Below are 72089 nucleotides of genomic sequence, written 5' to 3' on the forward strand. Positions count from 1 at the left end.
CTTTGAAGGATGCATTGCTTCTCAGGCCTGTCCTATCTTTCTCACACAAAATATTCATGGCATTTTAAAAATTCAGGACATACTGTCAGGCACAATTTCTGTTGTATAACGTAAAGAAATTTCACTGATAAAATTAAACCACTCCCTCTTAGTATTGTTTTCTGTTTTACAGAAGTGTAAATTAAATATTATTTTTATCTTTACAAAATACTAACAAAGATGTTAGCCTGAACACTTCTGTTCTTTGAAGAACTTCTGTGGTTCTCTGCTTTGTATAAGGCCCATATAAACCAGCAGTACAAGGTGTGCTACCATGAGTGATGTTCAGCAAGTCAGTGGTCACCTATGGTTTCAGCACGCATGTTGATAGCTGATCTTCACCTCAAATCAACACAAGTCATCTGACATTGATATAACAGGAATCATCATTTCAGTTACACTTAAGAAACTATAGCTACAAACCAAAGTAACATTTTTCACCACTACCAAAGAAAAATGAACTCAATTACTTTTTCAAATATACTCTAATTTCATGTGTAGATTCATTGTAATTGAGTCTCTCTGTGCTTTGCTTTTGCAGTTTTCTCAACTGCAAAAGCAAAGCACAGAGAGCACTATCTTGCTCTCAATTTAGAAAACTCAGAAACCAAGATGTCTCAACCAACTGCTTGTCTATCCAGCATACCCACAACACAGATCTCTAAAGTTTACCACCCCAGATGCAACCCACTGCAGTAAATGCGTCCCAAACGACAACAGTACTCTCCAATCACAGTGTCCCAAAATAATTGTTTCTTTTTCACTGGATATCAAACATATTTCAGGCCCTAATGAGAATTTAGAATCAGAATTATACATTTAGAAGAATATGATCACTTATAATGATATTACTGACACACAGCTAACACTCTATAGTAATGTGTTGGACTGTTTATTTCCCTAGCGTCCTCACATTTAAAGGAAATTTTGTTAAATTCTATTTTTTTTTTTAATTTTTGTATTGGTACTTTGTAGTTATACATAATAGTGAGATTCATTGTGACGTGTGCATATGTGAATATAATGTATTTTGGCCAGTGTGATTCTCCATTACCTCATTTCAAATCCCTCCTCTCTCACACTATTCCACATCCTCTACTTGACTGGTCTTCTTTTTAGGAGATCTCTTTTTCTCTCTCATCTCTCTCTAGCTTCCACAAAATAAGAGAAAACATATAACTTGACTTTCTCAGTCTGGCTTATTTCCTTTAATAACCCCAAAACACATCCATTTTCCTGCAAGTGACATAATTTCATTCTTCCTTGCGACTAAGCAAAACTCCATTGTGTATATATGGCACATTTTCTTTATCCAATCATCCAATGAGGGAAACCTAGGCTGGTTCCATACTTTGGCCACTGTGAATTGCACTGCTATAAACATGGATATGCATGTATTGCATGCATGTCTGCATGTGTGTTGACTTTAATTCCTAAGGATAATAACTGAGCAATGGTACAACAGGAACACGTAATGGTTCCATTCCTACACTCTTGAAGAACCTCCAAACTGATTTCAAGACTCATTGTCCTCACTTACAATCTTCCTAGCAGGGTATATGCGAGTAGCACTGCCTTAAGGTGAGCACACAGGCAAGAGATGTGGGATAATCCACAGAGCTCAGGGACTCTGTCACCTGATGTGTATAGTTGGTTCTAGTCTGTGCTCCACAATCATGTCCATTAAATCCCATTTTCTTCTCTATTGAAAGTTGGGTCCTTCAACACATAAAATTGCCTAATTTCAGCAGCATCCTATCACCTTTGCCATCTGTCAGTTGTTTGGGACAGAAGGAATCTACCATGGTATTATGGTAAGCACACACAAATTTAGAAAAAAATACTTAAAGACAATGCATTAACACTATATTAAATATACTTATAGACCTAACTTCATATGGATACTGACCACTTGTTTCATCTTTTTGAGTATAATTCCTTAAAAGACATATCTTTAAATATGCTTTAAATCATTTGACACAACAAGCTTACTCTTAGCTATTTCCCTAAGTAAGTCAAAATTAAATGTGAAATCAGTATTTCAGTGTTTACACAATTCTATTCTGAATGAGTATGAATTGTACTAACCCTTAAGTGCTAAAGTGGGATAAGGAGAAGTGGGAGAAGTGGAGAGAAGTGGGGAGAACGGGAATACAGTGGAATAACACTTAGCAGCCACACAAAACACTAATGCTCAGCATCACACGGATTCAGCTCAGTTGCAATAAGACACCTACACACAGAAGGGAACACACTGTATGATTTGCAAGTAATAAAAGAAAAACGGGATGGCAACTTCCTCCTCTCACAATGCCAATTACCAAAAAGCAAAGAGATATCAAGTTGGTGTGGAGTATGTGGAGAAGGCAATCTTTAACAATGCTTGTATGAATGCAAATGTGTAACCAGTGTGGATAATTATAGTCTCAAAAATTAAAAATGGAGTTAATATTTTACTCAACAATCTCCCTGTTAAAGCAATTACCAACGGAATTCACCAGTCACTTCCTAGAGATATCTGCACTCCCATGTTCAATGTCATAAAATGGAATCCACCTGTTTCCATCAATGAATCAGTAGGTAAAGAAAATGTGCTGTGCATACCAAATGGGATAATACTCAGCTTTAAAAAATTGCAAAAGAACACTTTTTACAATGTTGAGTAAACTCCTAAATGAAATAAGCCAGACATAGAAAGATAAATAATGTATGATCTTACTCTTATATAGAAATGGCAAATAGTTGAATGAATATAAACAAGCAGACCTGTTACCAGAAGAGTGGAGGATGAAATAGGGATAACTAGAAGAAAAATATCTTTTAAAACAACATTAGATAGCATGAGTAATCTAGAGATGTGATGTACTGTATAAAAATTAGAGTAAATAATTTACATGAGAGTATTAATTTATTACATAAGAACATTTTGCTGAGAGATTACAGCTGCTCTAATCACCTACACAGACTCCTATTACCTACATGCACAACACACACACACACACACACACACACTCACACATCCAACATGTCTATGTAAAGTGATTGACATGCTCATTTTTTTTACTATCTAAACCATTTCACTACGTGTATGTTCATCAACACATCATGTTATACACCTCAAGTCTATTCTATAAAAATGGATGTTAAAAAATCAAAAAGGCACAATTGTGGCAACAAACAAAGCAGATTTGTGGTTACCTGAGTCAGGGTATAATGTGTGGTTGACCACATGAAAGTTATGTGGTTACATGTAAGTTATATCATAATTAAAATTTAAAAATTTAAGTTATAAGGCATTCATGAAATGATATGATTTACCCTAATGCCATCATTGTTTTTGAAGAGTCGTAAAAATTATACACAGTTCCCAACTCTCCTCAAAATCAACCACCTTCCCCAGATGCTACCCCTCATACATTGCTCACATTATAGCTCTGTCACTTGGACAAGTGACTTGGCTACTGTCATCCTGTTTCCTCAATTGCAAATGGGTACAACTGATCATGATTAAATGGTAGTACCAGAAAAATATTTGAAATATACCAGAATTTGAACAAACCTTGAACCTTTAAATTCTCTGACCACTTTTCCCCGTATACATATCCTATTGCTATACTTTGGATCTTATATGTTTCCCAAAGTTCTACTTATTAAATAAAGGCCTGATCCCCAATTGGATGTCATGGGAGATGATAAAACATTTCAAAGATGGGGTCAATGGGAGATATTCCATTATTGGTACCATGCTCTTAAAGGGGAATCTAGGATCCCAGTCCATTCTTCTTTCTTTCACTTTCTGAAAGAGATGTGTGTGGTTTTGTTGAGTCACATACATAGGCTGTGATGTGCTCATTAATACAGACACTCAGAACAGGGCCCTGCAACTGTGGCTAGAAACTTATAAGATCATGAGTCAAAGTGTTTCCTCATTGTAAGTCCATATCTCAGCCATTTGTGACTAAGGGTCAGCATCAGATAAAAGTTGACTTTGAAAGGTGTCGCAGAAGATGTGTAAATAATAACCAATGATGTAGTGCAACCATTAAAACAATACACTACAATCACATTCTATGAATATGGTCTCCTTTTTTTTTTTCTCAAATAATTTTCCATGACTCCAACCACCCTTTTCTCACACTGAGGTTGTTACTGGGAACCTGAAAACATACAAAGGGAAATCGTGGATAGGGAAGATAACAGTGTGTGCTCTGCTCATGCTATTTGTAGAAACAGAAGTAGATGGAGGTAGTTCAAGCATGGGAAACATACAAAGGGAAATCGTGGATAGGGAAGATAACAGTGTGTGCTCTGCTCATGCTATTTGTAGAAACAGAAGTAGATGGAGGTAGTTCAAGCATGGTGGTTGTTACATTAAAGAGTCAGCAAATCATGAGAGGAGAAATGAAGGGCACCTTCATTACAAATGTCTCCAATGAATTTTATGAACCTTATTCCATTAGACTGGATCTACATGCTGTTCTAATATTATAATACAGTAGAGGGTGACCTTCCATTTCCTTTCATCATTGAGAGAAATGCACAGAGTATGGTTTCTCAATCAAACTGTGAATTTCAGACCTCTGAGAATGATGAGACCCAATTCCTCCTCTGACTCACAGGGAGCCCAAGTCCAGGTGAGCCCTCAGGTCATGAGCACAATGACAGCATGATGATGCTGACCTGGCCAGCACTGCTCTCTGCAGAACTCTCACCTTTAGCTGCCACCAGAACAAACATCTAGGTTCAAACTTGTCACACCACAGACATACAACAAAGAGCAGAGTGTCACATCCTCTTATGCACACCAGAGAATCAAATTCTAGCCATCATTTTGCTGTTTGAACAAACTTTTGATTTTGTTTGACTAGAATAACTCAGATCTAGCACAGATGGTTTCATATCCCTTGAGGACCATCCTGAGAGAAAGTAGGTGGCTAAGGATCCCCAAGAGAAAGGGAGGGAGAGTCTTTCCAATCATGGGTCTACTTAAAACACACAGCTGAAGTTTCTCCAGAGTCCCCTCCACATGGAGTGTCACAGTGAGGAAGAGACATTTTCACCAAAATTCTCATTGCAGACAACAAATTGGTCTTCATTTCAGACTTATGACAGAATCCAAAATAACTTCATCAACAAGACCCTTTTCCAGGAGTGGTTCCTATGGGTAAGTATATCACAAACTGATTTTGGAGTTTTCACTTTTCACACATTAACTAATTTAGAAATTATTTTCAAACACACACACACACACACACACACACACACACACACACACATATATATATATACATTTAATCAGTGCATTTTAATTATGCAGAAAATTAATTTCATTGTGACATATTGTTAGATGCAAACAACATATTAGCCACCATTACCTTTCCCCATCATGCATAATCAAGCATGCGTATTCACAAGTATGGTGGGATTCACTCCACAGTTCTTCCCTCTTCTTGGCCTTTCTTTCTCCTCCTCAATCCCTTTTATCTGTTATATTGATCTTTTCTCCTCTTTAAAACAAAGATAGACCAAAGAGAAACGGTTTTAATTGATCCAGTGACTAGTTAATTAATTCCCTTCCCAAAATGTTTATGGAAATACCCTCTAAATTTCAGGTGTACTTATGACCTCTCAGAGTCTTTTAAGATATGCCTGAGAAATTTAATATATTTGTGATAGACCTACCAAAGTCTTTCAGAAGGAGTACCAAGTGATCATATTTGACTTTAGATATGCAACAGATCTGGAGACAGACTATGGAATAGACAGAACTTGGGGAAGAAAGGAGACAATGGCTTCTTCAATTGTCAAGATGGGAAAATATATACATTGAAAGCCAAAAAATGAAAATGGCAATAGAAATGAAGAGGAAGTGGCTGAATTGAATGTTTGGATATAGAAATTGTGCCCTTGAGAAGGAACATAGGGAACAGAGAAGAGTGCTGTCAGGTGACCATCGGATATTTGAAAGAATTATTAAGGCATTTATTAAAGCATTGGATTATAGTAGTAAATTGTGAGTTGGAGTTTTACAGGTTGATCAGGAGGTTAAAATGGAACTTTTCTATGTGTATACCACATATATGACCCTTGACATTGGACTCTGAATTCCCAAAATAAAGTAACAGATTTAAAATTCAATATGTATATACTATTCAAAATCAGTAAAACCGATATTGAATAAAAAAATAGAAAAAGCCCATGAATCACCAAATAAATGAAGGATAAGCACAAGAGAAATGACCATATGAAGTATAGAACCATATGAAATTGACCAAATTATGTGCATGTACAAATGTGACACAATGAGACCCACTCTTTTGAATTATTACACATCCATAAAAAATTTTTAAAGAAATGTAGTAGCAAAACTGGGAAAGAGCTGTCATAGAGACACTTTGCATTCTGCTGCTATTAAAGAAAAAATGGTTAATAGTGAATGGAACAAACTGGAGTTTAACTTTTTCTCATTCCAAAAATTTTAAAGACAATAGATGTCTTTCGTTAGTTGAGCTTGCCCTTTAAGTCCTACTTTCTTTCAAAATTTTCAATGTGTCTTTTTAGTATATAAGATTCGGAACTTCATACTTGCTACACCTTCAGGAATAACAACAGCACTAATGAATGAAATGATGAACCATTAGGGTACCTTCGCCATATTAAACTTTGTTTCTGCATGAAATGCTCATTGTCCAATGAATCAGTAGCTTAAGCAATGGGGCCATAACATCAGGATTAGGAAAATCATATTTATGTTCCTAATCTGAGATAAAGAATTTCTTCAGAATGTGGGAGATTTCAGCCAAATGTGTGAACAAAGGGAATTTCATTGGCAAGAAGTAGGGAGGGGAAAAGTTTCACAAAGTCAGGAAGACAATCACTAAAGGAGTTGCAGAAACAAAGTCATCATAAACAGAATCCAATCCTATAGGGATAAAAAGGGGAATGATGACCCAAAATGGATAATTACATGAAATATTCATAATTCTGATTTCTTCACAAGAAATTGTTCATTTTTACAAACTGAATCATTTTTGACTTATGGGATAAATAAAAAGTAAGGATGGCCAATGAAGGGTTGGGTATAGAAAGGAGTAATTAGAAAGGGTCCAAAATACAGATATTTCATTTTTAAATAGAAATTTTGCTGCATTGATAGGAATCAACAGAAATTAAAGGAAGTACAATTGAATGTTATCTGGGCAGGTTCCAGAGTGCCCTTGAAGGGGCTATCCTTGTGCCATGTTGAAGAGCATGCATTATGGTATTCTACACCTCTGAATGCAATCCTGGCTTTAACAGCTTATCCATTTGAGACTCAGATTCTTCATTTGCATAATGGGTCTCATTTAACAATATCTACATATGAAATGTGTGATTTTAAAAATGATGAGGTGGTTAGACCTAAGCACTACATGGAGGATGCAAATAATAAGTATTAATATCATCATTATTTAAATAAAATTTTTGCTCACTACCGGGTGTTGCTTTTGACAGTCATAAGTTATCGAATGATGTCCATACATCATGTGAATAACAATCTTGATATGCAAATTTCTACTTCACTGGCGACATATACTTTAAGCAAAGAAAAATTTGTAGCTTATTTGCAGCAGAATAGTGTGTGCACACTTTGGGTAACCTGAGATCACTAGGCTAGGAAAATCCACAGAAGTTAGAAAACATTTCTATAAATCCTAGAGAGGCAAAGCAGGCAAAACAAAAATTTTCTGGTCACAGAGAAAAGGAAATAAATTATTTTATTCTCATGTACTACATAGAATCACAATAATTTACAGCCTCTCTTGCTTTACTAATTTACAGTTTTGTTAGTAAATTCAATGATTTTTAACTAAAGCTTTCTGACCCAGAGAATGAGCAATGCATGTTAGTGCCACAGATTCTGACTCTCCATCATGTTCTATCCACAGGTGGTTCAAAACCAGTTCTTATGACCACAGCAATGGATGGACTGAATGGCTCTGTGGTTTCTGAGTTTGTGCTGCTGGGACTCTCAGGTTCTTGGGAAACGAAAGTTTTCCTCACACTGACATTATCCTTGCTTTACTTAGGGATCATCCTGGGAAATCTCTTCATTGTCTTTTTGGTAATTGTTGATTCTCACTTGCATACTCCTATGTACTTCCTTCTGGCCAACCTGTCCTTCAATGATATTGGTGTCTCCTCCACTGCAGTTCCCAGGATGATCAGTGACCTGTTAAAGGAACACAGAGTAATTTCCTTCCAAAGCTGTATGATACAGACATGCTTCATCCACGCCTTGGGAGGAACAGAAATGGTGCTGCTCATAACCATGGCATTTGACAGGTATGCAGCCATCTGTAAGCCTCTCCACTACTTGACCATTATGAGCCCCAAAACATGTGTTCTGTTGATAGTCATGAGCTGGGTAATGGGAGTGATCCATGCTATGTCTCAGTTCACATTTGTTATAAACTTGCCTTTTTGTGGTCCTAATGAAATAGACAGCTTTTGTTGTGACTTTCCCAGGATCATACAGCTTGCCTGCTCAGATGCAGCCAAGTTTGAATTTGTTATTGCTGCCAACAGTGGCTTCATAACCATAGGCACCTTCTTCTTGCTTCTCCTTTCCTATGTCTTCATTCTGGTCACTGTCTGGAAACGTTCCTCTGGGGACTTATCCAAGGCTCTTGGCACACTCTCAGCTCACATCACTGTGGTGGTTCTATTTTATACTCCATGCATTTTTATCTACATGTGGCCTTTCCCCACATCATCAGTTGACAAATACATGTTTATTGTTGACTTTGCTATCACCCCTGCCTTGAATCCTGTCATCTACACATTGAGAAACAAAGATATAAAGTTAGCAATACAAAGACTGAGCAAACGGGGTCATCATGACAGATTTTGCTGACCTTGGACACTGAAACTGTACATCCACCTATAAGTTGGACATTGTCACTTAGATATCTGCCAGTTAACATGAAATCTTCCTCAATGACTGGTGCCTACCAATAGTAGAACTGTGTCTTCCCCTCCCTCAGAGTATTTCCTCATTTCTTTTTACTAACATCAAAAATGAGAATCCACTCTGATATCTTGGGGTGGGGAGGAGAAAGAATTTGAATAAATAAGGTTATATGAATTAACTTGTGATCATTTGGCTATAAATATAATTACATCCCTCTGTTTCCAATAGAGTGTTCAAGTAACCTCAAACTTGTTCTGTTGAATGTCAAGAATCATCTCAAAGAATGGTTATATAGGTAGAGCTAACTCTATTTAGTTGCTCAAATCTATTCCCTCCAGATAATATCTTAGACTAAATTTAACTATAGATAGTTTATTTGGAAGCTAATATTTTGAAAAATCAGTGAGGAGGTTATATCAAGAAAGAAGACATGCTTATGTCCATAAACATAATTGGGATACCATCTCCTGTGACACTCTAGGAGACTATATAGATTCTGTGATTTCGTATTATCTCAATTGAAAGACAAGATAACTGGAGTATTACTTCAAGTTTAAGAGGTGTTTTCATTTTGGGGAGAACATTCAGTCTTTCTCAAACAGAATGTTCTGTGTACATTTTAGGATTTCAGCACATGCTGGCAGGTGAACTTTGTGGTGCTTACAGTAAGAAGACATCACTAATGTAAAGAAACCAACACCCTCCAATATGGCTTTGTTCTAACAGAAGTGAAAATTGAACATTATTGCTTTTAATTTACATAATGCTAATTAATAAGTGAGCATATCCCCTGTCCTCTGAAAAATACTCTGATTCTCTGCTTTGCACAAGTCCCATAAAACCAGAAGTTCAAGTGTCCCTTTCAGCCATGAACATGATTCAGCAAGACAGTAGCCACCTATAGTTTCAGCTACTACAGATGTCACCATCTGACATCAAAAAAAGTCATTTGACATCTGATATGCCAATAATCAGCATCTTAGTTCTGTTCAAGAACTATAGACCAAAATAAAGAAATTGACCACTTCAAAAAAAAATCAAATGACCTCAAAGATATAAATTCTATGCACTTTCATGTATATAATCATTATAATTAAGTCACTTTGTTCTTCTTTTGAATTTGAGAAAAAGCACACTATCAAATGATGCTCCCAATTAAAGAAGTTCAGAAACCAAGAAGTATCAAGCTGTCCATATGCCTAGCTTATCTAAAACACAGAACTCTTAAATTTACCACCCCACATGATACTGTCTGTATTAAATATGTCCAACACTAATAATACTCTTCATTAACACCATTCAAACAAAACTGTGTTGTTTGTTTCTCTGGACTGAAAATATATTCAAAGCCCTAGTTATACTTAGAATCAGCATTATTCATAAAAAGATCTGATCACAAACAATGATGTTAAGGACCTATATCATAAACCTGAAAATATCATCTTAATATAATCTTTCACATTCTTCCTCATTTTTAAAGTAAATTTGAGACAATCTTTATATCAAATTTATTAATATACCCCATGAGGGATCCAGGAAATTTTTTGCAAATAATTCCTGGGTTTCAGGACTTCTACAGCAAAGAATCATATGGGGAAAAGTCTCTGAAATACGATGAAAATTAGTTATTTACCATGGAAAGGAGAAAAACCACTAGGACTACAGAGTCTGGGTGGCACCTTAGCACTTTGAGCCAGAGCTCCTTAGATGCGCACGCTAGTCACGCTGCCTTCCAGCTCTGTGACTCCAACAAGCCACACTCCCAGAGATACAACCTCTTCACAATGAGCTCCATTGTATGGGATTATTGTGAAAATTTGGTCAGATGATATGAGTGGAAGCTCCTGGCATGTTAGGTATATTCAGACTTTCTGTTTCTTTGTTGTAGAGTTCCACATATTTATAGTCCACCTTTAGGAAAAGTTTCACCTTGAAATATTTGATGACAAAAATTAACACTGGGAACATGAAAATATAATTTTTCTACATTTAGCATCTCTTCATAAAAAAGGAGTCACACAGAATTCTTTCCCTGGTCATTAATACAAATTAAATTTTATAGCATTGTTAATTCTCAGTCAGTCGTAAAGCAACACAAGATGTGAGTGACACCTCTCAAGGAGAGTTGGGAGGGTGAGAAAGAGGACCTGGGCTGTGGGGTCATCCACAGCGCTCAGGGCCCAGGTCATCCGGTGGCCAGTGGGGAGTAGGCTGTGCTCCACCAACATGTCCATTGAATTCCTTTGACTTCACAAGGGAAAACTGGGTGTTTTTACATTGAAATTATATGATTTCAGTCTCTGGTTGTCAACTTCGCCACATACCAATTCTATTAGTGATACAGATGTCACGTTTTCCACAGTCTTATGGAGAGCTCACATTACTTTAGAGAAAACTTCTGAATGAGTTGCACCAATATCTTTTTTTTAACTATTTATTTTTTACGGACTGTATTTTGGTTCATCGTACACAAATGGGATCCATCATTTCATTTCCATGGTTGTACACGATGTAGGTACATACCACCCGTGTAATCATACATGTACATAGGGTAATAATGTCTGTCTCATTCCACCATTTTTCATACCCCCTGTCCTCTCATTTCCTTCTTGACACATATGCTTATAGACATCATTTCATATGTATATTAGCTATGCATTTCATCTTTTTTAATGTAATTCTTAAAAGGACTTATATCATTAAATAAACCATTTGACTCAGCAAACCCACTTGGTCATTTATCTAAGGGAAGAAGAAAACCCATATGTATCACAAGTCCATGAATGTTCATACAATTTTATAATTAACCACTATATAGTAGACATAACCCTAATATCCTGAAGGGGAAAATGAATAAGCAAATATGCATGCAATGGAATGCGACTCAGCAATGAATAGTAATTACTAATACAAACACATAACTGAATCTCAGGTGAAGAAACCTAAACTCAGAAGGGTACACACTGGGTGGTTCTGGAAATGCAACTCAAAACCACAATGAGAAAAAAATACCTTAAACTTTTAGGATATATGCTATCAAAATTTTAAAAAAGAAGAGAAAGAAAGAAAAAGAGAAAGATCAAATGGGACAGGATGCTTATAATCCCCAGTACTTGGGAGGCTAATGAAGGAAGATCCCAAATTCCAAACCAGACTGGGAAAGTTAGAAAGACCCTCTCTCAAAATATAAAGTTCCGGTGATGTAGCTCAGTGGTACAGTACTTGCCTTAGCAAGTTTGGCACCCTGGGGTTCATCCTTAGTACCAAAAAAATTAAAAATTAAAGAGACAGATCAAGTTCTGTTGAGGAAGTGGAAAAGGGAACTCTTTTATATAGTAGGTAGGAATCCCAGGATGAAGGATGGTCAAAAATTAAAAATAAACCTAGTGTATGATATAGCAATCACAGTTTGATAAATATGCAAAGAAATGAAATAGGTGCCTCAAAGAGATATGTGTTTCACACATTCATTGCAGAATTATTGGCAAAAGCCATGATATTGTTGTCTTCGTGTCCATCAATGATCTAATGAACAAAGGAAATGTAGCACACCTAAATACAATGGAATACTATTTAGCACATATAAAGGATATTATGTCATTTGTGTTACCATGGTTGAAATTAGAGGTCATTAAGCTAAATGAAAAAAGTCACAGTCACAAATAAAAATAATGTATGACCTAATTTATATGCAGAAACTTTTTTACAAAACTCAATAAATAGGAACAGAAGGGAAAAGTATAAGGACAATTGGGAAGGAAATAGAAGTAAGTCAGATTTTAAAATGTATTTTTAGGATGAATAAATCTAGGGAAATATATTACATGAAAATTTCCATTTATAATTTGGTATTATATGCTGAAAATCTGTAGGTGCTCTTACCACATACATGCACAGTTTCTATGTAAAGTGGTAGGATAATGTTAATTTGAATATATAAAACACTTCACTATGTAGATAGATATCAAAATATGCAGTTCACCTTAAATACATAAAATAAAAGCACATTTAAAAACTAAAAAGAAAGCAAAATTGTAGGAACAAAGATCAGAGTCTAGGTGGTCTGATTTGGGGTGTGGGGCTTAGTTAACTATGAGGTACCACAGCATAGTCTGGGATTTAATGGGATTATTATAAATCTGGGGGTGGGGCAGTGATGGTTTTCCAGTTGTATATGTGTAACTGAAGAGCTGTAAACTTAAAACTTTTCATGTTATTACACATAAATTGTATCATAACTAAAATACAAATATTGCATCATCCATTACAAACATTTACACACTGCAAGGTATCACTTTATTGCATCACTCAGGTCTGACAACTTCTTCAAGGTTCACAGAAATCCTATACTCCCTCCAGTTCTTCTCTAAACCAACGTCCTTACCCAGACGCTGCCTCTCATAGCTCCTTCACTTCACAGCTGAGACATGCACAGTCAGGTAGCCTCATTTATGCATTTTCACATCTGTGAGAATCCAAGGGTTTCAGTGATTGAATGAAGCAGTACCAGGAAGGGTTTGCAGTCCCAGCCTGCAAGAAAGCCTGGAATCTTTAGGTTCTCTGACTGAAACCCTAGGCCTCAGGTTACAATAACAGATGGTAGAGCAAATAAGTTCACCTACATGTGTGAGAAGTCAAATGTAAATAGTAAGGAAACAATGATAGAGAATGAGGGAGAAATGATGGAGGAGGGCAGCTGGGAGAGATAAAAACATGCAAAAGGTAGGTGATAATCACACATTTCATATCAAATTAGTTGAAAATTAAAGTGCCAAACCAAGAAACACAAGGGAAAAAAAATCTCCTTTGATGGACGCATGTTCAGCAGTCCCCCTTTCCAGGAAGGATGCATTCCATGACCAACAGCAGGTGTCTGAAACCAACAAACCCTCACATGAATGCTTTCTCCTGTACATACTCACCTATCATAGAGTTTAATTTACTCTATGAGATTAGCAACAATAACTAACAGAACAATTGTGGCAGTGCACTGCAGTAGGTGAGCAGGCCTCTCTTCTCTCCCCTCAAAGTGTCCACTGTCTTGTACTCACTTTTCTTTTAGGCCACAGTTTGTAGTGGGTAACTAAGACTGTGAAAAGTGAAATTGTGGATAAGTGAGGACAACTGTATATACACTTCTCATTATTTATAGAAGTATTTAACAGATGGCTTTATTCCAAGCTGGGAAGTAACAACTGCATTTGGTTAAAACTGATGTACAATGACTGCATATAATTAATGTGCACAGTGTGATGAGTTTGACCTGTGCACACAACTGAGAGATGGTGACCACAACCAAGATAATACACATATCCAGCACTTCCCAGAGTTTCCTTGGGTCCTTTCAGTTTTATATGATTTTGTGTATGGTATTTTGGGTTGGGGGGGCACTAATTTTTGTTTTTACATTTTTTGGGGGGGTTCTCTTGTAGAAACTCAACATGAGATCTACTCTCTTAAAAAATATTTAACTGTACAATGCCATATTATTTAATCTAGACATAATGTTGTATGGTACATCTCCAGGACTCACCCATCTGGCATAATTAAATCTTTATACCATTGAATGCCTCCCTCCTTCCCTCCTCCCCAGGTCCTGGACACTACTATCCTGTGCTCCACTGCTATTAGTTTCACCATTTGGGATTCCACTATACATAAATGAAATCATGCAGCATTTAACCTTCTGTAACTGGTTTTATTTCACTTTAGTATAATGCCTTAACTTTCATCCATGTTTCCAGAAATGACAGCATTTCTTTCTTTTTAAAGAAATACCTCATTATATGTCTATTCCAATAAATTCTTCATTCATTCATCTGTCTATAAGTACTTATATAACTTCCATTTCTTGGCTACTGTGAGTAATATTTCAAGTAACATAAGAGATCAAATATCTCTTCAAATTCCTGATTCCATTTTCACTAAATATATGCCTAGTGGTGAGATTGTTAGGTCTTCAATTAATTCTATTTTTAATGTTTTGAGGAATTTCTGCACTGTTTTCCTAGCTGTTGTACCATTTCGCATGGCAACCAACAATGCATAATTTCTCCATATCCTGGAAATATATTTTACCTTTTATTTGAACTTTCTTTTCTTACATTGTAACTTGTATTTAACTGGTTTAACCTACACCCAGCATTGAAAAGGGTGCAATATCACATGATGTCTTCAAATCAAGGGAGGCTGGAAGCTATGGATCCCCAAGGAGCATGAGAGCAAAAGTCTCTCCACATACTCAGCCCAATTTAAAAGTCTCTAGCTGGAGTCTATTCTTCACAGTGTGTATACGCCATGCCGAGGTGCACACAGATCACTGCAGAAAGCAAACCAGACTTGGCTTGAGATGTAAGGTAGAATCTAGGACAAACCTTGTCATCCAGTGAGGGTCTGGTTTCAGAGATGACTCCTGTTGGGTAAGTAAATCACAAACTATTTGATTTTAAACTTCTTCTGCATCCCAATCACTAAGATACGAATAGTCTTTGGTTTTTGTTGAGCATTTTTCTACAGCTGAATCTTATTGAAGTGCTACCAATTGATCCCTGAGACTTCTGTACTCTTTACAGCAGTTTCACAAACTAAAAAAAGACAAAGTCTTTCTTTCTCCACTCTTAAAAATTCCCAGACTTCTGGGTTTGGGAAGTTGGGTTTTACAGGTGATTTAATTTTCCCTAATATTTTCTAATTCTTTTTGGATTGTGACTCTTCTATCTTTTTCTCAAAGTGCAAAAAGCTAAAGAAATACTCAGGCATTATAATTAATAGGACAAACTATAGTCAATCTGAAGACAAATGATGAAGTTGAAATTATTTTAATGTAAACGAGTTTCTCTACTTCTATTGGCAATTTATTTTAATTTTGATTATCTCTTCATAGAACAGAAAGAGCTATTTCACAAATATTAATTTTCTTAGTCTTCTCAAAATCAACAGCCATATATAGCATGGAGGTTATATTGGTGGCTTTGGTGTCAGACAGACCTCAGTTTCTATTCCAGCTTTTCCAGTCTCTAGCTTTATAATGAGAAAATCAAACTTTCACATCTGCAAAATGGCAATAAATATTGTTATTATTAAAATAGAATTCTTTCAAATGCCTCACACAGAGCTAGCATATGATGATTGCTAATTGTTGACTTTTGAATCTTCCAGTTTCTAGCCTAAAAATGGTAAGGGGGGAAAAAAAAAACATTGAAATTGAGAGATGAAATAAAAGGAAAGAATGAAGGAAGGAAAGAACAAAGGAACGAAGGAAGGAAGGAAGGATAAACAGGTGAGGGAGGAAAGGAGAGAAGGAAGGAAGGACAAGGGAGGAGACAGGCAGGGAGAGAAGAGGAAGGAATTAGAAAAATGTACTTAGGGCTTTACAGCTTACAAATTAAATATTTCAGTGAGGGAAACTGAAATAATACAGTCGAATCATTCAAAAACAAATGAGCTTAGAATTTTATTGTATCCCACAAAAGACTAGTTGTCACATAATTATCATTTAAACTAATCCCTGAGATAATATTTGTCTTACCAATAAGAGCCAGGAGCCAGTCACTGTATGACAACAGATGGCAATGCTCAGGTCAAGGAATACATATTTTTGAAGAAATACACTCTTATGGGGAAAAATCAAAGTGTGAGGAATACAGTATATAATGATCTAAATGTGTATCAGAGTCTAGGGGTCATTTTTGATACCTAAACATCCTATCTCAAGTGATTTGATGATCAGTTTTTCCCATAGTTTCCTATAGACTTTGTTTCAATTCATTATCCTTCTACATATTAATTTATTTATAGATTTATGTCCTGAAATTTATCTAGATTGCTGCCCTGGATTCACTTTGGTAAAATGAAGAGCCTTCAAATATATTTTACATCTGTGCACTGAAGGCAAGTCTTTTTGATTCTCTGCAGAAGAAGCAGATTTGAAACTTGGAAAAACTGTTTATGGGAAGTATCGACTATGGACACTTTAAATCAGAAAATTCATTTTTGACACCTGTATGTGTTTTTATTTAATGTATTGACTTGCACTTCTCCACAAAGGTAGCCTTCTGCTTAGTCACAAGTGTGTGCACACATCTAAATTCAAGAAATATTTATTCTAAACCTCAAGTTAATACAATGCTAAGATTCCCACTTTGTGCATGAGACGTAGTGATCTGATCACTGCAAACTAAACATTAAGTTCTTGTTTCTATTCTGGAAGTGCTTAGTGCATCTCTTTCTCTTTGGATCACATTAGAACAGAAAATGCTAAATGGAAGAAGCAAACCAGTCTGTGGTGCATGAGTTCATTTTTCAGGGACTTTGTAACTCAAAGGAGCTGCAGATCTTCCTCTTTCTGTCATTCTCCATACTCTACCTGATGACCGTGGTGGGCAACCTCTTTGTCGTGCTACTAATCATCACTGACCCCCATCTCCATTCCCCCATGTACTTCCTGTTGGCTAATCTCTCCTTTGTTGACTTCTGCCTTTCCTCAGTCACCACCCCTAAACTGACCACAGACCTCCTAAAGGACAAGAAGACCATTTCCTTTGGGGGTTGCATGAGCCAGATCCTCTGTGTGCATTTCTTTGGAGGCGGCGAGATGGTGCTTCTTGTGACAATGGCCTATGACCGTTATGTGGCCATCTGCAAACCACTCCATTACTCCAGCATCATGGACAGACAAAAGTGCATCTGGTTAGTTCTGATATCATGGATCATTGGCTTTGTGCATGCCATGAGTCAACTGTTTATGATTTTGGAGCTGCCCTTCTGTGGTCCCAGAGTAGTGGACAGCTTTTTCTGTGATATTCCTTTAGTGCTTAAATTAGCCTGCATGGACACTAATACTTTGGGAATGCTGATAAATGCAGACAGTGGTATTTTGGCAACAACTTGCTTCATTGTTTTGCTGATCTCCTATACTTATATCCTAGTAACTGTGCGCCTTCGCTCTGAAGGGGGTGCCTCAAAGGCGCTCTCTACCTGTACTTCCCACATCACAGTGGTGGTGTTGTTCTTTGGACCCTGCATCTTCATCTATCTGTGGCCAGTCAGCATCACGTGGGTGGACAAGTTTCTAGCTGTGTTTTACACAGTAATCACTCCTCTCCTGAATCCAGCCATTTACACACTGAGAAATAACCATATTAAGAAAGCTGTAAAGAAACTGGTGAATTAGCATGTGAAATCCATGGAATAATAGGTCTCATGTAATCAAAAAATCCGCTGTGTGCAGCCTGAGTTGTCTGCACTTTGGCCTGTAAATTAAATTGTACTGCATATATGACTCATTCTTATCTATGAGCTATGAGTGCTAACAGATGTATGTGTTTTTGCCATTTTTAAAAATTTGTTTCTGTATGCGATTTGCTAAAATTTTGTTGAGAATTTTTGCGTCGATGTTCATTAAGGATATTGGTCTGAAATTTTCTTTCCTTGATGAGTCTCTGTCTGGTTTAGGTATCAGTGTGATATTGGCTTCATAGAATGAGTTTGGGAGGGTTCCCTCCTCTTCTATTTTATGGAATACTTTGAGAAGTATTGGAATGAGCTCTTCCTTAAAGGTTTTGTAGAACTCGGCTGAGAACCCATCTGGTCCCGGACTTTTCTTTGTTGGTAGGCTTTTGATGACTTCTTCTATTTCAGTACTTGAAATTGGTCTATTTAAATTGTTTATGTCCTCCTCATTCAGTTTAGGCAATTCATATGTCTCTAGAAACCTGTTGATGTCTTCGAAATTTTCTATTTTGTTGGAGTATAGATTTTCAAAATAGCTTCTAATTATGTTTTGTATTTCAATCCTGTCTGTTGTGATATTTCCTTGTTCATTCCGAATTTTAGTGATTTGGGTTTTCTCTCGTCTTCTCTTTGTTAGTGTGGCTAAAGGTTTATCAATTTTGTTTATTTTTTCGAAGAACCAACTATTTATTTTGTCAATTTTTTGTATTGTTTCTTTTGTTTCAATTTCATTGATTTCAGCTCTGAGTTTAACTATTTCCTGTCTTCTACTACTTTTGGTGCTCACCATGATCAAGTGGGTTTCATCCCAGGGATGCAAGGTTGGTTCAACATCAGGAAATCAATCAACGTAATTCACCATATTAATAGACTTAAAGTCAAGAATCACATGATTATTTCAATAGATGCAGAAAAAGCATTTGATAAAATACAGCACCCCTTCATGCTCAAAACACTAGAAAAAATAGGGATAGTGGGAACATTCCTTAACATTGTAAAGGCCATTTATGCTAAGCCCATGGCTAATATCATTCTAAATGGTGAAAAACTGAAAGCATTCCCCCTAAAAACTGGAACAAGGCAGGGATGCCCTCTTTCACCACTTCTATTCAACATCGTATTTGAGACTCTGGCCAGAGCAATTAGACAAACCAAAGAAATTAAAGGGATACAAATTGGAAAAGAAGAACTCAAACTATCCCTGTTCGCTGATGACATGATTATATATTTAGAGGAACCTGGAAATTCCACCAGAAAACTCTTAGAACTCATAAGTGATTTCAGTAAAGTAGCAGGTTACAAGATCAATGCCCATAAATCCAACGCATTTTTATACATAAGTGATGAATCTTCAGAAAGAGAAATTAGGAAAACTACCCCATTCACAATAGCCTCGAAAAAAATAAAATACTTGGGAATCAATCTCACAAAAGAGGTGAAAGACCTCTACAATGAGAACTATACAACACTAAAGAAAGAAATTAAAGAACACCTTAGAAGATGGAAAGATCTTCCATGTTCTTGGATAGGAAGAATTAATATTGTCAAAATGGCCATACTACCTAAAGTGCTATACAAATTCAATGCAATTCCAATTAAAATCCCAATTGTGTACCTTACAGAAATAGAGCAAGCAATTATGAAATTCATCTGGAAGAATAAGAAACCCAGAATAGCTAAAGCAATCCTTAGCAGGAAGAGTGAAACAGGGGGTATTGCAATACCAGATCTTCAACTCTACTACAAAGCAATAGTAACAAAAACGGCATGGTATTGGTACCAAAATAGAAAGGTAGATCAATGGTACAGAATAGAGGACACGGACACAAACCCAAATAAATACAATTTTCTCATACTAGACAAAGGGGCCAAAAATATGCAATGGAGAAAAGATAGCCTCTTCAACAAATGGTGCTGGGAGAATTGGAAATCCATATGCAACAGAATGAAACTAAACCCATATCTCTCACCATGCACGAAACTAAACTCAAAATGGATTAAGGACCTCGGAATCAGACCAGAGACCCTGCAGATTATAGAAGAAAAAGTAGGTCCAAATCTTCACCTTGTTGGTCTAGGACCAGACTTCCTTAACAGGACTCCCATAGCACAAGAAATAAAAGCTAGAATCAACCACTGGGATAGATTCAAACTAAAAAGCTTTCTCTCAGCAAAGGAAACTATCAGCAATGCGAAGAAAGAGCCTACAGAGTGGGAGAATATCTTTGCCACTCATACTTCAGATAGAGTGCTAATCTCCAGAATCTATAAAGAACTCAAAAAACTCTACTCCAAGAATTCAAATAGTCCAGTCAACAAATGGGCTAAGGAAATGAATAGACACTTCACAGAAGAAGATCTACAAGCAATCAACAAACATATGGAAAAATGTTCAACATCTCTAGTAATAAGAGAAATGCAAATCAAAACCACCCTAAGATTCCATCTCACCCTAATTAGAATGGCGATTATCAAGAATACGAGCAACAACAGGTGTTGGCGAGGATGTGGGGAGAAAGGTACACTCATACACTGCTGGTGGGGCTGCAAATTAGTGCAGCCACTCTGGAAAGCAGTATGGAGATTCCTTAGAAAACTTGGAATGGAACCACCATTTGACCCAGCTATCCCACTCCTTGGCCTATACCCAAAGGACTTAAAATCTGCATACTACAGAGATACAGCCACATCAATGTTCATAGCTGCTCAATTCACAATAGCCAGACTGTGGAACCAACCTAGATGCCCTTCAATTGATGAGTGGATAAAGAAACTGTGGTATATATATACAATGGAATATTACTCAGCCATAAAGAATGATAAAATTATGACATTTGCAGGCAAATGGATGAAATTGGAGAATATCATGCTAAGTGAGATAGGCCGATCTCAAAAAGCCAAAGGACGAATGATATCGCTGATATGTGGAGGATGACACATAATGGGGGGGAGGGAAGGGTTAGAGTTAGGGTTAGGGAGGGGGGCAAGTATGGAGGAAGGAAGTACTGTATAGAGGGTAAAGAGGGGTGGGAGGGGTGGGGGGAAGGGAAAAAATAACAGAATGAATCAAACAACATTGCTCTATGTAAATTTATGATTACACAAATGGTATGCCTTTATGCCATGTACAGAGAAACAACATGTATCCCATTTGTTTACAATAAAAAAAAAAATTAAAAAAAAGAAAAAAAAAAAGAAAAAAAAAATTTTGTTTCAAATACAATACTTAAAATCTTACCACTGGGAGGGAATAATAAGTCTACATTAATACCCCTTGTATAAGTTCAAAGATTAGTAAATGATTGCTATAAAAATAACAATCACCACAATTTATGAAATACTACCTATGTTCTCAACATTGTGTACACATTTCACCAAGATTATATAGTACTTACCTAATTGCTTTGAAGTTGTTATCATTATTCCTCTTTTAAAAATATAATATGAGGCAGCAGGTAATATGTCAATATAAAATGCATTATTTTCCTCTAATATATTTAAAATTTTAGATCTCTATAGGAGCATCCCATTACAATTTTATGTATGCTTTTTAAAGCTATTTTGCATTCCATATGTTTCAAAGAAACTGAAATTTTCTGGTCAAGCACAAAGAAGGTGGTAACTTACTAGAACTCTCCCAATATGGTTATGGAATATCACCCACTATAAGTGTCTTTCTAAGAATATTGTCAGGCTTCTTTTAAACATTCTTTCCCTGCAATAATTTGAATAATTTGTTATTCAAAGTCTTATATGATATCTTTGTTGTAAATGGAAAAAGATATAATTTATCTGTCCTAATTCTAACTTAGCTAGGGATAATACTAAAGATAACTTGAATGATCTTCTTCCACTTAGAGAACAAAATGACAAATGAATGAAACCACAATACCATCTCCCTGACCCTAATCCCTTTTAGTTTTCAGGTATTATTTGTTTATATAATTGCAGAATTTCCCTCAATTTTTTTATCCTTAAATACAGAGGGAGAGGTGTTTAAAATCCTTAGAAACATCATTTCTTTTCTTGATTAATAAATAATTTTGTACTTATAGTTTTACCTTACATGAAAAATAAGGCAGCCATGAGAATGGGGAAGAAGGATGTATTGTTTTAAGGCAAAAAAACATTTAAACTGATAAAAACAAAGGCAAGGCAAGCAGAGATGTCAGTAACAACACAGTGCAAGCACACACTCATCCCCTGTAAAATTCAGATATCCATGGGGTCACAGGCTATCTATCTGACAAGTTTTCTGCTGTTAGGGAAAACCTCACCTGACAACAACTTCGCACACACAAACAAAAAGCATAAACCACATTCTATTGAGTGTGTGTCTATTAAAATACATAGAGAAGGAAAACTCATAGTTTCTTTCATTGTCAGTAGGATTAGAATGAAAAAGACCAGTTATGTCAGCTTTATATGGTCTTTTGGGTACAATAGTTTGTGTAATAACTCATAGTCTATACACCCTTTGATAATGATGTGTCTTTACAATATTTTAATTTCTGATTTATTCCCATGCACAGAAGAAAGTCAGTTTCTTGGATCTCACATCTACATTGATATCTTCTGAGCTAAAAGTGACAGTCAATCTCTATATTAAGAAATTAAAGGGTTCATGATAACATGACTGATTTAACAGATCTATATTAAATAGTTGTACTCATGTCTTTGCCAAACCAGATGATTATAGAATCATCACTCATATATGCCAACAGATCTATATGTGAATATATGATGACTTCTTGAAATGTATTTTAGATGAAATTTCTCAAATTAGCTCTTTGATGTGACTCTTTGTTATTAGGAGTCACAATTGCTTCATAAGTGATCTGAAGCCTGCATGTAACTTCCCCTTCCACCTTCCTGTGTACAGAACATAACAGTAGGGAATCCTGACTGTGATCTTGCTAGACTGTATTAGTAGTTCTTGAAAACTGAAAACCAAGGTCTTACTGTCAAGATCTGGATCTGTATAGTGAGCTGACTGAAGTTTTCTGTGCTGCCCCTCATGTTCTCAGGATATTGTAACCAGGAGCCATCTCAAGAAAGGTAAATTTTCCACACTTACTGCTCTCAGAGTACAAACCCTGTGCATTTTCCTATTTCCAGGACCTTGAGGTGACATCACTGCACTTGCTCAGCAGGCTCTCATGTGTCAGATTGGCCCTGGGGAGAGACTCTGATACAAACCTGCTTAGACTAAAGCTATTTATGCTAAACTCAAGGCCAATATCATCCTAAATGGAGAAAAACTGAAAGCATTCCTTCTAAAAACTGGAATAAGAAAAGGATGCCCTCTATCATCCCTTCTATTCAACATAATCCTGGAAAATCTAGACAGAGCAATCAGACAGAAGAAAAATATTAAAGGGATACAAATAGGAAAAGAAGAGCTCAAACTATCACTATTTGCTGATGACGTGATTCTATATTTAGAAGATCCAAAAAATTTCACCAGAAAACCTCTAGAATTAATATATGAATTCGACAAAGTAGCAGGATATAAAATCAACACCCATAAATCAAATGTGTTCCTGTATATCAGTGATGAATTCACTGAAAGAGAAATTAGGAAAACTGCCTCACTCACAATAGCCTCAAAAAAATAAAATAAAATGCTTGGGAATCAATAAAACAAAAGAGTCAAAAGGCCTCTACAATGAAAACTATAGAACACTAAAGAAATAAATTAAGAAGACCTTAGAAGATGGAAAGATCTTCCATGCTTTTGAATAGGCAGAATTAACATTGTCAAAATGGCCATACTACCACAAGCGTTACACAGATTTAATGCAATTCCTATTAAAATTCCAATGACATTCTTCGTTGAAATAGAAAAGGCAATCATAAAATTAAATTTCTTTGCAAGAAAAGTGAAGCAGAAGGTATCACAATATCAAACCTTAAACTATACTACAGAGCCATAGTAACAAAAATGGCATGGTGTTAGTACCAAAATAGACATGGAGACCAATGGCATAGAATAGAAGACACAGAGACAAACCCACATAAATACAGTAACCTCATACTAGACAAAGGTGCCAAAAACATACATGAAGAAAAGATAGGCTCTTTAACAAATGGTGCTGGGAAAACTAGAAATCCATATGCAGTAAAATGAAATTAAACCCCTATCTCTCACCCTGCATAAAACTCAACTAAAAGTGGATCAAAGACTTAGGCACTAGAACATTGACCCTGCACCTAATAGAAGAAAAAGTAGGTCCAAATCTTCATCATGTCAGCTTAGGACCTGACTTCCTTAACAAGACTCCTAAAGGACAAGTAGTAAAATCAAGAATCAATAAATGGGATTGGTTCAAACTAAAAGCTTCTTCTCAGCAAAGGAAACAATAATACAAGTAAAGAGCACACAGAATGAGAGGGTATTTTTACCACATGCACCTCAGATAGAGCATTAATCCCCAGGATATATAAAGAACTCAAAAATTTAACACCAACAAAACAAATAACCCAATCTATAAATGGACTAAGGATCTGAACAGACACTTCTCAGAAGGAGAAATACAATTGATCAACAAATATATGAAAAAATGTTCAACATCTCTAGCAATTAGGGAAACACAAATCAAAACTACTCTAAGATTTCACCTCACTCCAATTAGAATGGCAATTTTCAAGAGTACAAACAACAATAAATATTGGCGGGGACGCAGGGAAAAAGGTACACTCATACAGTGCTAGTGGGACTACAAATTGGTGCAGCTGTTATGGAAAGCAGTATGAAGATTCCTCAAAAAACTTGGAATGGAACCACCATTTGACTTAACTATCCTACTAATCACTTTATACCCAAATGACTTAAAATCAGCATACTACAGTGATGCAGCCACATCAATGTTTATAGCAGCTCAATTCACAATAGCAAAACTATGGAACCAACTTGGTGCCCTTCAGCAATTGAATGGCAAAGAAAATGTGGTATATATACACAATAGAATATTACTTCACCTTAAAGAAGAATGAAATTATGGCATTTTCAGGTAAATTGATGGAGCTAGAGAATATGCTGAGCAAAATAAGCCAATCCCAAAAAATCAAAGGCTGAATGTTTTCTCAAATATTCACAACAGGGAGGAGGGGGGTTAGGGAAGAAAAGAGGCACTTTGGATTAGACAGAGGGGAGTGAAGGGAGGGGAGAAGGTATGGGGGTAGGAAGGATAGTAGAATGAATCAGACATTATTACCCTACGTGCAAATATGATTATACAACTGTGTAATTACACATCATGTACAACCAGAAGAATGAGGTTATACTCCATTTATGTATGATGTGTCAAAATTCATTCTACTGTCATGTATAACTTAATTAGAACAAATGAAAAAAGAAAAAAAACAAAAATAAGCTAAATTAGTACAAATTTTCTGGATGGCAATATGGCTATACAAATTAAAAAATTTAAAATTGAAAAAAAAAAAGGAAAAGAAAAAGTAGTTGACATTGACTCTTCTTTGACTGGTCCAAGACTTGTGCACCACAATAGGATCTGTGTTATTTTCATCAGGAGTATTCCTCTGCAATTTCCTTAATGAGGAGATCTTGAATATGCAATTTCAGGGAACTTACAAAATAATGGTCTTTGAGCCAAATCCAGCCTCAAACATGTTTTATTTGACTTTCATAGTCTTTTAAAGTGTTAAGTCAAATATGCAAAAAACAGGAGATTTCACCTAAAACTGCAGGTGCTATCTCTTTCCTGTACTATATCTACATTTCTCCATAGTTATCCATCACACAAATGCAGCAGAATAGCATCTACCTGCTCTAGATAAGCACAAACTCTATACCTTACTATAGTCCCTGCAGCCCTACAAGGAAATACCATGAATAATTTTTTTATACTCTTAATGTCCATATATATAGGAAATACTATTTTTCTGTTTCACATATTTAGGTTGAAAACTATATAATTTGAGAAAAATAGAAAAAAATCATATGTATTTGTTTAAATAGTAAAATTAATTTTATATAAGAATTTAATCTTTTTTAATCTGCCTGGCCTTTGGGGCATTTGAATTTATTCCTTTTGCATTACTGTCTTTTGTTTTCTGTGATGGATATAAAATCAAGAATGGGTGGGACAAATGCTGAGGAGCTGAAGTCATGGGTCACTTCAGACGGAAGGTCAGCACAGGGGGCGTGGCAGGAACTGGACTCCCACGCTGGGGCTGAACCAAGCTGGAGTCATGCCAGAAGCTGAGGATGAGAGCACCAAGATCTGACAGCCTCCAAGAGGGGTCTAGGGAAAGTTTCACTGGAAGGGCTGAGTCAGAGATCAGGAAATTCAAAGACTGAAACATGTTTGGAACCTGTGTCCTGCCTATGTCTCAAGATTTCAAGACAAAAGAAGCTCAAGGCAAGTCCAGTTCCTTAGCAACCATATTTACCTTATACTATAAAAAAACAAAATGTCACATTTTAATTCACTCTTCTACCAGGTAACTTGATAGAAGCATACAAATAGTTTTGTTAGCAATTTTCCTTCAAATATAAACTTTTTAGAAGTGTAACACACATCCAAGTGCTCAGCTTGATGAGGTTGTACAGGAGCATGCCATGTAGCCAATCCCCAAATCAAGAAATACATCATTTTTATTTTATGCACCTTTCAAGGACAGTCACTATGCTGATATTGAACACATAGTTTACTTTTCTTGATTTTTAGCGTTATACTTATTGATTAACCCAGCATGTGCTGACTCCTTATTTTTGAAAATCCTTCATGTCGTGTAGTATTGCTTACTGCCATTGTGTGAAACTGTTATAATTTATGTATTCATTCTACTCTTGATGGATGTTTGCATTAGTTTTAGTTTGGGTCTATTACAAATAATAACTTCCAGGCACATTTTTGCACATTTTGCGGTGCCTATATGTAAACATTTCTCTTGGCATATGAGTCTCAGAGCATGCACATATTCGACTTTTCTAGATGCAGCCAAGTGGTGTTTCAAAATAATACTTACACCAATACATACTTCCACCAAGAGTCTAGGAGAGTTGTGGTTGGTCCACATTAACACCAACACCTGGAGTTGATTTTTTATTTTACCATTAATGTGATTGTGAAATGTTACTTAAATTGCTTTCAATTGTCAACTGAACCTATAAAGTTGAAGAGTTTTTCTATGTCAATTGACTATTTGAGCATTTTCTTTCAGAAAGCATAATTTTCTGCCTTTTGCCCACATTTTGTTCTGCTCTCTGATTTTTTTCCTATTTACTTCACATATATATATATGAAAGTGAAACTTTGGGGGAAATCTGTATTGCAAATATTTCCTTACATTCTTGTTGTATCTCTGCCTTAATATGATCATTTTATGAATTGACATAGTTATAGTGTGATCCAATACATCTTTTTCTTTATGCTTACTGTTTCTTAGAGTATTTCTTTTAAGAAATCTTTACTGTCTCAAGGACATGAGGACGTTGTCTAAGTCTCAACGTAGAAATTACATTATTTCACTTGTCATATTTCAATATAGCATCTGGAGTCAACTTTTGCCTGGAGTGGAGAAGTCAGGGAGGAAGTTCATTTTTCCCATGTGGACATCCAGTTGATCTGCTCTTTATCAAGAAGACTGTCCATTTCCTTTTTCCACTTGGCACTGTAGTAACCAACTGACCACATGTGTAGGTCTCTCCCTGGATTCTTCAGGGTGTACCATTGGTCTTATTTGTCTTTTCTTGAATCTTTTCCCCAGTTTAAAACTGTTTCAGTGTTCAGAGTGAAAACATTTAATTGCTTTATAACAATTATTTTTTTTAAATTATTTATTTTGATTCATTGTAAACAAATGGGGTACAACTTGTTTCTCTGGTTGTACATGAAGTAGAGTCATACTATTTGTGTAAACATACATTTAATAGGGTAATGATGTTTGTCTCATTCCATTATTTTTCCTTCCCCCCACCCCTCCCACCCCTCTTTTTCCTCTGTATAATCCATCCTTCCTCCATTCTTGCCTCCCTCCCACCCCCATTATGTATCATCATCTGCTTATCAGCAGGTTCATTCATCTTTTCGTTTTTTGGGAATGACTTACCTCACTTAGCATGATATTCTACAACTTCATCCACTTGCCTGCAAATGTCATAATTTTATTCTTCTATATGACTGATTAATATTCCATTGTGTATATATACCACATTTTCTTTATGTATTCATCTATTGAGGGGTATCTAGGTTGGTTCCACAATCTGGCTATTGTGAATTGAGCAGCTATGTACGTTGATGTGGCTACATCAGTGTAGTATGCTGATTTTTTTTTAAATTGTAAACAAATGGGATACATGTTGTTTCTCTGTTTGTACATGGAGTAAAGGCATACCATTTGTGTAATCATCAATTTACATATGGTAATGTTGTTTGATTCATTCTGTTATTTCTTCCCTTCCCCCCACCCTTCCCACCCCTCTTTTCCCTCTATAAAGTCCTTCCTCCATTCTTGCCCCCCTCCCTAACCCTAACTCTAACCCTAACACTAACCTCTCCCACCCCCCATTATGTGTCATCATCCACTTATCAGCGAGATCATTCGTCCTTTGGTTTTTTTAAGATTGACTTATCTCACTTAGCATGATATTCTCCAATTTCATCCATTTGCCTGTAAATGCCATAATTTTATCATTCTTTATGGCTGAGTAATACTCCATTGTATATATATATATATATACCACAGTTTCTCTATCCATTCATCAACTGAAGGGCATCTAGGTTGGTTCCACAGCCTGACTATTGTGAATTTAGCAGCTATGAACATTGAATTGATGTGGCTGTATCTCTGTAGTATGCTGATTTTAAGTCCTTTGGGTATAGGCCAAGGAATGGGGTAGCTGGGTCAATTGGTGGTTCCACTTCAAGTTTTCTAAGGAACCTCCACACTGCTTTCCAGAGTGGCTGCACTAATTTGCATCCCCACCAGCAATGTATGAGTGTACCTTTTTCCCCACATCCTCGGCAACACTTACTATTGCCTGTATTCTTGATAATCGCCATTCTAATTGGGGTGAGATGGAAGCTTAGGGTAGTTCTGATTAGCATTTCTCTTATTATAGAGATGTTGAACATTTTTTCATGTATCTGTTCATTGCTTGTAGATATTCTGTTATGTATCTGCTCATTTCCTTAGCACATTTGTTGATTGGATTATTTGCATTCTTGGCGTAGAGTTTCTTGAGTTCTTTATAGATTCTGGAGATTAGTGCTCTATCTGAAGTATGTGTGGCAGAGATTTTCTCCCACTCTTTAGGCTCTTTCTTCACATTGTCGTTAGTTTCCTTTGCTGACAAAAAGCTTTTTAGTTTGAATCTATACCAATTATTGATTCCTGCTTTTATTTCTTGTGCTTTGGGAGTCATATTAAGGAAGTCTGATCCTAAGCTGACATGATGAAGATTTGGACCAACTCTTTCTTCTATAAGGTGCAGTGTCTCTGGTATGATTCTGAGGTCCTTGATCGATTGTGAGTTGAATTTGTGCAGGGTGAGAGATAGGGGTTTAGTTTCATTCTGTTGCATATGGATTTCCAGTTTTCCCAGCACCATTTGTTGAAGAGGCTATCTTTTCTCCATTGTATGTTTGTGGCACCTTTGTCTAGTAAGAGAAAACTGTATTTATTTGGGTTTGTCTCTGTGTCCTCTATTCTGTACCATTGATCTAACTGTGTATTTTGGGGCCAATACCATGCCGTTTTGTCACTACTGCACTATAGTATAGTTGAAGTTCTGATATTGGGATACTCCCTGCTTCATTCTTCCTGATAAGGATTGCTTTAGCTATTCTGGGTCTCTTATTTTTTCCAAATGGATTTCATGATTGCTTGCTCTATTTCTGTAAGGTACGTCTTTGGGATTTTAATTGGAATTGCATTGAATCTGTATAGCACTTTTGGTAGTATTACCATTTTGAAAATATTTATTCTGCCTATTCAAGAACATGGGAGATCTTTCCATCTTCTAAAGTTTTCTTTATTTCCTTTCTTTAGTGTTCTGTAGTTCTCATTGTAAAGGTCTTTCACCACTTTTGTTAGATCAATTCCTAAGTTTTTTTTTTTTTTTTTTTTTTTTTTTTGAGGCTATTTTGATTGGGGTAGTTTTCCTAAATTCTCTTTCTGAGGATTCATCACTTACAAATAAAAATGCATTCGATTTATGAGCATTGTTTTTATATCCTGCTACTTTACTGAATTCACTTATGAGTTCTAAAAGTTTTCTGGTGGAATTTTCCAGCTCCTCTAAATATAGAATCATGTCATCAGCAAATAGGGATAGTTTGAGTTCTTCTTTTCCTATTCGTATTCCTTTAAATTCTTTGGTCTGTCTAATTGCTTTGGCTAGAATTTCAAGGACAATGTTGAATAGATGTGGTGAGAGAGGGCATCCCTGTCTTGTTCCAGTTTTTAGGGGGAATCCTTTCAGTTTTTCACCATTTAGAATGATATTGGCCATGGGCTTAGCATAGATGGCCTTTACAATGTTAAGGAATGTTCCCACTATCCCTATTTTTTCTAGTGTTTTGAGCATGAAGGGATGCTGTATTTTATCAAATGCTTTTTCTACCTCTATCAAAATAATCATGTGATTCTTGACTTTAAGTCTGTTGATATGGTGAATTACATTTGATTTCCTGATGTTGAATCAACCTTGCATCCCTGGGATAAAACCCACTTGATCATGGTACACTATGTTTTTAGTATATTTTTGTATGCAATTTACTAAAATTTTGTTGAAAATTTTTGCATCTATGTTTAATTAGGGATATTGGTTTGAAATTTTCTTTCCTCGATGTGTCTCTGTCTGGTTTAGGTATCAGGGTGATATTGGCTTCATAGAATGAGTTTGGAAGGGTTCCCTCCTCTTCTATTTCATGGAATACTTTGAGGAGTATTAGAATGAGCTCTTCTTTAAAGGTTTTGTAGAACTTGGCTGAGAACCCATCTGGTCCCGGACTTTTCTTTGTTGGTAGGCTTTTGATGACCTCTTCTATTTCATTGCTTGAAATTGACTTTTTTAAATTGTGTATGTCCACCTGGTTCAGTTTAGGTAATTCATATGTCTCTGAAACCTGTTGATGTCTTTGAGATTTTCTATTTTGTTGGAGTATAGATTTTCAAAATAGCTTCTAATTATGTTTTGCATTTCAATTGTGTCTGTCGTGATATTTCCTTTTTCATGCCAAATTTTAGTAATTTGTTCAATTTTTGTTTGAAAGATCTGTCCAGTAGTGAGAGCGGTGTGTTAAAGAAATCTAGTATTGTGTTGTTGTCTATTTGGTTCCTGGAATTGAGAAGGATTTGTTTGACATACATGGATGAACCACTGTTTGGGGCATAAATATTTATGATTGTTATGTCTTGCTGATTTATGCTTCCCTTAAGCAGTATGAAATGTCCTTCTTTATCCCTTCTGACTGATTTTGGCTTGAAGTCCTCTTTAATCTGATATGAGGATGGAGACTTTCCTTTTTTGCTGAGTCCATGTGCATGGTATGTTTCTTCCCATCCTTTCATCTTTACTCTGTGGATGTGTTTTTCTATGAGATGAGTCTCTTGAAGGCAGCATATTGTTGGGTCTTTCTTTTTAATCCAATCTGCCAGTCTGTGTCTTTTGATTGATGAGTTTAGGCCATTAACATTCAGGGTTATTATTGAGATATGACTTGTATTCCTGGTCATTTTGGCTCATTTTTGTTTTTTAACATGACTTGGTTCCTCCTTTATTTGGCTATTCCTTCAGGGTAGTTCCTCCCTTTGCTGACTTGTATTGTTGTTTTTCGTCTCTTCCTCCTGGAATATTCTGCTGAGAATGCTCTGTAGCGCTGGCTTTCTTTTTGTAAATTCTTTCAGCATTTGTTTATCATGCAAGGATTTTATTTCATCGTCAAATCTGAAGGCAAGTTTTTCTGGGTAAGATTCTTGGTTGGCATTTATTTTCTTTCAGAGCTTGAAAAATGCTGTTCTAGGCCCTTCTAGCTTTCAGGGTCTGGGTTGAAAAATCTGCTGATATCCATATTGTTTTCCCCCTGAATGTAATTTGATTCTTTTCTCTCAAAGTCTTTAAAATTCTGTCTTTATTTTGTATGTTAGGTATTTTCATTATAATGTGCCTTGGTGTGTTGTAAATTTTGTACATTTGGTGTCCTATATGCCTCTTATACTTGATTTTCCATTTCATTCTTCAGATTTGGGAAATTTTCTGATAGTATTTCATTGAATAGATTGTTCATTCCTTTGGTTTGTTTCTCTGTGCCTTCCTCAATCCCAATAATTCTTAAATTTGGCCTTTCATGATATCCCATAATTCTTGGAGATACTGTTCATAATTTCTTACCATCTTCTCTGTTTGGTCAACTTTGTTTTCAAGATTAAATATTTGTCTTCAATGTCTAAGGTTCTGTCTTCCAGGTGTTCTATCCTATTGGTTCTGCTTTCTATGGAGTTTTTAATTTGGTTTATTGTTTTCTTCATTTCAAGAATTTCTGGTTTTTTTTTTTTCAGAATCTCTATTTCTTTATTGAAATAATCCTTTGCTTCCCACATTTGCTCTTTTAACTGTTGATTGATACGATCACTCAATGCCTGCATTTGCTCTCTCATCTTATCATTTGCTTCTCTGATCACTTTAATTATGTACATTCTGAACTCCCTTTCAGTCATTTCTTCTGCCATGCTGTCACTGGATTTTATTGATGTAGCATGTAGGTTTGTTTGGGACATTTTATTCCCTTGTTTTCTCATATTGCTCAGGTATCTTCCCTTCTAGGAGTGCAAATCTGAGATATTGAAGTTCCCCCCCATAGACTTATAGTGTCCCTGCAGGTTTCCAATAACTCACCTACTTGTCTTCAGTAGCCTGAAGTCTTGGAGGAACTTGATAATGTAGTGGGCCAAAAAGGTTGCTGCCCCTCTAGGGAGGGCGGCCTCCAGGTGAGGTATATTCCCTGCTAGTGGGCCGAGGAGCCTCCACGTGTTGACCGATGTTCAACTGAAGGGACACTATACTGCAGGCTGGGGCTCAGCTGGTCTGGGCCTGAGTCTCTGGTCCTACCTTCCCAGCAGAGAAGTCTTGCCCAGCGGCTCTGAGCTTGTCCCAGCTCTCTCAATATTTCTTCTTCTTGAATCCTGAGTCCTGGAGTGACATGGAATGCAGTCACCCTCTAGTCTACCATCTTGGATCTCCAACAATTCCTGATATCTAGTAGTGTAAGCCATTAACGTGTTTTTCTTCTGCAAAATGAAAAAAAAAAAAAAGAAAGAAAAAGAAATGGGCAAGTGATGAAAAACAGAAAAATATACTTTATACAATTTGATCAGACTAGAAAGCAGCAGCCAGAGAAGCAATCTAGCTATTTTCCCCCAGGTCCCACAGAAGCCAGAGCCATTTATAGAAACAAAAGCCAGATGATATACAGGTGTATGTTAACTAGGCTGCATTTGTCTGTGTTGATCGTAATTTCCTTGGCATCTGTCCTCAGCATGAGGAAGTCACTAGTCTCTGTGTGAGGAGTTTAAGAAGTTAAAGCAATTGGGAACTTTTAATTTCAAAGGGTGTCATTTCAAAGTTTATATGGAAAACAAATATTATAATTATATATAAATATTGCCTCTCCTTTGACTATGACATCTATTGCTAATATGAAAAAGAAAAAATAGTGATAAATACTGTATCATTAATTCCTTTATTCTGGACCTATTCTCTTTCTTTCCTGTATTTTCTGGCTGGAAATAATAAATATTTATTACTTAATTTTACATAAATATCTACTTTACCTGTTATATACTGTTTCCACAGTTTTCTTGTCATGAATTTCCTCTTCTATGCAATTCAGACTTCTTATACTACACTCCATTTTCATTAATTCTCAGACTCTTTATATTCTCATTGTTTTGTAATCTATTTCTAGTTTATATGCAGAATTGACAAATATTTGTATCACAAAAATCTCTGCTATTTTGTCCAAAGATGGCTAATGCCTGGAAGCTAATGCCTCCAGAAAGAAAAAAAAAAAAAAAAGCTCTCACCTTAATAAAATAACTTCTCTTTATTTAAACAGAAATGGAATAATTTAGTTTATTACAGTGAACTAACGGGATCTCAAGCAACACCTGTACAGATACAAGTCAAAGAAAACCTACAAGGATGTCCATTGTGATGTGTCAATAAGTGGTTCTAGAAGACTGTGATAAGCCCTCTTTATATATATTTAACCCATGAATATACATTGCTTTTTAAATTAAAACAATTTTTTTTAAAAACTTCAACATAGAATAATTTTAGGTATTAAAGCTCCAAGTGAAGATAGTTTTAATATTCTCTTCTCAACATTCCCATATTTCTCAAATCCAAATCCAACATTTCTCAAAACCTAAGAAGAATGAACAGTAAAGCTGACATTTTAGCATTTGGTCCTTAATCTGATATTAATGTCAAATTAATATAATTACTGATTTTGATAACTTTCAAAAATCCAATAAACATTTAATGTCTAAGGTAAGAAAGTATTTTCAGAGCTACATAATTACTACTCACCACAGGGAATCGGTCAGTTTCCATTTTACTCAATTCTACAGCTAATGACACTTGGCCCTTGAGGAAAACAACATGCAGGAAGACTCTTTCTCCAGAAAGGAAATACTGAGGCAGATATTGGTCATTATTCCAATCCTGATAATTGGCTCCATTCATGAACATAAGAACTATTTATAACTGTGTGTCCTGAGAGGTCATGATGACTCTAACAAGGAGCAAATCTCTCTGCATGTCTCCTGCCGTGCAGCTGCTGAGGTGAGCCCTGCTGGCACAGGTAGGTGGGGTGCCCATCCCTTCGTTCTTCAGCATCAGGTTGCATTATTATCCTTCACAGTCCCTTTTTGCTTCCCATCGTCTATTTTTCTTTATTAGCTCACTTCACTGGATGATTTTTCACTCAACTTGTTTTGTAGCTTCTGGTCTTACTTCATATTTGAAATGAATTCAAATAATGAGATGAACTCAAAATATTCTTCAGAGCTGTAATACTTTTAAGTGGTCCGTAAAATACTTTGATTCTTCCATCCCTTCTCCCTCTGAAGACTAGGATCTTAAAAATTAAAAGCAATATCTCTGTATTGGCTATCACCTCTTTACTGATACAACATGAAAAGGCATGCTAGTTTCATTTTTGCCACAGCCATTCAATCACCGTTCCCACTCTGAAAAGCTCTAGATCTCTTTCCTAAATGTTATCAACTATTGATGAATAACACTCATTTAGGACTTACTGTGTGCTAAAGTATTGTGCAACATTTAGCATACAGTTTTTCATTTTCCCTGCATTAATTTTGATAAATCTTGTTTTAAAATTTAAAAAGACAGTAAATAATATCTTTAAAAATAGAGCAAATCAAGTCATGGAGAAAGGAATAGGCATAAAGTTATTTAAGTCCCACAACCTGTAGAAAGTTTTAGTAACTACTGAATATTTACTACTACAAAATATTATCCAATCCCCAAAAATAAAAAGATATACACTCTACAACTATCTCCTTGATTTATTGATATCTTTCTATACTAATTAATATGGACTTAATGATCACTTCCAAAGCCTGTGTTGAAGGGATTTATCCATTTACTTACCTAATTGGTCCCTTATTCTTGAATAATTGGTTTCCAGTTACTATTACAGTAACATAATTAAGCAAAAGAACTTTTAATATTTTTTTTTCTGTTTGTCTTAAAGTTTATTCACTTAAAGTTTACTCCATGACAAAGGAGAATTGGGTCACAGCTGAGAGTGATGGCTCTCACCACATCACCTCTGCAGTGAGCCCGCACTTCGCCTTCCCCTCAGGTGGACTGAGCAGCTTTACCTCCCCAGGCCTCAGCAGCCACAGGTATGATCATCTGCTCAGGAAACAATTTAAAATGGAGTCCAGCTCCTGAATTTGAAATGAAATTAGAAATATCTTCTTAATCTCAAGTTCAAAAAATTCATTCACACACTTTTTAAAAATATTCTCTAACTGTATTTTACCTTAAAGTCTTCTACAAGTTCAGATCTTATTTTTCCATAAGACAAAAGTGACAAGTCTATGTGTCCAATATTGATAACCATGTTTAATTATTGAATACTATAACTTTTTAAATAAGCCTTCATTTTCCTACATAATCATAATGCTTTTTTTGTCATATACTAAATTTCCTAATACATGTCTTATTCCAGAGTGATTTTTAGTCCATATTCTGTTCAATTTAATCAATTTATAATTCCTTAATATTGTAGATTTATGATATATTCTGATTTACTTTATAGAAATCATTCAGTTCCTATTCTAACTCTTGTTAGGTTTCCTTTTCATAATTTCCCTGATTTTGGGGTGCACTTTAGTTCACTTTGCTTTGTTCCAATAGATATCCACTGAGCTCTTGATCAGCACTGCACTTAATCCTAGGATTAGTTCAGTGAGAACTAGTATTTTTATAACTTTGAGTCTTTTTTCTATTCGCATGGTTTGAATTCCCATCTTATTAGGGTTTCAAATGTATCAGAAATATATATATATATATATTTCAATATAATACATACATTTCATATTTCCTTTTTAACATATTTTATTATATTTTAACAGGTTGCTACTTTTTAAAATATTTCTTTAAATAATCTTATTAAATTTAATATTTCCTACTTAATGGTCTTAACATGTTTAGGCAGACAGTTATATGGTTTGACAAGTGATGATAACAATTTCACTACCTTCTTTACAATGGTATTACTAGACTTAATCTTCCTGTCTAATTTGTAATATAGTTTTGCTACCAGGCTTCCTTCCTTACATTTCAATTTTAATATTTTATTAATAATCAGAAACTGACAGTTTAAAATCCCCAAAACCTCCTGAATAAAATATTTTAAGCACTTCCTATTTTACTAAGATTTTTAATCAGAAATCAGTTTGGAAGCTTACCCATTAATGGCATGGTATACAAATTTCCTAACATCATTTATGGAAATAGCCTCTAAAATCAAACTATGCTTTCTTCACTCAGAGTCTTGTGTGGTATCATGTGGAATTTCCCCTTGCTAGAACCATCAAAGGATTTAAGTTACAAAATCACAAGACTGTGTTTGATCTTTAGATGATTATCTTTGGAAGCAGAGTACAGAAGAGGCTGGACTTGGGGAAAAAAGAAAGCAAAGATATCATGCAATGAATAACCTTTTACTTATTGAGATGAGAAAATATGAAAAATTAAAGCAGATCAAAATGACAATGAAAATTGAGTGAAAGAAATCGATTTAAAAACTATTTGAGAATAAGAAATGTGCAACCAGAGATGGAAAGTGAGGGAGGGACAGCACACAAGCGCCTGTGTTGGCTTTCTAGAAGAATGGTGTTGACATGCATTAAGGCATTGGAGTGGGTTAGTTGTGATTAGAGTTGATGTGAGTTGATTGCAGCTGGTCATGCAGTAGATGAGATCGGGAGTTCAGTTTCAGTCAGTTAACATGAAGGTGGAGGCGGAGCTCCCATCTGTGTATACTGCATGCAGTTTTGGACATATGACTTTGGGCTTCAAGGATAAAGCTAATCTATATGTAGGTACTAACTTAAATGAATAAGACAGAATTGAATTTTAAAGAGACAGTGGGTCAGAACTCTGAGTCATGTAAATTATTAAAGATGAACAGAGGACAGATAATCAATGTTTTATTAAAAAATAGAAAAAGTTGGAATTATAGAAAACAATTAGGAAAGTGCTGTCATAGAAATACTAGGATTGCAAAAGCTACAATTTACAGAAAACTCAATTTATGCTGTAACAAACAAATTACAGATTTTTTTTACAAGAAATCTGGAGAGACCATTGTTGGCTTTGGATAAGTGGTACAACATGCCCTTTGGGTTCTAGGCTTTTCTACCTTCTTACTACCAATTTAGTTTATGTATTTTAGAATTTCGTGGTTCCTACACATTTAAGCATAACATTAACATTAGGTACAGGGGAAAATCCCTTCGCTACATGAAGGTGTATCTTTTCATTTAAGAAGAGATGTCCTCCAGGGAAGACATCAGTTTAAAGCTCATTGAACAGTGCTGAGTCACAGGTAGCATCTTAAACAAACTTAAGGTTTGTTTAAGTGAATGGAATTAAAATAATAAATTTAGAAAAATAATGCATTGTGATCTTGTTCTGGAGGAGAGGTATTTTCCCTAAAATCAATAGGTTTCAACCTACTACCTGAAAACGTGGAATATCTATTAGCAAGAAGTAGAAGGGAAACAACTTTATAGAAGTCAAGAAGCCAAAGGTAGGAAAAGTTACAGCAGTAAAGCCATGGCAAAAGTATCAAATCCTGCAGGGATATCAAGAAAAATAAGGTTGAAAAATCATATTTTATAGGATGTTAAGGATTAGAATTTCTCTCTCTAAAAAAAAAATCTATAGAAACAAAGTGTTTCAATTTAATTAAGGAAAAGTAAAGATAGCCTTCTCAATGAAAGTAAGAGAGAAAAGGGAGTCTTGGAAGGGGACATGAAATTATTAAAAGATTCCTTTTTAAAAGTTCATTACATTAATAGTTTAAGGAAAGTAAAAGTCAAATGAAGTTTAATTGATGGATGTTTGGGAAAGATGCATAATGTATCCTTGAGGGTTGCTGGCATTGAAGAGCAGAGTGCCGTGGCTAGCTGCACAATTATCATCTGCTGAAGTCTGGATTCAAGTCATGGTTCTGACACCTCATCCTTCTGAAACTCAGTTTCTTCATTTATAAAATTTGTCTAATAAAATAGCAAAGGGAATTTTGTGTAGTTTAAGTATGATAATGTGTCAAGTCTAGTGCCTTGCATGAAAAGCCATTCAAAAAATGCTATTAAAATTTGTACACCTTAATTATCATATTTTACATTCTACTTGGTACTCTGTCTTTGTAGGCAACAATGTCTTGAGTATGTAAGTCCTTGTATTCATTATGATGAGTCATGAGTTAAATATTATGAATCTCAATCTGCACCCCTGGCCTCCATGGTAAATTGTTCAAATAAAAACACATATAAACATGAAACAGGGTGAAATATATTAAACAATTTTGACCTGAAAACACTGAAGAGTGAAGTAAGAAATGTAGCTATTGGGAGTTAGTATAAAAACATCAACATGAAAGTAACTGAAATTATTGTCACCTGAGATTATGAGAGGAGAACACTTAGGAGTGGAGGTGGGGGTGGGAGGTGGGAAATGTGTAAAAACCTTTAACAGCCAAACAAAACAACAAGCCTGCTCATGGGATAAAAAGGAGAGTAACCCATTTGCATTCACGTAATATACATCATGCTCTTTCTCTTTTTATGTGGTCTATCATTATAATTTTTCTATTTCCTTTTGTTTTTATCAAGTTCAATGATTTCTAACTCTCATAACCTTTAACCCATAGAATAAATTAACAGGACTAATGAGGAATACACATTTTGCCACTGATTCTGACTCTTCCTTAGTTTTTATCCACAGCTGTTTAAAACCAGCTCTTCTGCCCAAGTCAATGGATGGACTGAATGGCTCTGTGGTTTCTGAGTTTGTGCTGCTGGGACTCTCAGGTTCTTGGGAAACTAAAGTTTTTCTCACACTGACATTCTCCTTGCTCTACTTAGGGATCATCCTGGGAAATCTCTTCATTGTCTTTTTGGTAATTGCTGATTCTCACTTACATTCTCCTTTGTACTTCCTGCTGGCCAACCTGTCCCTCATTGATGTGGGACTTTCCTCCACCACAGTTCCTAAGATGATCTCAGATCTTTTAAATGAATACAAAGCAATTTCTTTCCAAAGCTGTATGGCACAGATATGCTTCATCCACACTGTGGGAGGAGTGGAGATGGTGCTGCTCGTGGCCATGGCATTTGACAGGTATGCAGCCATCTGTAAGCCTCTCCACTACTTGACCATTATGAGTCCTAAAAGATGTATTTTATTTGTAGTCATCGGCTGGGTAACAGGAGTAATCCATGCGATGTCTCAGTTTTCTTTTGTTATGAACTTGCCTTTTTGTGGTCCTAATACAATAGACAGCTTTTACTGTGACTTCCCCAGGGTCATACAGCTTGCCTGCTCAGATGCAGCCAAGTTTGAGTATGTCGTTGCTGCCAACAGTGGCTTCATGAGCATGGGCACCTTCTTCCTGCTCCTCCTTTCCTATGTCTTTATTCTGGTCACTGTCTGGAAACGTTCCTCAGGGGACTTATCCAAGGCTCTTGTCACGTTATCTGCTCACATCACTGTGGTGGTTCTTTTTTTCACTCCATGCATGTTTCTCTACGTGTGGCCTTTCCCCAGATCATCAGTTGACAAATACCTGTTCATTGCTGACTTTGCTATCACTCCTGCCTTGAATCCTGTCATCTATACCTTAAGGAACAAAGCTATTCAGATAGCCATGAAAAGATTAAGCAAGCAGAACTATTATGTCAGATGCTGCTGACCTGATCTGTTTTGTGGTTCTTGACCTGCACATTCGCCTGCCTCTTGGACATCTCCATTTAAGCACGTGCCATTCAACCCACTGTCCAGGACAGAGTAGGCATGGGACCTACCTCACTGAACAAATATCTATTACTTCTACAGAGCATTTACTTATTGTTTTAGTACTGTGAGAAATATAAATCTATCACGATATTATTCTAATAATAATATTGGGGTTATTCTAAAAGGCAGCAGCATTATTTATAAATAATGTTATGATTTAAATCATAATCCCTTTGACATAAGAAAGAATACCTTTTGGTTCCCATAAACTTTTACAAATAAAATGCACAATTTTCTAGTAAATGTCAGGAATCATCACATCAAACTGTTATTTATGCAAGACTAATGAATCTACTTAGCTACTTAAGCCGGATTCCCTCCCAATAAAACCTAAGACATAATTTGATAGTAATTAGTTTATGTGGAAGCTTATTTTTTGAAGCATCAGTAAGGAAATGGAAAAGTAATGCTAGAAGTGAAGGATTCTTATGCTGATAAGCTGAACTAGGATGCATGCCCACTGTGCCTCCCAAGTGACCCTGTCAATCCTGAGACTTAGGATTGTTTCACTTGAATGGCAAGATGTATAGATTTTTTTTTTTTCATTTTTAAAGGGTGTAGTAACTCCTTGGCATGTCCAGACTGTCCCGCTTTGTACATATCAGGAAGCCAAAGACAAACTGGCAGGCAGACTTTCAGGTGCTGGCAGTAAACAACCATCTTCTTGCATGGAAACGATAGATGCCAAGGTTTATTTACCCTCAAGGACACTTAGGTCCCACTTAATTTCACTTTATCCTATTACAATTCCTCAAACACACATGCACAAGTGCATGCACACACAAAAAGACCTAGAAGGTGACAGAATAATCTACAGCAGGATTTTCATTCCTAATTGATAGTCATTAACTTCCCTGTTTCTCTTTCTAAATTGCCCTCAACCTTAGGCAGTTCTCTGCTGAGCTAGGTTGCTTGACAATGAGGGAGCCCACTTCATTTATGAGCAGTACATGCCCCTGGTTTAAACAACCTGCTGATCTATCGTTGCTACAGTTGTTCTTTTCTCATCAATCATGAAATCACCAGGTGGTGATGACTTGGTGGATCCCTCATTTAGACAAACTATTTCATTGCCCATTACCAAGCAAACTCCCATGTTTATCCAATATGAGATAAAAATGAGGTAACTCACTCTTCTCCCTGATAGTCCTCCAACATAAGGCTTCAATGACAAGAAAGCAGTTCCAAATTTTAGAATTATTAGAATCTATACTATGCCTTCCACTTCCCATCCCCTGCAAAAATATAAAAAAAAAAAAAATTCTGCTAAAATTTTAAGAACAGATAATAGAAACCATAGAAGGTCACTGAAATCTGTGGTAAAAATTGCCTGTTTTCTGTATCCCCTTATTTCCAGGACTACGTATTTCATCAGTATAATCATCAAAAGACCACTGATTTAAAACATACACCTCAAATCACAGATTACCACCTTTGCAAGGTGTTTATTTAAGTTGGTACCTCACTTGCAACTTTGAAATACTATTCCAGTGTTCTTTAAGATTGGCAACTCTAAATTGTAATATATGGTAGGATCAATGACTTCCCTAGTTGGTATGTTATGCAATTTCCTTACTATAAAGTGGGCACCTTGACTTTAACAAAATATTATACAAATTCAACACACTGGAAATCAGACGCTCTGTGAAACTTCAGGTGGTAACATTGACCAAAGTACTGAAAGACAGCTCATCCTCAGAAAATTATATTAAATACTATAAAGACAAATTCATGAGGAAAAATCTGTCTCCTTCAGTATGAAATGGAGTTCAATGCACACAATTCAATGATTGATTTCAGTCCTCAAATATGGCATTATTTTAAGGATCTGTCATTTGGCTTACAGGTCAAACATTCTGCCCTGGCAAAACCTAGCAAAATCCCACATGAGGATACCCATTCTGTGAATCTCACACATAACTTTCCTTTCTACCATGATATAGTCTTCATTTATGGGTCCATTGTAAGAGTATAGATTGAGGAAAGATTAACAATTATTTACTTTCCAATTAACAAGTTAAATACTTTATAACTAGTAAATAAATCTTTTTTAATAACATGTATTAATTGTATATGTTAATGGGTACAGTGTGCTTTTTCAACAAAAGCATACAACATGTACTGATCAAATCAAGGTAATTAATATTTCCCTGTTCTTATCATTGTATCCTTGAAGGGTGGGGTCACCTCTTTTAGTTATTCACAAAATATATAATGCTATTATGCCCTAGTAATCCCTCTGTGCTTCGGAATGCCAGAACTTATTGAATTTACCTAATTGTATTTTGGTACCTGTTATCCAACATCCCTTTATTTCCCCTTCCTCTTACCCTTCCTAACTTCTAGCAATTGCTATTCTACATACAGATTGATGGTATTTAGTTTATAAGTATGACAGAAAACATACAGTTCTTATCTTTTTGTGTCTGGCTTATTTCACTTAACATAACGCCCTCTAGTTCCAGACATTTTGCTGCAAATGACAAGATATCAGTCTTCTTTAGGACTGAGTAGCATTTCATCATTATGTAAATCACATTTTTTCCACTTATCAATGGACAACTAAGTTGATTCTGAATCTTAACTATTGTGAATACTACTGCAGCCAACTTGGGCATGCAATATCTCTTTGGTAGACCGACTTCATTTCCTTTGGATAAATACCAAGACGTGAGATAGCTATATATCTGAGAGGTCAAATTTTATTTTTTGAGGCATCTTCATTCTCTTATCCATAATAACTGTAAATCCATACTAATTTACAGATCCTAAATAGCCATAGCAATCTTTAACAAAAAGAAAAAAATTGAAGGCATCACAATAATTTATTTAAAGACATTCTATGGATCCATAGTAACCAAAACAGCACAATATTGACATAAAATCAGACATATAGACCATGGAAGAGAATAAAGACCCCAGAAATAATCCCATGCATCAACAGCCAACCTCCAACAAAGTTACCAAAAACATGCATTGAAAGAAGGACAGCCTCTTAAATTAATCACCTGGAAAACCTGGCTATCCACATGCACAAGATTAAAACTTGACCCTCCTCTCTCACCCTGTAGAAAAATGAATTCAAAATGGATCAAAGGCTGGACTTGCAGATACTACTGTGCCTCATAGACTGGGACCCAGAAAAGCTGGTAGAATTCACAAACTTTTCAGTCTATCTAAGGAAGATGCTGTCCACCAGTATATTGTCAGAAAACCCTTAAACAAGGAAGATAAAAACCCAGGACCACAGTAGAATGAATCGGGTGTATTTTCTTATGCTCATAGATGAATACACGACCAGTGAAACACCACATCATGTACAATCACAAGAATGGGATCCTAACTGGAATAAGTTATACTCCATGGATGTATAATATGTCAAAATATACTCTACTGTTATGTATATGTAAATAGAACAAATAAAAAATTAAATTAAATAATTAATTTTTTAAAAACCCAGGACCAAAGCCCTGAAGATTCAGCATCTGGTTAGGTCAAGTGTACTGCAACATAAACATGGGCATATTACTCTGAAGAAACAGCATAATGAGTATAAGGAAGAGGATGCAGAATATGCCAAACTTTTGGTCAGGAGAGTGAAAGAAACCAAAGAAAAACACCAGGGGTAGATTGCCAAAAGACAAAGGCTGCCCTGAGATCTTCTAAGTCTGAGTCCAGTCAAAAATGAGAAATTTTAGAATAACAAATAAATAAGATCAGACCGCTAAAAAAAATTTAACCATAAGCTTATCATATGACCCAGAAATTCCACTGCTAAGTACTAGGAAAAATTGAAATATTTGACCACACAAAATCTTAAACAGGAATGTTCATAGCAGCATCATTCATAATTAATCCAAACTGGAAATATTCCAAATGCCCTCATGTGAAAAATAAATATATAAAATGTGGCATATGATGAATGGGATACAAAGTAGTGAAAAGTAATAAATACCAAAAACAGGATGCTAAAATTTCTGAACATTTTACCTCGATCAACTCTTACATTTCCATTTTACTTAGCAGAAAATTAAAGCACAAGGATGGTAAACATGTAACTCTCTGAAAATTTTTGATAGTGCTCATTTCCAGGCAGCCTGGTTATGGAATAAAAACTCTTCAAACTGTGTTATTACACCTCTCATCACAAAAACAGTAAAAATGGTAATTGTAAAACTATTCTCAAACGTGAGAACTGGCTCTGTTGAATGTGTTAAAACCATTGAATTGTACATTTTAGGGGATTAAGCTTCTACTATGTGAGTTATAGCTCAATAAAGTTAGTACTTAAAAATTTAAAAATCGTATATTACATGAAAGAAGCTAATCACAAAAGATATTGCATGATTTCATTTATATGATATATTGAGAGAAAGTAAACCTATAGAGGCCAGAAATAAATTGGTTTTTGCCAATTCTGGGAATGGAAGTGAAGATTAACTACAAATAAGCACAAAGGATCTTTGTGCTCTGATAGAATTGTTCTAAAATTGAATTACATAATGGTTATCTAGCTCTATAAATTTATTAAATATCATTGAATCATGTGCTTAAAATGGATGAATTTTGCAGCACATAAATTAAATTTCCATGAAACTATGAAAAAATAAGTAATTTTTTCTACTCTAATTTTGCACTATTTTTGCAGCTCCAATGTTTTCTTCAAATATCAATTCATTATTTCTCAAAAGTACGTGAAACAAGCAAATCAAGGGTTCTGATACTTGGAATAACTAAGTTATCATCTAAAATAAACCTATTTTTTTCTATAACCTGAAAAAATATCAAAGCACTGATCACACTAAACTGTTTAACTTCCTTATAACATTTTCTACAAATTATGATAATTTACCATTTGGAAAAATGGTGTGCACAGAAAACCTGTTTTCTTCTAGAAACAATTATAGATTACAATCCTACTCTCCATTCCTGGTAATTGTCTTCCTTCCTAACCATCTGAATTATTTACAATTATTTGTCCTAAGAAACATGGGTGATTCAAAAGAGGGTGTTAATCTTTTTGTACATTTCCTTCTCTTGAAATTCTCCTTGAGTGATACCTGAACTTAAGTAGGTACATAGGAAATCTGCTCGTTAACTCTCTGGCCACTGGCTACTTTACTCCCTCTCCTTTTTCTTTTTGTTCCTAAATATCCCCTTTTCTGTTTCCAGTTCCCTTTTACTACTGCCTATTTAAATCGTGTGTGTGTGTGTGTGTGTGTGTGTGTGTGTGTGTGTACATAGATCCTTGTGCTCTCATTTTCATAATTTCAACTCTATTATGAAATTACTATCTCTTCAAAGATCCATTATTTTTAATAAGTTGAAATGTAAAGTCTTCAATTTTTTCATCCTTTTTTCTCTGAAACTGTAATCACAGATAGAGTAAATTATATCTAAGTCTTGGTTTTTTCATTCTAATCACAATCTGGTAGACCAAGCTGTCTCTACATTCTGGACAGAATCAAATCACCAAGTGTTTCATCCCTAGAGGAAAGAAGGGCAGTAAAACACCATGTCCCGCTCAGTTGGTAGAGCATGGGACTCTTAATCCCAGCCGGGGTTGTGGGTTCGAGCCCCACATTGGGCGCCAAAATTTAGTTTGTCTATTGTGCCAGGCTAGCTCATACACAGGGTAAGGGCACAAAGTAAAGACCCAGACTCCGGGAGTTGGGTGGAAGCAGGCTTGTGGCGAGCAGCCTGCAAACTCGTTTATTGCAGCTATACATTTTATAGGTTTCTTGCCCAATCACAATGTGTCATAGGGGATTAGACCACCAGGTTCCTATATGGGTTCCCTTGGTAACACTGAGTCAACTTGGGGCAGTTGTTTACTTTCCTAGGTCGCCAAAGTGGAACGCTCCTCCCCATAAGTTTTCCTTACACACTTGAGACATTCATTGCTGCCAGCCAAGAACTAGGCTTTCTCCCAACAGTCCCTGAATGCACCCTTGCTATCTCCCCCTCCAAAGGCAGTGGAAAAACTAACTTAGTTAAGGAAAAAATCAAGCCTGGCCCAGAAAATCCAGATACACAATATCTTGAAGGACACTGCCTTTCTCTTGTGCACACTGGTAACTAGTATTGTCTATGGAAAGCTACAGTTTTTAGCTGTCCCGATGGGTTTGAGTGGGTCCTGTGGCAATAGCAGGGTGGTAAATGATTTCCCTTAGGACCATAGTGATAGCTATGGAAGGAGACAAAGATATGATGACATTTGGAAACAATTGCCACATTTGGAACTGACTGTGCATGATGGAGCAGAACAGAGTTATGCTTCCCCACCATGCAATCAGGAAGCATAATCTAATTAAAATTAGATGGCTGGGAGACATGCCTGCTGAAGATGTGACTGCTTGGCTACATTGGAAGACAGGTCATAAGACAAAGAAAGCTCTCTGACCCACGGCAAAGCAATGGGAGCTTCAAGATACTCAGACATTATGGGTGTATGTTCCTCTTACTCTGCCTATTACATGAAGCAGTCATGGGCAATGCCTTTTGAGGATAGCTCAGAGAGGGCAACTGGCACAACAGTAACAGTTTGACTTCATAGTGCCCTTGCCCCTATCAGAAGGCTGCAAGTTTTCTTCAGATGCTTGGTACTGTGTATGGCTCCCCTGTGGACAAAAGACAATGATGTGGAAACACACTCTACTGGCCACATGGTAAAAAAAATGGGCTAAAATTTTGAACATAACATTTCCACTTACCTTATAACTACAGAAATATTAACTGCATGAATAAATGGGCCACTGAAACAGAAACTAAGCGTAGGAGGTATATCCTTGGCAGCATGAAGCTCATCAGGATCATCAAGGAACATGACTGCAGCATTTGCCCCACTGCCTGGCTGGTGTTGATACAAGAACCTGAACACACCACCTGGATACAAATGATGATGCCTAGTATACTCATGCTCTATAAATGCAAATTTAGGATGATTTGTCATTACTATTGCCACAGGACCTGCCACAAGTCTATTGACTACGAGAATGACAAAATAGGGACTTAATGGTGTGGGTTCCTAGGTCCATGGGCAAAGGGATGAGAACAAGATATAGCAACAGGAAAAACTTACTAATCCAGATCTTTTCATCTTCCAAGGAGAATGCATCATTTCATCATGGTCTGTAACAACCCCACTGTGGTCATAATTTTATTCTCCATAACCACAGGGATCACTTAGACAAGAGATATGGGACTGGAAACTTGGGGTTGAGCCACAGGCTGGTACTATTCTCAGAACAATCAGATTCCTTAGATATTATTGAATAACCAAGACTTGCCTGTATTAATACCAGTTAAAAATATCTTAGTACCTGTTAAATTAATACCTGTTGAAAATATTCTTAAAGCCAATCTATTTGTAGAATTGACCAATACCATTATGGAGGTGCAAAATAGAATAACAGATTGCTAGGCATATAGCAAACTGCCTCTACCCTCCTCCTCCTCTGGTCTCCCATAGCATTTTCAACCAGCCACCTGGGTGCAATGGAAGTGATGTTACTAGAGCAACACCCACCACTCATAAGCTGAATAAGAAGAACAACTGCCCTATGGATTTGAATATAAATTTACCTTCTTTTAAAGGCACCAATATCAGATCTTCTACTTGGTTCTGGAACAAAAGACTATAACTAAGCCTGTGGTATAATACACTGTGTTGACAGCTTGGAGCGGCTCAGTTCAACACAGGTGGAAATAAGAAGGAAAATTCCTCTCTGTATAGAATGAAACAATGGCATAACACCGCTCTACACTCTGTACATACGGGCTGGTCCCCTTCGATGTAATTTACTTCATAGGATGGCACAAACAGCATATGTGAGAGCATATTCCTCCCCCTGGGGATGGTTATGGGCAAATGGTGCCCATGGGTGGCCGCACTTGCCTTATGAAAGGATTGCTCAATGTCGTTAAAAAGATCTTATACACCAGCCTGCATTCTTCACACATTGTCTACAACCCCTACTAATTGGGACCTCATAAAATTTAAGCAAAGATAACTCGAACTGCCTGGTAACTTTACTCACTTGCCCTACTTTTCCAAAGAGATAAAATTCAAAAATAAGAAAGCAACAAGTAAAAAATTACATTATACTTTAATTACTATAAAGAATGTACAAGATATAACAGTAGCTCATAGAGAGATGTCATTTACTCTGCTTGGGTCTTCAATGAATATTTCGGAGAAAGTGATATTGATTTCTTGAAGGATAAAAGGAAAAGGGAAGAAACATCTACACCAGGCAGTTTTGCTGAGGTCATTTCAAACACTCATTGGACATCAGAAGTAAGTTCTATTTTCCCATTTTATGGACAATTAAATACCATTAGTATTTCATTAGTAGTTTTCACATACAGTTCTGAATGGCAAAATGAAATAGTGACTAAATATTTGATAATCAGGTGTACAGATCTGGAAACAATATAGAGTGGACTGAAATTAGGTAAGATGGCAGATCTCACAAGGATGTGGAAAATCACAATGTGCAAGGCTGATAACTGCTTTATCATCTGTTTAAATCTCTAAAGAAATATTAAGACCACTGTCTTATATTTCCCAATCTAGGAATCTATGTGGCACCCTTTGTCCTCTTGTATGAACAGTTATATCTCCTGAGCATTTCTTACATTTATTTCCTTCTATTTCCACTGTCAAATCTTATTTATGTTGAAGTACTATCTAATGTGTTTGTCTTAGCCTCTGAATCTGCTATCTAATCTCTCTTTCCTATCTGTTGACCCTTCTTTTTGTTTACACTCTAAAACAGCCCTTATGAAATTTTCGAATTTAGATAGGTTATACCATTTTAATAAGAAGTACTTTCTGTTATTTATAGTATACTAATTGAAACACAGTTGAAACTTTTGGACCCTTTGTACATAGAATTATATCAGTTTATTTACCAACTTATGAAAACACAATGTTCAAGTATATCAGCCCTTGGAATTCACAAAGTTAGGAGTACTCGATGGTATATTAACCATTAGCATTTTTTTTCATCATCTGCTTATCAGCGAAATCATTCGTCCTTTGGTTCTCTGAGATACGCTTATCTCCCTTAGCATGATATTCTCCAATTTCATCCATTTGCCTGCAAATGCCATAATTTTATTAGTCTTTATGGCTGAGTAATATTCCATTGTATATATATACCACAGTTCCTTTATCCATTCATCAATTAAAGGACATCTAGGTTGATTCCACAATCTGGCTATTCTGAATTAAGCAGCTATGAACATTGATGTGGCTGTATCTCTATAGTATGATGATGTTAAGTCCTTTGGGTATAGGCCGAGGAGTGGGATAGCTGTGTCAATTGGTGGTTCTATTCCAAGTTTTCTAAGGAATCTCCACACTGCTTTCCAGAGTGGCTGCACTAATTTGCAACCCCACCAGCAATGTATCAGTGTACTTTTTTCCCCACATTCTCTCCAACACCTATTGTTGCTTGTATTCTTGATAATCACCATTCTAATTGGGGTGAGATGGAATCTTAGGATAGTTTTGATTTGCATTTCTCTTATTACTAAAGATGGTGAACATTTTATCATATATCTGTTGATTGCTTGTAGATCTTCTTCTGTGAAGTGTCTGTTCATTTCCTTAGCCCATTTGTTCATTGGGTTATTTGTATTCTTAGTGTAGAGTTTTTTGAGTTCTTTATAGATTCTGCAAATTAGCACTCTATCTGAAGTATGAGTGGCAAAGATATTCTCCCACTCTGTAGGCTCTCTCTTCACATTACTGGTAGTTTCCTTTGCTGAGAGAAAGCTATTTAGTTTGAATCTGTCCCAGTTGTTGATTCTTGTTTTTATTTCTTGTGCTATAGGAGTCCTATTAAGGAAGTCTGATCCTAAGCCAACAAGTTGAAGATTTGGACCTATTTTTTCTTCTATAAGATGCAGGGTCTCTGTCTGATTTCAAGGTCTTTGATCCATTGTGAGTTGATTTTTGTGCAGGGCAAGAGATAGAAATTTAGTTTCATTCTGTTGCATATGGATTTCCAATTCTCCCAGCACCATTTGTTGAAGAGGCAATCTTTTCTCCATTGCATATTTTTGGCCCCTTTGTCTAGTATGAGAAAATTGTACTTATTTGGGTTTGTGTCCATGTCCTCTATTCTGTACCATTGATCTACCTGTCTATTTTGGTGCCAATACCATGCATTTTTTGTTACTATTGCTTTGTAGTAGAGTTGAAGTTCTGGTATTGCAATACCCACTGTTTCACTCTTCCTGCTAAGGATTGCTTTAGCTATTCTGGGTTTCTTATTATTCCAGATAAATTTCATGATTGCTTGCTCTAATTCTGTAAGGTACATCATTGGGATTTTAATTGGAATTGCATTGAATCTGTATAGCACTTTTGGTAGTATGGCCATTTTGACAATATTAATTCTGCCTATCCAAGAACATGGGAGATCTTTCCATCTTCTAAGGTCTTCCTCAATTTCTTTCTTCAATGTTTTCTAGTTTTCACTGTAGAGATCTTTTACCTCTTTGGTCAGACTGATTCCCAAGTATTTTATTTTATTTTTTTTGAGGTTATTGCAAATGGAGTTGTTTTCCTCATTAACCTTTCAGATGTTTCATCGCTTGCGTAAAAAAATGCTTCAGATTTATGCATGTTGGTTTTATAGCCTGCTATTTTGCTGAATTCATTGGTGAGGTCTAGAAGTTTTCTGGAGGAGTTTTTGGATGCTCTAAATACAGAATCATGTCATCAGCAAATCGTGACAGCTTAAGTTCCTCTTTTCCTATTCGTATCCCTTTAATTTCTTTAGTCTGTCTAATTGCTCTGGCTAGAATTTCGAGGACAATGTTGAATAGAATTGGTGAAAGAGGATATCCCTGTCTTGTTCCCATTTTTAAAGGGAATGCTTTCAGTTTTTCTCCATTAAGAATGCTGTTGGCCATGGGATTAACATAAATAGCCTTTACAATGTTCAGATATGTTCCTACTATCCGTATTTTTTCTAGTGTTTTGAGCATGATGGGGTGTTTTATTTTGTTATACGCTTTTTCTGCGTCAATTGAAATAACCATATGATTCTTATCCTTAAGTCTATTGACATGATGGATTATGTTTATAAATTTACAGATGTTAAACCATCCTTGCATTCCAGGGATGAACCCCCCTTGATCGTGGTGCACAATTTTCTTAATATGTTTTTGGATATGGTTTGCCAATATTTTGTTAAGGATCTTTGCATTGATATTCATCAAGAATATTGGTCTAAAATTTTCTTTCCTTGATGTGTCTTTTCTTGGTTTGGGTATGAGGGTGATATTAGCTTCATAGAATGAGTTTGGTAGGGTACTCTCCTTTTCTATTTCCTGAAATACTTTGAAAAGTATTGGAATGAGTTCTTCTTTGAAGGTCTTGCAGAACTTGGCTGAGAATCCATCTGGTCCTGGGCTTTTCTTGGATGGTAGGTTTTTAATGACTTCTTCTTTTTCATTGCTTGATATTGGTCTGTTTAAATTGTGTATGTCCTCCTGGTTCAGTCTGGGAGGAGCATATGTCTCTAGAAATTTGTCAATGTCTTCAGTCGTTTCTATTTTGTTGGAATACAGATTTTCGAAGTAACTTCTCATTATGTTCTGTATCTCAATGGTGTCTGTTGTGATAATTCCAAGATGGTGGACTAAAGGGAGACCGCATTCCTTGTCACTCCGTAACTCCAGTTTCAAGCAGAGGATATCTGTTTCTTGGTGAGGCAGTTTTTGCTGCTCATCGATCCCCTGCTCTTTACCCCATTTGTCTACTGTGATCACCTGCAGTCTGCCAGCATATGGACGCCTTTTTTGAGTGCAGATTGCTCACTGTCAGGCACCTATCATCCGCCATTTGCCTGCCTCTTGCCTGTCCATCGCCTGCCTTTCACCTACCTATCATCCACCACCCAAGATTCACCTCCCAATCATCCGACAGCTTCCAGCAGACTACCACAGACCACCAGTGGAGCACCAGCTGCCTGCTGTTGCCTGGAAGCTCTCTGCCACAGTACCTTCAGGTTTGGTTACATGTGGCTGCCACCATTTTGAGACAACAGCCAGGCCCTGTAGGACCCCTGGCCAGACTGACTGAGCCCTGTCTCCAGGATCCCTCAGTCCAACCAATCACTTGCTGCCTCTGAGGCCCTCACATCAACTGACTGCTCCCAGCCATCAGGACCCCCAGACCAACTGACTGAGTCCTATCACCGGGACCCCAGACCAACTGATTTCACCTGGCCTCCAGGATCCTGCAACCACACCAAACATACCCGACCTCCAGGACCCCTGCCTGACCAACAGCACCCTGCCTCTAGGACCTCCAGCTGACCATGTCCACACCCCGAGCTGCAGCTGCCCATTTGCAAACACATTTTGAAGCCAGAGTGGCCATCTTGGATAATCCTGGAAGCCATAGCTCCAATCTCTAGGTGGGGCAAAACCCATCTTGAGGCGCCTGCTGGAGACTTGAAGCTCATTGTCAGGTACCTTTCATGCATCAGGCTACTGAAGACTGGGAGGTTTGAATACTATATGACTGTTATAGTGTAGATTTTCTTTCTTCTCCTTATTGAACAATTTTAAGTGTTTATTTCTTTACTTTTTCTGGCTCTCTTTTCCTTGTTTATCTGTTCCCTCAGAGTCTCTTTCTCCCTTTTTCCATGCTAACATCCAATTTCTTTTGATTAAACTCTCATCCTTTCTATTATCTAGAACTTCTGTATATTCTTTTCTTATCGCATTAACAGCTACATCCTACATCCCTCTGCATCCTCTTTATCCTCCATTTGAAACTGCAGACCTTATTGCAAATCTGTTTGTTATACTGAAGATAATATTTGAATTCATTATGTTTATTATGACAATTTTGTTATTGTCTTTATAGGGGCTATTTGGTCTAGGATTGCATAGTGTCTGAATTGGGCACTGCTAATATTGATCTCCCCTTAAAGAAAAGGTTTTGGAAACCTATAGGGCCACTATAAGCCTATAGGGGGAAATCTGCAATACCCCAGATCTGCACTGTTAGAGGGGAAGATACATGAACAACATGAAAAAAAAAGGGGGAGAAAATAATCCAAACAAATCTAGATTCTATATTATATAGAATTATATTGGATTATAGAATCCAATGACCGTATGTTAGAAGAAATGTCAGAAAAGGACTTCAGATGATACATGATTAAGATGATTTGAGAAGCAAAGGATGAGATAAGAGAACAAATGCAGGCAATGAATGATAATACCAATAAGCTGAAAGAGCAACTGCAGGAAGCAAAAGATCATTTCAACAAAGAGATAGAGATTCTCAAAAAAAAAAAAAAAAAAAAAAAAAAAAAACAGAAATCCTTGAAATGAAGGAAACAATAAACCAAATAAAAAACTCAAAGCATCACCAAAAGACTAGACCACTTGGAAGACAGAACCTCAGACAATGAAGACAAAATATTTAATCTTGAAAATAAAGTTGCCCAAACAGAGAAGATGGTAAGAAATCATGAACAGAATCTCCAAGAACTGTGGGACATCATGAAAAGACCAAATTTAAGAATTATTGGGATTGAGGAAGGCACAGAGATACAAACCAAAGGAATGAAAAACCTATTCAATGAAATAATATCAGAAAATTTCCCAAGCCTGAAGAATGAAATGGAAAATCAAATACAAGAGGCTTACAGAACACCAAATGCACAAAATCACAACAGATCCACACAAAGGCACATTATAATGAAAATGCCTAACATTCAAAATAAAGATAGGATTTTGAAGGCTGCAAGAGAAAAGCATTAGAATACATATAGGGGAGACCAATACGGATAGCAGCTGACATCTCAACCCAGACTCTAAAAGCTAGAAGGGCCTGGAACAACATATTTCAATCTCTGAAAGAACATGGTTGCCAACCAAGAATCCTATACCCAGCAAAACTAACCTTCAGATTTGAAGATGAAATAAAATCCTTCCATGTTAAACAAAAGTTAAAAGAATTTACAAATAGAAAGCTTGTACTACAGAATGTTCTCAACAAAATATTCCATGATGAGGAAATGAAAAACAACAATGTAGGTCAGCAAAGGGAGGAACTAACTACCTTAGAGAAAAAACACTCAAAGGAGAAACCAAGCCAAGTTAGAAACCAAAAATGAGCCCAAATTACTGGGAATACAAATCATATCTCAATAATAACCCTGAATGTTAATGGCCTAAACTCATCAATCAAAAGACATAGACTGGCAGAATGGATTAAAAAGAAAGACCCAACAATATGCTGCCTGCAAGAGACTCATCGCATAGAAAAAGACATCCACAGACTAAAGGTGAAAGTATGGGAAAGAACCTACCATGCACATGGACTCAGCAAAAAAGCTGGGGTTTCCATCCTTATATCAGATAAAGTGGACTTCAAGCCAAAGTTAGTCAGAAGGGATAAAGAAGGACGTTTCATACTGCTTCAGGGAACCATAAACCAGTAACACATAATGATTGTAAATATGTATCCCCCAAACAATGGAGCATCTATGTACATCAAATAAACCCTTCTCAAATTCAAGAATGAAATAGACCACAACATAATAATACTGAGTGACTTTAACACAATGCTCTCATCACTGGATAGATCTTCCAAACAAAAACTGAACAAAGAAATTATAGAATTAAATAATACAATCAATGATATAGACTTAACAGATATATCGAGTATTTCACCCATCATCAAGCAAATAATTTTTTTCAACAGCTCATGAATCTTTCTCCAAAACTGACCATATGTTATGCCACAAAGTAGCCATTAGTAAATACAAAAAAACTGAGATACTACCTTGTATTCTATCAGATCATAATGGAATGCATTTAGAAATTGATAAAATAAAAAACAAAAATTACTTTAACACCTGAAGATTAAATAATATGCCATTGAATAATGAATGATAGCAGAAGACATCAGGGAGGAAATAAAAAAATTCTTAGAGGTAAATGAGAACAATAGCACAACATATCAAAATCTCTGGGACACTCAGAAAGCAGTAATAAGAGGACACGTCATTGCATTGAGCTTATACATTAAAAAAATAAAAAGTCAACAACTAAATGACCTAAAATTACATCTCAAAGTCCTAGAAAAAGAACAGATCAACAACAAAAGGAATAAAGACAGAAAATAATTAAAATCAGAGCTGAAATAAAATAAATTGAAATAAGAGAAACAACTCAAAATTGGCAACACAGACAACACAGTTTTTCTTTGAAAAACTGAAAAAAAATGATAAACCCTGAGCCATACAAAGGAAGAGAAGAAGAGAGAAAACTTAAATTGCTAGAATTCATGATGAAAAAGGAAAGATCATGACAAACACCATTAAAATACATAACATAATTAGAAGCTACTTTGAAAATTGATACTTCAACAAAATAGAAGATATCAAAGACATTGACAAATTTTTAGAGACATATGATCCTCCCAAACTGAATCAGGAAGACATACATAACTTAAACAGATCAATTTCAAGCACCAAAATAGAAGAAGACATCAAAAACCTACCAACCAAGAAAAGCCCAGGACCAGATGAATTCTCAGCCAAATTCTACGGGATCTTTAAAGAAGAATTAATACCAATACCACTCAAAGTATTCCATAAAATAGAAAAGTAGGGAACCCATCCAAACTCATTCTATGAAGCTAGTATTGCTCTGATACCAAAACCAGACAAAGTTGCATCAAGGAAAGAAAACTTTAGACCAATATACCTAATGAACATAGGTGCAAAAAAAATCCTTAACAAAATACTGGCAAATCACCTGCAAAAACATATTAAAAAGATAGTGCTTCATAGAATGAGTTTGGGAGGGTTCCCTCCTCTTCTATTTTATGGAATACTTTGAGAAGTATTGGAATGAGCTCTTCCTTAAAGGTTTTGTAGAACTCGGCTGAGAACCCATCTGGTCCCGGACTTTTCTTTGTTGGTAGGCTTTTGATGACTTCTTCTATTTCAGTACTTGAAATTGGTCTATTTAAATTGTTTATGTCCTCCTCATTCAGTTTAGGCAATTCATATGTCTCTAGAAACCTGTTGATGTCTTCGAAATTTTCTATTTTGTTGGAGTATAGATTTTCAAAATAGCTTCTAATTATGTTTTGTATTTCCATCCTGTCTGTTGTGATATTTCCTTGTTCATTCCGAATTTTAGTGATTTGGGTTTTCTCTCGTCTTCTCTTTGTTAGTGTGGCTAAAGGTTTATCAATTTTGTTTATTTTTTCGAAGAACCAACTATTTATTTTGTCAATTTTTTGTATTGTTTCTTTTGTTTCAATTTCATTGATTTCAGCTCTGAGTTTAACTATTTCCTGTCTTCTACTACTTTTGGTGCTCACCATGATCAAGTGGGTTTCATCCCAGGGATGCAAGGTTGGTTCAACATCAGGAAATCAATCAACGTAATTCACCATATTAATAGACTTAAAGTCAAGAATCACATGATTATTTCAATAGATGCAGAAAAAGCATTTGATAAAATACAGCACCCCTTCATGCTCAAAACACTAGAAAAAATAGGGATAGTGGGAACATTCCTTAACATTGTAAAGGCCATTTATGCTAAGCCCATGGCTAATATCATTCTAAATGGTGAAAAACTGAAAGCATTCCCCCTAAAAACTGGAACAAGGCAGGGATGCCCTCTTTCACCACTTCTATTCAACATCGTTCTTGAGACTCTGGCCAGAGCAATTAGACAAACCAAAGAAATTAAAGGGATACGAATTGGAAAAGAAGAACTCAAACTATCCCTGTTCGCTGATGACATGATTATATATTTAGAGGAACCTGGAAATTCCACCAGAAAACTCTTAGAACTCATAAGTGATTTCAGTAAAGTAGCAGGTTACAAGATCAATGCCCATAAATCCAACGCATTTTTATACATAAGTGATGAATCTTCAGAAAGAGAAATTAGGAAAACTACCCCATTCACAATAGCCTCGAAAAAAATAAAATACTTGGGAATCAATCTCACAAAACAGGTGAAAGACCTCTACAATGAGAACTATACAACACTAAAGAAAGAAATTAAAGAACACCTTAGAAGATGGAAAGATCTTCCATGTTCTTGGATAGGAAGAATTAATATTGTCAAAATGGCCATACTACCTAAAGTGCTATACAAATTCAATGCAATTCCAATTAAAATCCCAATTGTGTACCTTACAGAAATAGAGCAAGCAATTATGAAATTCATCTGGAAGAATAAGAAACCCAGAATAGCTAAAGCAATCCTTAGCAGGAAGAGTGAAACAGGGGGTATTGCAATACCAGATCTTCAACTCTACTACAAAGCAATAGTAACAAAAACGGCATGGTATTGGTACCAAAATAGAAAGGTAGATCAATGGTACAGAATAGAGGACACGGACACAAACCCAAATAAATACAATTTTCTCATACTAGACAAAGGGGCCAAAAATATGCAATGGAGAAAAGATAGCCTCTTCAACAAATGGTGCTGGGAGAATTGGAAATCCATATGCAACAGAATGAAACTAAACCCATATCTCTCACCATGCACGAAACTAAACTCAAAATGGATTAAGGACCTCGGAATCAGACCAGAGACCCTGCAGATTATAGAAGAAAAAGTAGGTCCAAATCTTCACCTTGTTGGTCTAGGACCAGACTTCCTTAACAGGACTCCCATAGCACAAGAAATAAAAGCTAGAATCAACCACTGGGATAGATTCAAACTAAAAAGCTTTCTCTCAGCAAAGGAAACTATCAGCAATGCGAAGAAAGAGCCTACAGAGTGGGAGAATATCTTTGCCAATCATACTTCAGATAGAGCACTAATCTCCAGAATCTATAAAGAACTCAAAAAACTCTACTCCAAGAATTCAAACAGTCCAGTCAACAAATGGGCTAAGGAAATGAATAGACACTTCACAGAAGAAGATCTACAAGCAATCAACAAACATATGGAAAAATGTTCAACATCTCTAGTAATAAGAGAAATGCAAATCAAAACCACCCTAAGATTCCATCTCACCCCAATTAGAATGGCGATTATCAAGAATACGAGCAACAACAGGTGTTGGCGAGGATGTGGGGAGAAAGGTACACTCATACACTGCTGGTGGGGCTGCAAATTAGTGCAGCCACTATGGAAAGCAGTGTGGAGATTCCTTAGAAAACTTGGAATGGAACCACCATTTGACCCAGCTATCCCACTCCTTGGCCTATACCCAAAGGACTTAAAATCTGCATACTACAGAAATACAGCCACATCAATGTTCATAGCTGCTCAATTCACAATAGCCAGACTGTGGAACCAACCTAGATGCCCTTCAATTGATGAGTGGATAAAGAAACTGTGGTATATATATACTATGGAATATTACTCAGCCATAAAGAATGATAAAATTATGACATTTGCAGGCAAATGGATGAAATTGGAGAATATCATGCTAAGTGAGATAAGCCAATCTCAAAAAGCCAAAGGACGAATGATATCGCTAATAAGTGGAGGTTGACACATAATGGGGGGGAGGGAAGGGTTAGAGTTAGGGTTAGGGAGGGGGGCAAGTATGGAGGAAGGAACTACTGTATAGAGGGTAAAGAGGGGTGGGAGGGGTGGGGGGAAGGGAAAAAAATAACAGAATGAATCAAACAACATTGCTCTATGTAAATTTATGATTACACAAATGGTATGCCTTTACGCCATGTACAAACAGAGAAACAACATGTATCCCATTTGTTTACAATAAAAAAAAAAAAAAAAAAAAGATAGTGCACCATGATCAAATGGGATTTATCCCAGGGGTACAAGATTGGTTCAACATCCAAAAATCAATAAATGTAATTCATCACATCAATAGACTTAAAGTTAAGAATCGTATGATTATTTCAATAGATACAGAGAAAGTATTTGATAAAATACAGCAACGCTTCATACTCAAAACACTAGAAAAAAGTGGGATAGTAGGAGCATACCTCAACATTGTAAAGGGTCTCTATGCTAAGCCCACAGTCAATATCATTCTAAATGGAGAAAAATTAAAAGCATCCCCTTTAAAAACTGGAACAAGGCAGGGATGCCCTCTTTCATCACTTCTATTCAACATCATACTTGAAACACCAGCCAGAGAAATTAGACGAAAGAAGTTAAACAGATATGAATAGGAAAAGAAGAACTCAAGCTATCACTATTAGCTAATGACTTGATTCTATATTTAAAGGAGCCAAAAATTTCCACCAGAAAACTTCTAGAACTCATAAATGAATTCAGCAAAGTAACAGGATATAAAATCAATATGCATTAATCTAATGCATTTCTATTAATAAGTGATGAGTCCTCTGAAAGAGAAATTAGGAAAACCACTCCATTCACAATAGCCTCAAAAAAATAAAATAAAATACTTGGGAATTAATATAACAAAAGAGGTGACAGACCTCTACAGTGAAAACTACAGAACACTATAGAAAGAAATTAAAGAAAACCTTAGAAGATGTAAAGACCTCCCATGTTCTTGGATAGGCAGAATTAATATTGTCAAAGTGGCAATTCTACCAAAGGTGCTAAACAGATTCAATGCAATTCCAGTTAAAACCCCAACGATGTTCCTCATAGAAACAGAGAAAGCAATCATGAAATTCATCTCAAAGAATAAGAGACCTCGAATAGCCAAAGCAATTCAAGCAGAAAGAGTGAAGCAGGAGGTATCACAATACCAGACCTTAAACTATACTACAGAGCAATCGTAACAAAAACAGCATGGTATTGGTACCAAAATAGACAGGCTGACCAATGGTACAAAATAGAAGACACGGAGACAAACCCACATAAATACAGTTACCTCATACTAGACAAAAAAGCCAAAAACATACAATGGAAAAAAGATAGCCTGGTCAACAAATGGTGCTGGGAAAACTGGAAATCCATATGTAGTAAAATAAAATTAAGCCTCTGTCTCTCATCCTGCACAAAACTCAACTCAAAATGGATCAAGGATTTAGGAATTAGACCCTGCACCAAACTGAAGAAAAATAGGCCCAAATCTTCATCATGTTGGTTTAGGACCAGAATTCCTTAACAAGACTCCCAAAGAACAAGAAATCACAACAAGAATCAATAAATGGGATGGATTCAAAGTAAAAACCTTTTTCTCAGCAAAGGATACAATCAATAATGTGAAAAGCGATTCTACAGAGTGGGAGAAAATCTTTTTCACACACTCTTCAGATAGAGCCCTAATCTCCAAAATTTATAAAGAAATTACAAAATTTTACACCAGAAATACAAAGAACCCAATCAATAAATGGGCCAAGTAATAGGACAGACACTTTACAGAAGAAGATGTATAGGCAATTAACAAATATATAAAAAAGTCTTCAACATCTCTAGTAATTAGAGAAATGCAAATTAAAGCAACTCCAAGATTTCATCTTACTCCAAGTAGAATGACTATTATCTATAATGAGAACACAAGCAATAATAGGTGTTGGTGTGAATGTGGGGAAAAGGCACACTCGTACATTGCTGATGGAGTTGCAAATTGATGCAGTCACTCTGCAAAACAGTATGGAGAATCCCCAGGAAACTTGAAATGGACCCATCTTTTGACCCAGTTATTCCACTCCTATGTTTATACCCAAAGGACTTAAAATAGCAAATGACAGTAATGCAGCCACATCAATGTTTATAGCAGCTCAATTCATAATAGCTAAAGTATGGAACCAACCTAGATGTCCTCCAACAGATGAATGGATAAAGAAACTGTGATATATATACACAATGGAATATTATTCAACCACAAAGAAGTATAAAATTATGACATTTGCAGATAAATGGATGGAATTGGAGAGTATCATGCTACGTGAAATAAGCTAATTCCAAAAAAACAAAGGTTGAATGTTTTCCCTGATAAGTGAATGATGATACATAGTAGGGGTAGGGAGTGGGGGGTAAGAGAAGAATGTAGGTACTTTAGATTACATAGAGGGAAATGAGATGGAGGAAGGGGCACCAGTATGAAAGATGGTGGAATGAGACAGACATCATTACCTTATGTACATATACGATTATATGAATGGTATAAATCTATATCATGTACAATCACAGAAACAAAAAGTTGTATCCCATTTGTGTTCAAGTGAATCAAAATGCAGTTTAAATTTAAAAAAAAAAAAAAAGGCTTTGAAAGCAGTGTTTAGAAATTGCTTCTGGGAAGATTTGGTGGCCTTCTCTAGTGTCTGAGCTTCTTGTAACTGTCAGGTGCAGACACCTCCCCCCCAATAAAGTTAAAATGTAAAAAGAGATGGCTATTGACATCCAAATTTGTATATTTGATGCCTGTCAAAACAACCATAGAAAAGAAATGATTACCCCATTTGTGTACAATGAATCAAAATGCAGTCTGTAAAAAATTTAAAAATAATTTAAAATTTTTTTTAAAGCAGGGCAAGATTTCATCAGGTTCCTCAGCTATTTCCTTTATCTATTCTCAGTTTACTTGGGTGTAAGAATTTTTTGACATTCTCTCAAGGAGACAAGCAACCATATGCTGCAACCTGATAACCCCCCGGGTCTTGAGGTTGATATGTCCGATCATGCTCAACTGAGGGGACAGTAGCATCTGCTGCCAGGTAGATTTCAGGATTTGGGCCTTGTAAGAGCTCTGCATAGTCTCTAGCAGCCTTCCAGATCAGCACGTCCATCATTGGTCAGGGTGGAAGTTTATATATAATATATGTCTGCCCAAGTGAGATCATATGCCTGAGTCAGACAGATGAATTCCTTCCTATTTTGGCATGGTTTTCAGAAAATGAAACCCTAATTTGTCTTCTATTTGGGACATATCTGTCTGGAGAAGGAGATATAAACTCAGACAATCCCTTCAGCCCCTACTACTTCCCAGAGGAGAGGGAATATCTGTCTTGCTTGAAGTGTTTTTGACCATGTACGGGGAGGATGGCAAAGGGAAGAGAGAGTGTGGAGTTTGTGAAGGGGAATCTGATGGGGGAACTGTAGGACTCTGGGGGGAAGGATCTGATGGGGAAGCAATGGGGCTTTGAGGAGGGGAACTCCAAGGGCAGATAGAGGCCTCAGGGGAGTCTATGGGGTCCCGGGATCTGTAGGGAGGAGGTTCATCAGATATCTCCAGGGCTGTAAATGAAGAAGGGGATTGTAAATTTATAGCTAGTAACTGCAAAGTAATACCAGGTAGATATAGGAAAGGGTTTGAGTGAAGGAGGAAGAAGGTTTGGAGGTACGGGAGTTCCAAGTACTTGCCATTTTGGGTTAAGTATATTTGCAGAGCTTGTAGAATCTCTTTATAGAGAGTTCCATATTTGGACCATGTGTGCTGGCCAAATTTATGCTGTGGCCAGATTTGAGTACTGAGTCTAATGAGGCATTTAATTTTGAGAGCAATATGGGAATAGAGGGTTTTAAAATTGGTGGAGAGACAGCCCACCAATTAGGAAGTTCCCATTTTGGAGAGGTTCAACAGAGAAGGTGACAATGGAGAGCAAAGTGTCCCCTGCACTATTCATGACACCAATGTGACAGTCTGGGACTGGACTTCCCCACAAGGGACTGGGGAAATGTCTTTCCCCCAATCCCAGTAGTAAGGAACAGGGTCCCAGTTAGTCTAAGGGTGGAGTCTCTGTCCAGCAGAGATGAAACAAATGAGGGATAGGGTCCTGGTTAATAAGTGGGGTCTAATCTCTCCAATGAGATGAGAAGGCTGGTGGTGGATGTAGAAGCAAAATAGCAAGTAGGTCCCTGATTAGTGAGGTTTGCTGGGTGTGCAAGGGAAGGGAAGATTGGGGAGGGAGCAGAAGTAGGCTAAAGAGGGTTTGATATAAATCCCTTTACTGTTCACATGGCATAAAGCCACAAAAGTTTAGTAAGTGGTTGATATTGGGTACCCCTTTGGGCTTTCAGAGTCAGGTTTTTAACTCAAAGTCTTCATGCAACACTAGGCAGCAGCCCCAGCCAGATGCCTTCGGTTGCATTTGAGCCTTGTTCCTGTGTCACACACCGAATTTCTTCCACATGGTGGTTGATATCTGGTACCCCTAAGGGCTGTCGGAATTAGATTTCAGACCCAAGACCTTCATACAGCACCAGAGAGTTGTCCTGGTCAGCTGGATTCAGTTGTCTTGGGCCCTCTGTCTATCTCTTATACCAAATGTCTCCCACATAAAGTGGACAGCAAAGGGCATGAGAGGCCTATGTTCAATAGGGTGGGGAAACACAGTCAGTTTGGAGATTCAGCCAAAGCTTGTGTGAGTGGTGGCTGGGAGTCCTCCCAGCTTTCAGAGGACCTTAGAGGTCCCCACAGATCATGGTCGGTCTCCAGGCCTCCTCCGCTGTTTAACTGATTGTGGGGGAAGGGAACAGGTTTCAGGGAAGTAGGGAATATTACCTTGCTCTCAATTCCCAGTCAGGGAACTAACTGTTAGCACAAAAAGACCAGGATGGATGAGAACCTCATGAATATTGTTAGCTGTTTATTCAGGAACAAAGTTTCACACCAGAACAAGGGATGCAGGGAAGAAATGGTGCTGGTGGACCCACTTTCCTGGTGGAAAATGAGTCACTGAACAAAGAAAGGAACCGAGTTTATATAGGTTATTTTGTGGGGTGGTCTAGTGAGCACATCAGTTTTCTTGAGCACTCAGGAATTTGGGGTCAATAAATGTGTCAATTTGAGGGCTTAGGATTTTGACCTTCTGAGTCAAGGGTCTACAGATCTATCTTTGAAGGTGAATAATGTCCTCTAGGGACTGTCCCTTTAGGGGTGATAAAACACTTCTTCCTTGTGTGCAGTTTGCATCTGGAAAACCTTTGTCTGGGGAGACAAAGGCTGTCAGTGTACGCTTTCTCTTCCACTTACTTTTCCTAGGCCACATTATGTTGGGGATTTTTCATTTTCCATATCTGTTAGTAAAAGTGATATGCATTGAGTAGAAACCATGCTTCGGATTTTTAATTTTCATCTTTCCTGGGCTCGCAATATGTAGTCTGATACTTTCTTAAGACACTGGGCAGCAGCAGGGAGCCACATTTCCCACTCGGCCACATAATCACAATGGAAAACACCTGATACTGTGCAGCATACTGTGTTTCTAAACCATACCGTGTTTGGCAGGTTCTGCCTATTAGATGGATTTTCAACTTCAAATGGCTTATCTGGAGATGACCCCATCCTCCGTCAGGGGGCATCTGTAACATGAAAGTATTAGCAGACAGTATTTGTTTTGGTGGGAGAACACCAAGGGAAGTAGTGATAAGGAAAATTATTCAGTCATCTTTTAGAGAAAGAAAAATTAATTCTGAAATGAAAACAAAAGTACCCCCTGTAAGCTTATAGCCCACAAATGCCAGGGGCAGGAGACGGGAAGCAAACCTCACATCAAAAAGTTTTCACTTATTCTGTGGTGAAGTCCATTGATCAGGCACAGGATGGCCCATTTTCTGGGTATGGAGCTGGCCCCCCAGGTTACAGAAGGAGTCTGGGTTTTTATAGTTTCATTGGAGACTGCGGATGTGCAGTTTCGACTGTCAGGGGCTAGTTTTACAGGCTAGAATCTCAACTTAGGAAGGTAGTTGTAAAACGGTTGAAACTCATTATTATCTGGGAAGATAGGAGTTCAGATCCTAAGGGATGAGTACTCAAATCTTACCCATTGCTTTTCTTTCTCTGGGATCATTGTTTCCCAGAATTTCAATATTTGCTATTCCTCCATTTAGGGCTAATTCGCAAAGGTGGAAGTTTAGGGACCAGCATTTCAGTATTCGCCTCCTTCCTTCATGACACACTGGGGTTGAGAAGGGGTAAATGTTTGCTTTTAATGGAGATGCTGGGGATGAACCTGGGAAGGGATAAAAGTTTGCTTTTTCCCCCAGGGCCCATTGTTATTGGGAAGGTGTGCACTGGAAGAGGTTTAATATTTGGCCAATTTCCCCTCCCTTCTATCAGGCCACACTGTCCCTCCAATTTTCTTAGGGAGCTGTCTTGTAAGAATATTATTTTCCATAATCCTTCATCCCCTTTGACTCTCTGCAAAATTTAATCACATTTACCCCCTGACTACTCCTTTACATAATACATTTATTACTGATCTTGTTTCTTCCACATTCTTCATTTTTCTATTCCCAAATATGTCTAACTTAATTACCAGGGTAAATAGGTAATCTGTATTTGTTCCAATGATGCTAATGTTTTTAAATTTTCCTCCTCAGGTCACTTGAAAATCTACCCTTCTGTCCCAATCTCTGGGTTGACTAGATGATTCTATGGTCTCTATTATGGTTTAGATGTGATGTCCCCCAAAAGCTCACGTGTAAGAGAATGCAAGAAGGTTCAGAGGAGAAATGATTGGGTTGTGAGAGTCTTAACCCAATCAGAGATTTAACCCCCTTAGGAATTAACTGAGTGGGAATTGAAGTGTTAGAGTGTGGCTAACAGAGGTGGGAATTGGTGCCTTGCTTGGGGGTATATATTTATATCTGGCAAGTGGAGACCTTGCTCTCCCTGCTTCCTGATTATCATGTGAGCTGTTTCCCTCTGCCACACTCATCTGCCATGATGTCCTGCCTCACCTCAAGCCCAGAGGAATGGTGCCTGATGTCTACAGGTTGAGGTCTCTGAAATTATGAGCCTCCAAATAGACTTTTATTCCCCTAAAATTGTTATGGTCAGGTTTTTTAATCACAGCAGAGAAAAAACTAACTCAAACAGTCACTGAACTCAGTTGTTCTAGAGAAACAAAGTTTTTTTCTCATTTTTCTTTGTTCTTTGCTCTACTTTTGGGTCATCCTAGGACACTTTCTCATTTGCTTCCGGGACTTTCATTTAGAGTCCCCAATGTGCTTCCTGCTTCCCAACCTGTCACTCACTAATGGGTGCCTCTCCTCTACTACACACCCCATGTAATCACAGACCTTTCAAATGAATACAAAGTAATTTCTTTCCAACATTTCCATGTCATGAAGATGTGACAATGATGTAACTCAGTCATGGCATTAAATAGGTATGCACCAATCTGTAAGCCTCTTCATTGAAAATTGTGAATCCTAAAATAAGTGTTTCATTTGTAATCACTGACTGGGTAAGTGGAGTGATCCAGTGTTTGCTTCAATTTGGTTTTGTTGTTAAGAGTGCTTTTCTGTGTGCCTAATAGAATACTTCTGTTGTGATTCTCTGAAGACCATACAACTTCCATGTATAGATGGAATCAAGAATGAGTTCATTGTTGCTGCCAACAGTAGTTCCCTGAGCTGAGCACCTTCATCTTGCTTCCCCTTTCCAATGTCTTTATTTTGCTCACTGTCTGGGAATGTTCCTCAGGGAACTTATCCAAAGTTTTTGTCACTTTATCAGCTCACATCACACTAGATGTTTTTGTTTTTCACTCCACACATTATTTCTACATCTGGCCTTCCACCCTACAATCACTTGACCCAGCTTTCACCCCCCTAAAAACTCATTATTTCAAGTTTTGATGACCATGTCTCTTTCAACAGTGGCTATAGCTAGACTCTCTTAATGAGAAGAGACCATGACAAGAACTTATGAAAAGATCTCACCTCTGCCACTCACATCTACTGCATTCATGAGTCCATCCTGCAACCACTGAAGTAGATGAGTCAGCTTATCAACTGTGCTGTTCAGCACTCCCCTTCAAATAAACAAGGTGAGAAAACATTAGTAAGTACATGTCATTCATCCTGCTTTTTTCCAGCTAATGTACCAATTATGTCACATCTCAAACTATAATTATCAGAATTCATTTTAAATGAAAATCTACTGTTGTGCAGAATTTATAAAAATGACCCACACAGAAAATCTAATTATAAGAACAAATAGCATGAACAAAAATCATTCTATAACTCCTAGCAAAGTTCTAGGTTGGTTGCTATTTTGCCTTTCTTAAACACATAAAATACAAAAGTTAATCCATATGTTATGGAATAGAGAAAATAAATATCACACACAAAAATGAATCCAGCAATTAGGAAGAAAATTCCATGCTATTGAATGTATGCTCATCAGTGATCCCTTAAATCACACTCAATAAGAAAACAATGATTAGAATAATAAAGAACCGAGAAAGAGATATAAAATTTGTCTCCTAAGTGACGTGTATTTTTAAAACAAGAGAATAAATTCATATTCTGTATAAGATAATTAACTTTTTATTTAATATAATATTTATTCTCCAAACAAAAAAATGGTAACAAGTAACATCTTGGTCTGGTTGGAAATAAAACAAGAACATAAGTGGAAAACTGAGGGAGTGAATTCTGAGGTTAAATACAGAAAATTAAACTTGGCCTTTGTAATAAATCAAGGACAAATTATTCTGAAATGATAATGAATTCTATTCGGGGTAGAGATTAAATGAATGATCTGATGCAATCTTCACATATATATTTTTTAATTTTTTTAAATTTTTTTATAGATTTCATTTTGATTCATTATACACAAATGAGATACATCATTTCGTTTCTATGGTTGTACTTGATGTAAATTCATACCATTTGTGTAATCATACATGTACATAGGGTAATGATGTCTGTCTCATGCCACCATTTTTCATAACCCCTCCCTCTCATTTCCTTTTACATAATCTAAAGTTCCTCCATTCTTCTCTCACTCCCCACTCCCCCACCCCCATTATATATCATTCTCCACTTATCGGGGAAAACATTCAGCCTTTGATTTTTTGGGATTGGCTTATTTCACTTAGCATAATATTCTCCAGTTCCATCCATTCACTAGTAATGCCACGCATTCTTTAAGGCTGAATAATATTTCATTGTGTTTATATATACACCACATTTTTCTTATTACCCATTCATCTACTGAAGGGCACCTAGGTTGGTTCCATAGTTTAGCTATTGTGAATTGACCTGCTATAAACATTGATGTGACTACAATACTGTAGAATGCTAATTTTAAGTCCTTTGGGTATAAACTGAAGAGTGGGATAACTGAGTCAAAAGGTGGGTCCCTTTCAAGTTTTCTGAGAATTCTCCACACTGCTTTCCAGAATGGCTGCACTAATTTCCAAATCCACCAGCAATGTATGAGTGTGATTTTTCTTCCACATCTACGCATTCTTTTTTTTTTTATTCTAAACAAATGGGATACATGTTGTTTCTCTGTTTGTACATGGCATAAAGGCATACCATTTGTGTAATCAAAAATTTACATAGGGTAATGTTGTTTGATTCATTCTGTTAATTTTTCCCTTCCCCCCACCCCTCCCACCCCTCTTTTCCCTCTATACAGTCCTTCCTTCCTCCATTCTTGCCCCTCTCCCTAACCCTAACTCTAACCCTAACATTAACCCCTCCCTCCCCCCATTATGTGTCGTCATCATCCACTTATTAGCGATATCATTCGTCCTTTGTTTTTTTGAGATTGGTTTATCTCACTTAGCATGATATTCTCCAATTTCATCCATTTGCCTGCAAATGCCATAATTTTATCATTCTTTATGGCTGAGTAATATTCCATTGTATATATATACCACAGTTTCTTTATCCACTCATCAATTGAAGGGCATCTACGTTGGTTCCACAATCTGGCTATTGTGAATTGAGCAGCTATGAACATTGATGTGGCTGTATCTCTGTAGTATGCTGATTTTATGTCCTTTGGGTATAGGCCAAGGAGTGGGATAGCTGGGTCAAATGGTGGTTCCATTCCAAGTTTTCTAAGGAATCTCCATACTGCTTTCCAGAGTGGCTGCACTAATTTGCAACCCCACCAGCAATGTATGAGTGTACCTTTTTCCCCACATCCTCACCAACACCTGTTGTTGCTTGTATTCTTGATAATCGCCATTCTAATTAGGGTGAGATGGAATCTTAGGGTGGTTTCAATTTGCATTTCTCTTATTACTAGAGATGCTGAACATTTTTCCATATGTTTGCTGATTGCTTGTAGATCTTCATCTGTAAAGTGTCTATTCATTTCCTTAGCCCATTTGTTGATTGGATTATTTGTATTCTTGGTGTAAAGTTTTTTGAGTTCTTTATAGATTCTGGAGATTAGTGCTCTATCTGAAGTATGATTGGCAAAGATTTTCTCCCACTCTGTAGGCTCTTTCTTCGCATTGCTGATAGTTTCCTTTGCTGAGAGAAAGCTTTTTAGTTTGAATCTATCCCAGTTATTGATTCTTGCTTTTATTTCTTGGGCTATGGGAGTTCTGTGGAGGAAGTCTGGTCCTAAGCTGACATGTTGAAGATCTGGACCTATTTTTTCTTCTATAATCTACAGGGTCTCTGGTCTGATTCCAGGGTCCTTAATCCTTGCTCTATTTCTGTAAGGTATGTCATTGGGATTGTAATTGGAATTACGTTGAATCTGTATAGCACTTTAGGTAGTATGGCCATTTTGACAATATTAATTCTGCCTATCCAAGAACATGGAAGATCTTTCCATCTTCTAAGGTTTTCTTCGATTTCTTTCTTTAGTGTTCTGTAGTTCTCATTGTAGAGGTCTTTCACCTCTTTTGTGAGATTGATTCCCAAGTATTTTATTTTTTTTGAGGCTATTGTGAATGGGGTAGTTTTCCTAATTATTCTTTCCAAAGATTCATCACTTATGTATAAAAATGCATTAGATTTATGTGCATTGATCTTATATCCTGCTACTTTATTGAATTCACTTATGAGTTCTAAAAGTTTTCTGGTGGAATTTCCTGGTTCTCTAAATATATAATCATATCATCAGCAAAAAGGAATAGTTTCAGTTCTTCTTTTCCTATTCGTATCCCTTTAATTTCTTTGGTTTGTCTAATTGCTCTGGCTAGAGTTTCAAGAACGATATTGAATAGAAGTGGGGAAAGAGGGCATCCCTGCCTTGTTCCAGTTTTTAGGGGGAATGTTTCAGTTTTTCACCATTTAGAATTATATTAGCCATGGGTTTAACATAAATGGCCTTTACAATGTTATCGAATGTTCCCACTATCCCTATTTTTTCTAGTGTTTTGAGTATGAAGGCGTGCTGTATTTTGTCAAATGCTTTTTCTGCATCTATTGAAATAATCATGTGATTCTTGACTTTAAGTCTATTGATATGGTGAATTACATTTATTGATTTCCTGATGTTGAACCAACCTTGCATCCCTGGGATGAAACCCACTTGATCATGGTGCACTATCTTTTTAATATGTTTTTGTATGCAATTTGCTAAAATTTTGTTGAGAATTTTTGCGTCGATGTTCTTTAAGGATATTGATCTGAAATTTTCTTTCCTCGATGTGTCTCTGTCTGGTTTAGTTATCAGGGTGATATTGGCTACATAGAATGAGTTTGGGAGGGTTCCCTCCTCTTCTATTTCATGGAATACTTTGAGGAGTATTGGAATGAGCTCTTCTTTAAAGGTTTTGTAGAACTCGGCTGAGAACCCATCTGGTCCCGGACTTTTCTTTGTTGGTAGGCTTTTGATGACTTCTTCTATTTCATTACTTGAAATTGGTCTATTTAAATTGTTTATGTCCTCCTCATTCAGTTTAGACAATTCATATGTCTCTAGAAACCTGTTGATGTCTTCGAAATTTTCTATTTTTTTGGAGTATAGATTTTCAAAATAGCTTCTAATTATGTTTTGTATTTCAATCCTGTCTGTTGTGATATTTCCTTGTTTGTTCCGTATTTTAGTGATTTGGGTTTTCTCTCGTCTTCTCTTTGTTAGTGTGGCTAAAGGTTTATGAATTTTATTTTTTTGAAGAACCAACTATTTATTTTGTCAATTTTTTATATTGTTTCTTTTGTTTCAATTTCATTGATTTCAGCTCTGCGTTTAACTATTTTCTGTCTTTTATTACTTTTGTTGCTGGTCTGTTCTTTTTCTAGGGCTTTGAGTGGTAGTGTTAGGTCATTTATTTGTTGATTTTTAGTTCTTTTATTAAATGCGCTCCATGAAATAAATTTCCCTCTAAGTACTGCTTTCATAGTTTCCCAGAGATTTTGATATGATCTTTCTTTGTTCTCATTTACCTCTAAGAATTTTTTAATTTCCTTCCTAATATCTTCTGTTATCCACTCATCATATAATAGCATATTGTTTAATCTACAGGTGTTGGAGTAGTTTCTGTTTTTTACTCTTTCATTTATTTCTAACTTCAATCCATTATGATCTGATAGAATACAAGATAGTGTCTCTATCTTCTTGTATTTGCTAACATTAGCTTTGTGGCATAATATATGGTCTATTTTAGAGAAGGATCCATGTGTTGCTGAGAAGAAAGTGTA

General features: G+C 36.4%; 3 protein-coding genes across 3 annotated transcripts; all 3 read left to right on the forward strand.

The window, feature by feature from the left end:
- Nucleotides 1-7987: 7987 nt before the first annotated feature.
- LOC306653377 (olfactory receptor 4F15-like) lies at nt 7988-8935 on the forward strand (the record flags this gene model as incomplete). Its single annotated transcript, XM_079126379.1, has 1 exon — nt 7988-8935. The coding sequence occupies one exon, from the start codon at nt 7988-7990 to the stop codon at nt 8933-8935; it is 948 nt and encodes a 315-aa protein (XP_078982505.1).
- Nucleotides 8936-17252: 8317 nt separating this feature from the next.
- Nucleotides 17253-18164, forward strand: LOC306653413 (olfactory receptor 4K3-like; the record flags this gene model as incomplete). Its single annotated transcript, XM_079126417.1, has 1 exon — nt 17253-18164. One exon carries the CDS (start codon nt 17253-17255, stop codon nt 18162-18164), a length of 912 nt encoding a protein of 303 aa, XP_078982543.1.
- A 21613-nt stretch (nt 18165-39777) lies between these two features.
- LOC306653401 (olfactory receptor 4F21-like) lies at nt 39778-40713 on the forward strand (the record flags this gene model as incomplete). The annotated part of the gene is made up of 1 exon (XM_079126407.1): nt 39778-40713. One exon carries the CDS (start codon nt 39778-39780, stop codon nt 40711-40713), a length of 936 nt encoding a protein of 311 aa, XP_078982533.1.
- Nucleotides 40714-72089: the final 31376 nt, after the last annotated feature.

Source organism: Sciurus vulgaris, assembly GCF_902686455.1.
Source record: "Sciurus vulgaris genome assembly, chromosome: 2".
NCBI lineage: Eukaryota > Metazoa > Chordata > Mammalia > Rodentia > Sciuridae > Sciurus > Sciurus vulgaris.